Source organism: Benincasa hispida, chromosome 9 (genome assembly GCF_027475165.1).
Source record: "Benincasa hispida cultivar pf3 chromosome 9, pf3_genome.v1.1, whole genome shotgun sequence".
NCBI lineage: Eukaryota > Viridiplantae > Streptophyta > Magnoliopsida > Cucurbitales > Cucurbitaceae > Benincasa > Benincasa hispida.
In genome coordinates, this window is record NC_143486.1 from 50,237,927 (window position 1) to 50,310,015 (window position 72,089).

The following is a 72,089-nucleotide window of genomic DNA, read 5'->3' on the forward strand; positions in this document are numbered from 1 at the left end:
TTATAACACTTTAGAAGTTGAGATGAAACATATGTTTTACACAATATTTTCGAATTAAATTTGAAGGAGAGTCTTAATTAGTACGCTTATGAATGGTTAGAATTTAAATTGATACAATTATTAGTTCGATATTTAAATTAATGGTACCCCAAAAGTTTATTAGAGTAAATTGAAAACTTTTCATATATATATACATACATTTTTCGTCCTTGGGATTCGAATATAGTTTTCCTTTGGATCCAAAATTTCAAAATACTACCTTTAATTTTTACTCTTTTAACTTTTTTAAGTTTGGTGTTTAGCTTTTATTTAACCTCTTATTTTTTAAAATATTACATTTTTACAATTGTTTTTTATTTTTTGTTTTCATTTGATTACTAATAAATTAATAAAATGGGTATAAATGAACGAACCAATAATCTGACAATTTTTATACAGTTGGCAAAGATGTTACCTAGACCATGTCCCTACCTAGCCAAAATCAAGTCTAGGTTGTAAAGCGCGTGTACGTGCCAAAGAAGCGCGTGGTATTGTTTATCCTCTATTCTCAACTTTTGTATAGTTGTCTTGGATTGCAGGTTGATGCCTGTCCGAATCCAACTCTAGTGCCACGTCACAGATTGAATAAATTATTTATATATCAAAATAAATTAGTTAAACTATTAATTTATCAAATAAATACTTAAGGTGTGTTTGGGACGAAGATTATCCTAACACAACCACATAAATACTATTTTGTATTCCTCAATTAGTTAACGTCAACACTATTTCAAAACCTCATTTGCTACCATATTTACTATTTGTTACAGTTTTTACTATTTTACATTCATCATTTTTTTATTCAATTGCTACAGTGTTTACTATTTTTTCTCACATTAAAATAATTTACATCTCAAACACATATTATTATAATTCAAACTAAAATAATATATACCCAAACGCACACTATTATAACTCAATTATAATAACAACTCTTTATCCCAAACGCCCCCTTAGGTGCTGTTGTGGAGTTGAGGCAATTAATCAATAGGAAATTGCTACATGGCAGTTTTATTTTATTTTCTTTAAAAGAATTTTTTTTTTGTTTATATAAAAATAGAAAGTCTGAGATACACCTAATCATTACTCTAAATTTAATTCTTAAAGTTTTTAATACTAAAATAAAAAATATTGTTTGAAACTCTTATGAAATCTAGAATTGATACCTCTAGAGTTAATATATTTACGGAGTTTAGAAGTCTAAATTTAGAGTATTAAAGTAGTTTAGTTTGAGTTCGAAAGTTTTTGTTTGAGGTACATAGTTGAATTATTAAATTATAGGTATCTAGTGCAAATTTTTCTAACATAAAGAGGTTTGATTTTCAGCTTGCTATTTTGAACCATTCAATTACACATATTCTTCCAAATTTGCAACACCCAATTCAGATGTCAACTTAAAATTTTCACATATATTTTATAATTTGCTACATGTAATTATTGAACTTAAGAAAGATAAAATACTCTCGTTTCATATGAACAACAAAATTACAATACTTTCACATTAGTAGAATGCATAAGTATATGCACAAAAAAAGAAGGAAAAAAAACATAATTAGTAGGTTGGATTTAAGGTTTTTTTATGGAATTGTATGTTAGTTGATTTAAAGCATTTGTATGTGTCATTATTTACAAACATGATATAGAAAATTCTAGCAATATTATGTCCAAAATTGAGAATACATGTTTTGAAAAATGCATACATCAACTTTTCTTATGAAAAAGTGTATTTTTTTTAAAGTACAAAAGTTTGTTTATCATGTAGGCTTTTCATATGTAATTACAGTTGTAGTGTGGGGTTAAAAGAAATAAGGAATGTAAATCTATGTTTTAACATGCCATTTGATTTTTCTTTGACAACACACACAAAAAAAATTAAAAATAAAAATTGAATAAAGTTCTATTTGGATTGCATAGGAAAAAATATTTTTTTAAAATTTAGTTTCATTCAAACATTGTTTACCATAAAGATGATTATTAAATATTATGAATGGATCATTTAAAAACTTTTATTTAAAAATACTTTTGTTAATCGAGGTTTTTTTTTTTTTAAAAAAAAAAAGAAATAGTGGAAGATGTAATTCCTCAATCAACATATAGGCTTCAATAGTGATTACTATTGAAGTCAAGTGGAATTAAATTTTTTAACACTGAATTGTGAAGTTGAAGTTGGTAGGCCAAACAAAAAGTTGATCATTGAAACTCAACTCAAATTCATTGGCCAAAACACCAATAAAAAGTTTTGAAAAAATGCCCAATTTAAACCCTTTTCTAGATTTAGTTTAAAAATATTTTGCAAAACATATAATTGTTTGAGTTAAACTTTTAAATTGAAGTGAATCAATTTAGACTTTATATTATGATTATATTTAAGAACCATCCCTACATACAATTTTTATACGTGCATAGACTTCTTCAAATGTTGAATTAATAAAATGGCAATCAGAACTGATATATGGATAATTTTCAAGGAAAACCTTAATTGAGAGTCTAAATTTTAAAAAAAAAATAAAGAAAGTTTATTACTCACATAATGATGTCATACACAAAGTATCTGCACATATAGTAACAATCAGAGAACAAAATAAAACAATTTAAGAAAGTGAACACATACTTTGTTAACCCAGTTTCGTGAAATCTCACCTATCTTGTTAGGGTTGATGTCCTAAATCTCGTGGGTCCTATAATTTGTAATTCTAACGTACAAACAATTTATTTATTTAATAAAATTTGAGGCATTTTATTTGACAAATAGTAGCATTAACCCACAAAACCAATAAACTAAGATTTAAGGTTGTCTTATGTAACTTAAACATATATGTGGAGACATATAAGTGAATCATGTTTAAGAGACAACCTAAACGGACTATAATAGAGAAATAAGGTTGAATGTCTTATCGTAGTGACACTATGAATACGATCCGCTTTGTAGTTGTTACAATTGCTGTAAAGTGCTACAAATAATTTGATCCTAATAATTCATATAGAGACATGAAAGCGTGGGTATTCTATATAAAGAGTTTGTATAAGACTAGATCACAAAATGACTAGTCTCACTACATAATACCATTGATAAAAGAAACTTACATTTCACCAGGATGACCATAGGTGACTTGACCTGAATTCTGAGTGAGTTGTGAACTTCTGCCTATGAAGGTGGTCCTTTGATCTGCATGGGTGAGAGTGTTCAGTATCGCTGACTCAATATGCTTATCATTTTGAGGATTCGTCTGATTGTGGAGTTAGGAACGCAACTACACAAAAAGAAATTCATTCCTTCTATATAGCTATAGTAAGTAGAGAAATTGCTCCCTTAATGACTGATTCTGGGGCTTGAACAATGTAGCGCCACACCCTCTCCTGGTCCGAGAGGGTTTTGATCATAGTTTGACTATGACTTATTGTTCGTTAGAAGAGTCAGTGGTACTTAAGAAGTTAGATGTAACTATAAGGGTAAAATGGTAATATTGGCCCAGCTATACTTACGAGCAATTTGTGAAAGGACAATGCACCGTTGATTGGTTATATCCATTGGACACAGAAATATATCTATAGTGCGAAGAGTGCAGCTATCGATCTTTAGTGGAGTGGCTGGCAGTTAATGAAAGTTGTGTAATTTAATTAAAGAATTTAATTAATTATCCAAGTATCATTGGAGCTTCAATTTATAGGTTCATAAGGTCTCATCGGTAGCTCAACTGGATTATTGAGAATCAAATTAATTTTGGGTTAATTTGAATTATTCAAATTAATTGAGGGAATTAATTATATGTGATATAATTAATATAAATTAATTATATGTGATATAACTAATATAATGTATTTGATGCATTATGATACAAAGTTCATTTTGAGAGGAAATAAATATTTAAATATGATTCAAATATGAATTATATGAATTTGATTCATATAAAATCTATAGGTTAAATTTAATGTGAATTTGATTTATATTAAATAATATAGGTTAAATGAGAGAATTTCAAACTATAGTTTATATTATATTTGATATAATATAAACTATAGATTACATGTTATATTAGATATAATATAATATAATATATATTATATAATAAGGTAGCTATTATATAATTATATATTAGTTAAATTAAAATTTATTTTAATTCAATTTTATTTAAATTTTGAATTAAAGTGAAGGAGTTATGAAAATAACTTCACTCCCCTTATTTCTCTCATAAATGTGGATGTGAGAGGTTGGACAGGGAAAATTCATCTTCTCCCTTCCATTCAATGCAGAAAATAAAGATAATACTTTCTTTCCTAGTTTTTGTGATCTGCAAATATCTCCTCTTAAAATATTTCTCTCCCTCTCCAAAATATATCACAAAGTCCACAACTCCTGTGGATTCTCACCTAGGAAATTCATTGGCCGTGTTCAACCAAATTGGGATTCGGTGTTACTGTATTCTTGGTGTTTGAAGATTTCAAAGGAATTCGTTGTGTACGAGATCAAGGAGAGGAATTCAAGAAGACTTGTATCATCAAGGGTAAGTGCTATTCTAACCCTAGTTCCTCTTCTCTTCTCTTATTTTAATTGTAGTAGCATATTGTAATCGTATTGCATAATTAGTTTCCGTCTCTGAACTATTTTGTTTCTATTAAATAAATGATTTTGGATTCGATCACGCTTCCGTGTAGTTTTTACAAAACTTCACATTTAGGGGGTAGTGTACCCATAGAAATATTCTTTTACTAATATGAAGTTATGCAGTTTACAATGTTGTACTTATCTGTAAGAGCACAACAAGTATAGATACACACGAACAACTCAACTCACAAAGTGACACTCCGGCTCCTCCTAAGTGCAATATCTCCTCCCAAGGTAAAACTTAGGCTCCCCTTAGATTAGATATTAGTAACACTCTCTTAGGCTCCTTCTAAGAGTGTGAATTCATCTAAATCAAGATCTTTTCACCTTGATATGAAGTCCTCTTCACACGCAAACTTAGGCTCCCTTTAAGTTCACGTCCTCTTCACACATTAGAAATCTAAGAAAACACTGAAGAAATCTTCATGTCATTCAATAATCAATAGCATCTTAGTAAGTACTATATCACCCAAATAACTCTTCGGTAGCATGCAGAACAGAGAGCATAAACAGTCGTTGGCCATTCGAACAACACAATTCTTATGGATTGTAAAAAACAAATGCGCCAACCCTAGAGAAAAACACAACACCCTTTATATAGGAGAGCAGTAGATGGAAAGAAACTCATTCGGAGAAAAACACATCACCCTTTATATAAGAGAGCAGTAGAAGGAAAGAAACTCATTCGGAGAATCACCAACCAGAAAAGAAAAAAACCAATAAGGCACAAATATACGTAGTCGCATAAATAAGGAAAGAAATGATCCTGCGAGATAGCCGATATTACTGCAAATCATAAGAATAACTACTGAGATAATAGACACTTGTAACATCACTTTAAAACCTTAAACAATCGAGGCCAATCTTCAACTCTAATATAAATTAATCAATTTATGAAAGTTTAGATGTTTAATTTATAACATTATAGTCTCGCATAATATTTATCCAAATAAAACGTAAAGAAGGGCATAAATTGATACACTTACAGAAATTCGAATTTAATTGATACAATTGTTAGTTCACGGTTTAAATTGGTACAATCCCCAAATTGATATATTCTAATTTTTTTTTTTTTTTTTTAAATTTCAAAGTTGTATTTGGTAGAAATTACAGGCTTTGTTTAATAATCATTTAGGCACCATTTGGGCCCCAATTTGGAATGAGCTGAGTGAGCTACTAGTCCATTTGAGGCATGTCTTAAGAAAATAGGGCATAAAATTTCTTTAGCCCCCTGTTTTGCTACAGTAGCACTATGTACAACTCGGTAGTTAAAATAATGAAGGTTGCTAAATATCAAGCCAATAGTTGGATACTTTCAAGTCTTTGGTTGTGTGTGTTATGTGTTTGTACCAGATCATCTGAGAGAGAAGTTTGACAAGAAAGAAATCAGACGCATCTTTGTTGGATATGACAACAAAAAAAGGTGGAGATGCGTTGATCCTATTTGTGCACGATGTTATACATCGAGGAATGTGATATTTGATGAAGCATCCTCATGGTGGGCACTCGAATTAGAAAAGACACCCAAATATGATAAGTCTTTCAAAGAAGGACCAGAAGAAGAAAAAAATAAGTCAAGTACAACAAGCTCCAATAGAAAGAGAAGAAGAAAACGACAAAGACGAAGAAGAGCAATTAAGAACACAAAGTTCTTGGAAAAGTGGAGTATATAATCAAGAGCTACATTTAAGGAGATTAACAAGACTAAGTAACCTAATTCTAGGTACATGAATGCGGCATTAGCAACATTTGAGGAGCCAACAACATACGAAGAAGTGCCAAAGAATATCAAATGGAGAAAATTCATGGAAGAAGAAGTTGACGCATTAAGAAAGAATCAAACGTGGGACTTGGTGTCGAAGCCTAAAGATGTTAAACCCATGTCTTGTAGATGGGTTTACAAAATTAAAGCTTGGACAGATGGGACGGTAGAAAGATACAAAGTTCAACTAGTGGCTCAAAGGTTTTCTCAACAGTGTGGCTTGTACTATGATGAGACGTTCAGTCTTATAGCAAAGCTCACCACTGTTCGAGTCTTAGTAGCACTTGTTGATGGGATGGAAACTCTGGCAGATGGATGTTAAGAACATTTTCTTAAATGGAAAGATAGATCGAGAAATATATATAGAGCAACCAAAAGGATTTGAGGATGAAGCTCATCATGACTACTTTTGCAAATTCATTTAGTTTCTCATCCTCAAATGAGAGCTTGGTATGGGAAAATTTCTTTATATGGTTTGAAGCAAGCACCAAAAGCCTGGTATGGAAAAATTGCAGAGTTTCTAGTTGAAAGTGGCTTTGCAGTAGTTCCAGCAAATTCCAGCTTAGTTGTCAAACCTCAAGGCTCAAAGGTCACAATCATATTGGTCTATGTGGATGATCTAATCATAATAAGAGACCACATAGAAGAAATTCGACAAATAAAGCAGAATCTAATAGTTCGATTTGAAATGAAAGAGCTTGGAGAACTAAAGCATTTCCTTGGACTAGCGGTGGAACACTCAGAAAAAGGATTGTTCCTTAGACAACAAAAGTATGTAAAGGATCTTCTCTAAAAGTATGGCATGAGTGACTACAAGCCAATATCTACATTGATGGAGGTTAACAAAAAGTTCTGCATGCATAAAGGTAAAGATCTTGCAGACTCGACGATGTATGGTTAGTTGGTAGGTAGTTTAATCTACCTTACCTTATCAAGACATGACATCTCATATTTCGTTTTAGAGTTGCAAGTCGTTACATACAAAATCTGAAGAAGCCTCATCTTGACGTAGTTCGAAGACTTTTACGATCTCTAAGAGGACAGGTGAATATGGTCTTTTTTTATAAGAAAATGGAGGACTGAAAATAAGAAGGCTTATATGATGTTGATTATATAGGAGATCATGTTACACGTCCATCAACTACTGGTTACTTATTCAAAGTTGGTTGTGGAGCAGTTTTTCGATGTAGCAAGAGGCAAGCAACAGTCACATTATCTACCATAGAAGTAGAGTATAGAGCAGCGACCATGGAAGCACAAGAGAAAATTTGGATAAAACAACTAATGAAGGATTTGCTCCAAGAAGTTAATCATGCAGCAACTTTATACTGTGACAACCAATTTGTAGTTCGCTTACTTGAGAATCCGGTATTCCATGCAAGGACCAAACATTAGGTTCATTACCATTTCATTAGAGAAAAAGTACTTCAAGAGGAAATTGAGATTAAGCCAATAAAGCCAGAAGATGAAATTGCATATATATTCACAAAAGGGCTACCAGCAAACAAACATGCAAAGTTTCAACAGGCGCTCGAGATGATTGAACGAACCATAATAGTTAGTGTTAAAGGGGAGTGTTAAAATATATAGCAACACTAACTAGTCTAAAAGGTTCTTGAAATATCTACCATATGATATAAATATGTACATTGGTTTTTCCTAGAACTATGTATGAATAAATATCACAAAGAAAAAAAGATCTAGAAATATTTTAGAAGAGTCATAGATTTAAGGAATTCTAGAGAATTCTTTTAGATAAGAATAAACCAAGAAATATAGCTAGATATTTAGAATCTAAGAATAATCTAGAGAGATCCTTTTGCTTGGGCTCCAAGGATCTCATGCCTATAAATAGGGGATGGAGCTCCATTTGTAAGCCAAGCAAACAAGGAGAGGAAGAAAGAAAACAAGAAAGTTAGAGAGGAACTTTGAGTAAAAAGCGAGTGAAAGAGTATTCTCTCCAAAAGTGTTCATCTTTGTAAGTTCTTAATAAAAGTTTATTTCTTCAAAAAATGTTGTCTCTCTTCCTTTTATGTCAATTTCTTCAACAAACTTGGTATAACCTTTGTAGACCAACATATCCACAATCTTATTCCAAAGTATCTAAACATGAGAAAAATGTAAAGAAAGAAAAGAGGTTCAAGTGCCCAAGTAAGTTTTTTAACGGCACAAAAAGGTATATAAATGTTTGATTATATTACAAATTCGGCCCCATCCAGTGATTTGAAGAATGTTAGAATTTAATCTATATGATTTTAAAAGTTAGAAATTAGTTTTTATGATTTGATAAAACCTTACAAATAATTCCTATGGTTTGATAAAATACTCATAAATAGTCCCTATTGTAAAGACTATTTATTAATGTTTTACTAAATCATAAGGATTAAATTCTAATTATAAATCAAATGGTCTAAATTTTAACTTTCTCTAAACTATAAAGACTAAATTTTCAATTTAACCTATATATTTTATTTAACCTAAATAATTTTATTTTTATTCTTATTTATTAATTCATGGCATATAATTATATAATTAAAAAAATGATTATAAGGAGTAGCTCACACGTTGAAAGCTCATGAACCTTGACTTCATGATCATGCATCACAAACCCTTTTTCTAGAACCATGCTTATTCAGTGTTGGCTAAGTTCACGTAGAAAATGTTTAAACTCGATGAAAAAAAAATAAATTCATGCAGAAACGTTTTCGAAAGCTAAATTGTGTTCTTAATTTTTTTTTAAAAAACATAATCTTAAAAAGAAAAGGTTCAATTATTTATTATTAATTTACTTTTCTTTACTATTGTAATTGTAAATAACTTTGAGCTTTATAAATTTAGTCCATGAACTTTGAAGTTTATATTTATTTGATTCAGTTTAGGTCTTCTTTTGTAAACATTTAGATTTTGGTTTTTAGTTTTTAAAAATTAAGCTTATAAATACCTTTTCTACCTCTAAATTTCTTGCTTTGTCATCTATATCAATGTTCAGAAAAACCAAGCTAAGTTGGCTAAATTATAAAATAAAATGTTTTTGAATTTTGTACTTTATGTCAAAAATATCTTTGACTTTTAAAAGTATCAAAAAATTTCTTAAACTTTTAAAAAGAGCTAAAAATATTCCCTTATCGTTAGTTTTAATTAGAAATTGTTAGTGTTTTATTTAAAAAATACATGATATACATTTATTGTTAGTTTGTGAATAGAAAATGTTAATACCTTGTTACACAAAAAAAAAATAACTCTAAAATTAAAATATATATATATAAATGCTCCTACCATTAGTAGTTATTAATTTTTTTGAAGTTTTTTTAGTTTGAAAAGAATCATATTTAAAACCAATTTTTTAGATATCTTTTTTTCATATCGATACTCTCATTTTTCTCTCATTTATTCAATTCTAACACCAATAACATCAAAATAAAAACCAAAATGCTATAACATAAAATCCTACAAAATCTCACAAAATTCTAAACTCAAAATCTCCCCTTGAGACTTACCGAAATGATAACTACCAAATACAATATATGTATTATACTAACACACACTCAACTATTAACTTATAACCTCTTTAAGTCCTAAGATCCCTTAGTGGTTTCATTATTGTTTTTCTTTTTGTTATAATCTATATACCTTACCAGAAGTGGGTAGTTATATTTATTTATTTTAGATAAATAAATGTCAAACAATTAACAAAAAGAGAAATAAGAAGGTATTAAAAAAGAGATTTGAAAAAAAAAATAGGTAAAATAGGAAAATAAAAGAGTATTAACAGTTCTCGTTAATATATTACCTCTAAAAGTATTTTTGAACTTTTTTTTAGTTTAAGGGTATATCTAGAAGTTTTGAAAGTTCATGAGTAACTCTATCGCAATACACTAACAAATTTCATCTAAAACTAATGACAAAATTATTTTTGAACTCTTTTTAGAAGTTCAAAATATTTCGATACAAATTACAAAGTTTAAGAATATTTTATATATATATGTATTACTTTTTAGAAACGTGTTTTTTCCTTAAAAAATTGGCTAAGAAATCAACTTTTTAACTTAACAAAAATGCAAACTATATTAAGTTTATTTAAAGAAAATAAACTTAATTTTAGAAAATAAAAAATCAAATGAGTAGGCCCCAAAAATTGAAAGTCTAATATTCCATTAAATATAGCATATCAATTAATTTTAGAAGACTTTAAATTTGTCAAGGACCATTAAATAAAAACTTAAAAATTTTGAGACATATTAAACACCACTAAAATTATAGAACCAAATAGATACAAACTTCAAAATTCAAAGATTAAACTTATAATTTAACACCAATGAAACTAGAATTTACAAATTTTGTACATCAATTCAAACATCTCTTTTTATTATAATATAACTTTCGAAATACTAAAAAAAAAAAGTAAAAAGAAAAATTCTAAAGTAAATTATAAAAAACAACATTGATACTTCGAAATACATTTAGTTTAATTTCTACAAAATTTAGAACATATATATTTTTGTTTATTGGTGATAATAAAACCCATCCATTAATAGAAATATCAATAAAAATATCAATGAACATGTGACATATCTAGTTATGGTTTACTCAATAAATGGGAAAGCACGAGATAGCCAAGCATTGCATTTAAGAGGAAAAGAGAAAAGTCCTAAGCAATTGAAAATTCAAAAGATGAGATGGACAAGGATTGATACCCTATTTATTATTGCATAGACATTGACAATGATAAAGTTACAAAAGGCTTTAGCGTCAAGCTGAGAAGGAAAGTGACTCAGAATCTGCCCGCTAGCAGAAGCAAAGACTTTGAAGTTCAAAGAAAGTGACTAGCCATTTGCCAACAACTTACAAAAATAGCACAAAATGTTTGGCATTGAAATTTACCATTTGTGATGCATTCTTCAATTATTTCATTTTTGTGCATGTTCATTAGAGTTTCAATAACGTATGTTAATCATCAGTTGGTCAACATCATATGCAAAATCTATGCCAAAATCGAATGTTTTAGTCGGTTTTGCATCTATAAAACCAACAACTACATGTTATTATTTGGCATTTTTTATATATATATTCTAAATGTCTAAACCAACTTATGCACACCTTCACTTATCTCAAGAGACAATCCATCTAACCCTGCAATATTGGGATATCACGGAAACTAATAACATATTAAATCCTAGGTAAGTAGCCATCCTGAATTGAATCCATGACCACATATTAAATCCTAGGTAAGTAGCCATCCTGAATTGAATCCATGACCTCTTAGCCATTTATCAAGATAATGTCCCCTATCAGCAACTTCAAGTTATACCTACCAACCAACAACAATTCGACTGTTTTAGGGCGATCAATTCGACATTCAAACTTTTGTGCACCCCTATCATCCAACTTTGGATTATTTCTATTTAGTCTTGCATCTGACAAATCATGACATGCCCAATAATCTATCCATCTATCTTCCATATATCATGCCAATTTGGTGGAAATTTACCTACTAAACATATCACATCAATCAACTATTTGTTGATAGTGTTAATGATGTGGTCTAAATACTCGAAACAAAAGTATATTACATTGTCAAATGAAGGTACTGTGCAGTCAGATGAATCAAAAATACCAGTGAATTGAGAGGCAACTACTCTAATTTGATATAATATTGATCTATACAAATATAATTTTTTTAAAACAAAATCGAAAGGTTATAATTGTAACTAAACATGGACAGTCATAGCTATTCAGGAATACTCGGGAGGAGCTAAATGACACATAATCAAAACTTCATTGCCTGGCAGAACAATCTCTTTCTCCAAAAATGATGGAAAAAATAAGTTGCAAAATTTATGGGGGTTATTCAAATTGAGTGAGGAAAAAGGGAAAAATTACGTACTGCTCTTGCTTATCAAGAAGCTGCAACTAATGGAATGTAGAAGAAAATCGATGGAATCAATCTGAAGTTGCTTCTTGGCCTGCAGGAAGAAAGTTGGCTTGAGTTGATTCTAAACAATATTCTTTGTTTTTGTTTGACACAACAATTTCGATCAATTTTTTACACTATATGTTGATCTCAACGTTTCCATATTCGCCCCTGCTGCTTCTGTTCTTGAATCCGCCTGCATCGTTAATTAAGATGATTGATTCTTAAGTGAAATGAGGTATAGATCATTTAAAGTAATGTGATGTTAATCATTAAAATCATAAGATTGATGCTACAAAATTAATACAATGACAAAAAATCACTGATTTTTTTATTCTTTTTCTTTTTATTTTGGAAACATTTATGGAATGATCGGAACAAAGAGTGGAGTTAAGTATGTGGAGATGTTTCGCCGTTGGACTCACAGTATAAAGTGCTAATAAGTCATATAATTGATGTTTATTAGTCATGGATCTACAAACTCCTTGAACAATGCATGCCCTTAGTAAAAGAACTATCTATAGTAGGTGACATTTACGATTTGAACCATTCTCCATCGTGGTCCAGGTGGTCCATCACAAACTCTAATCAATAAAAACTAATTGGTTATTTCTCTTTCTTCTTTTAAGATAAGTTGACAAGCATACTAAAATGCCACTAAAATTAAAGAAAATAGTATACTCAGGTAAGTATGCTATAAAACAATAATCTAGACGAGTGGTACTCTCATGAATCACGTAAATCTATAAATGTCCAACAAACAATATAAATCACAAGTGACACTGAAACTATTTCCTTTGAAATACACTGCCTTTTGCTGATACTTCAAAAGCTTAAAGTGGAAAGAATTTGAACAATGGCAATCTCGAAGCAATCAATTATCAACTAAAAAGGTTGATTATCATTTTAGTCCTCCTAAATTTTCGTTTTAAACCATTTGGTCCCTTTTTTTATGGCCTCTTTACTTTTAACAAGAAAAATTTTTTTATGCATAGATGAAAAGGATGATAAACGTTCAAAGATACAACTTTCCGAAGAAAAAAAAAAGAAACCAACCAGAAAGATATTTGGTCCCAAAGCTTTCATTTATTTAATTTTTGGCCTTTTGGTCTCCAATGTGGATTATCTAATGCTAATGAAAAAGTTGAGACTAACGAGACACCATGCCAGCTTCAACGTAATGTCAGGTCAGTTTATTCTATTGATGAACTATAATTAATATCAGAAATTAAGTTATAATAAAAGCACATAGACTGAAATAAAAGAAAGGAAAAAGGAAAGACATGGACCTACATGCTGAAAATAACAGAGTAAACAAGCTAGAATTAATTCAAATTGAAAGAGACCAAGAGAGAATAAAAATGAAACAGTTGCAAAGGTTAGAGAGAGAGAGAGAATAGAGAATCACCTTTGATGCTCTTTAGAACGTCTTATAAATTCTGTTGGAATGTCACATCCTTTATATGATTCTAGTACTTGTCTGATGTCAGCTGGACTATTTCGTGCCACAACTGCATAATCAATTAAATGCTCATACGTTTTTGACAAGAAACCAAATTTGTGCTAACCAAACAAAATCATCCCTAGTAAAGAATTCTCATCATAATCATTGCAAGATCAGAATGCTTACATTCAAGAAATGGTATAAAATCAAGAAGAGCTGTATCATCTGTCTCGCACTTCCATGGCTTTATTGGAACAGAGTTTTCTGGTTGTAGACTACTATCAAATGCATGGCCACTCAAATAAAGAATCTTCCTGGGATCCCTGTTAAGCTTCGACAAGTCCTGTTTTTTTTATTTTTGGAAAATAAACAAAGAAAAGGTGCATTATACAAATGAATAAAATTCGAATGCATTACCTTACCGTATTAGTATATTGATGATATACTAATGCATTACCTTACCGTATTAGTATTCGAATGCATTACCTTACCGTATTAGTATTCGAATACATTACCTTACCGTATTAGTATATTGATCGCCCTTTTTTCAATTTATAATTTTTCATCTTTTTCATCCAAAGGAATTACAAGAAAGTTCTCTGACGTGCAAGGAAAATATAATTTAAATGACTGTAATACAGTGTTAGGTACTAGATAATTAATATGGAGTTAGGGCTATAAGGGTAATTAGATAAAGAGTCAATTTCTAATAGTCAGTTACTGAAGGTGGTTATAAATAGGAGGGTGGGTGTGGGGGCAGGTTACTTTGTAGAATGATCTAGGGCTTGAGCGAGTACACTCAAGAGGGAGTATCCAAGTTTCTTAATACTCGTATTTCTTCCTAATATTTCAATGTATTAAAATCTTGTTCTTGTTGGGAAGTATCCCAACAATAATGTAGATGAGCAAAACTTTGGGGGGAAATTTCTAATGATACAGAGGTATCGTACTCCCTTTGTTCACACTACAACTTTGCCTACATAAATTATATTTAAAGGTAGTAGATCCTACCTCATTTTCGGAAGATACTGATGTGGCAATCAATTAATGGGAGTAGTACCCGTACTATCAAACTTGGGTGTAATCAGGCTGAACCCAACTTTTGCAGCCCAGCCACATGGCTCAATTTTATGTTGCCACGTGGCAAGCCCCCCCCCATTCTGCTCTTTTTAATATATATATATATACATACATACATACCATTTTTTCAGTTTTTTTTCCCTTCATCTTTTCATTCATTTTCTTTGCCTTACTTCTCCGTTTGAGGAATAAAGTTTTCTTTTTTATCTTTGACAATATCAATTTCATTATTAATTTTATGAAATTTAATTTCTTTTCTCATATACACTAGTCCATTTACTTTCAATTAATCAATTGAAAGTTGTGACTTAAAATAACAGTGTGAAAACGCGTTTCATGACCTAGCTAACAGAAATTTCATAATCAATTTCATCTTTTATTTTATAATTTGTACATATCTTTTTATTTTTCTTTTCTCATCCACACAAAACAGGAAAATAAATGAGAAGATAAAAGAGAGGGAAAAAAACAGATAAAAGAAAAAGTGAAAAAGTGAAAAAGAAAAAAGGAAAAAAAAATGAAAAACTGAAAAATATTATCCTAAAGACTCCCATGAATGCAAAATTGTAAGATCCAAATATCTAGAAAAGAATTTATCGGAGAATAAAAAATGCTCTCATCCATAACATACTCTGTAATGCTTTCCATTCTCATACTTCGTAGCTGCTCTTGACAACCTATATCGTATGCAATGCTTGGGATCCAACCTATCAATGACTGGATCAACATACTGCAACAGCAAAACAAAATAAATAGATCTTTCTTGTGATTAAGATTTATAAACGTGGCATTCAAGTTTAAGATGAAAAGAGAATATAAACTACCATATTGGATTGATCAGAGTATATAACAATTTCATAAAATTGGGCAAGATGTTCCAAGAAAGCATCAACTCCAGGTCTTTTGAACGTCTGCCAGCCTCTTTCTCGCTTTATAAGCAAAAAGAATACGTTGTTACAACCAATGAAAAGATACCTAGACAAGTCTATGTTATCATCAAGTACAAGCATAAAAGATAAACATCTTAAATAAAATTATTCAAGAAGAGTTTATTGATAAAAATCAAAAAGAGATTTCAATGAAATGAAAAAAAAATGAAACTCATAGGAAAAAGCTAGTCAAATGCTTACTTTTATGGAAAGAGAAAATGCAATTCAACAAATTCACTAATAAAAATAACATGATTTTAGCTAAGAAAATGGCTCACGGAGAAGAAAGTAGATATGATCAAAAAGGAAGACATAAAGAAAAGGCCAAAACCGCAACCCAAGCCAGTCATAAAGATAAAAACAAAAAATTATGAGGGCATCAAGAAACCTTATGTTCAATATTAGGCTTACCGTCCAATCAGAGTACACTAGCGTCTCATTTAGATCTAGAACAAGCGTAAACACGTGTCGTTCCATGGGATGCAAATCTGGAAGAAGCATTTCCGCATTGGGTTCAGTATAACCCTACAATGAGCAAGGAACTTATGGTCAGAGATAAGTGACTCTACCGAGGCTGATAAACATCCAATATGTATGTTAAATTGAAACATCGTACGCACTTTAACTTGTTCTTCAATTGTCTTCCTCAAATTCAAGTAAACATCAACGAGTTTTGCAGGTACTGCAACAAAAGGTTCTTTTTGTCAACTAATTATACTACGAGTTACAGTTTCCATATAGTAAGCATAAAATAGTAAATAGCACCATTTACAATATATTTGCAACTCTTTACTTTGTCAAGTCAGATGTGCAGCATTTGAAAATGTGCATACGTGCAAAAGCATCAAAGGAACCTTGGTGAAGGCAAGACCTTCTCCATCAAGCATAACCTAAGCATGCACTACCAGGCACAGCAGCTGAGGCATCGAAGCACACATTTTGAATTTCCTTCCTTAGAAGATAAAATTTAGGGCTCACGATTATAAAATTTAACAGAGAAAGAGAGAGATGATCTTTGGCCTCTCATTGTGCTCTCCAGTCGAACAAGCAGCAGACTGTAGTGCAACCCCCAACCCCAAAAAAAAAAAAAACAAAAACAAAACAAATTCTTTAATTGCCTTCCCCAAACCATAAATCCTCATCTTGAGACTCTAACCTCACTTGTTTTCTACAGTGTGAATCTATGAAGCACGGACACTTTATATTAGAAGTGGTATCAGTGTCGGACACGAATTCGTCCAGACAGGCTGGGGACACGCCAACTTATGTGTCCTTTGTTTTTTTTTAATTTTGGACACGTTGGGACATGGTGAAGAATCTTCATGGACACGCCGAACAGAAAAATTAAAGAGGAAATGGTTTGAAATTGGGCCCAAATTAAAAGTCCAATACCTTTCTTTTTTAAAGAACATAAGAAGACCATAAAATCTAAATTCTGAATTAAATAGAATATAAACCTTTCAACTCCACGTCTCCTCTCCACCTCCCTCCCTGTCGTGCACCTCACAGAAAACAGCAGTCCAAACGTCACAACCCATTTGATTCAACCTTCTCAGTCTCGGGTTTTCTCACCGGAGCAGAAGGTGCCGCCGACGCCACCTGATTGACGCCGTTCCGTGCTCGCCGGCCACCACTGCTTGCTCAACGTGGTCGTTGCTCATCAGTTCTTCTTCCAAGTATGTATTATTATTTTATTTTACATTTTTACCCACCAATGCCGCTGCTTATCAGTAAATTAGTAATCAACTTTCAAGTTTCAACTTCAAGGATGTATTATTATTTTTAAATGTTGGACATACATTGATTTGTACATCTCCAAACTATAATGGTTAGACAGTTGACATGTTATGCTTTTTTTAGCGGAAGACATTTAATATTTTATGTTAAATTTACATATATTATAAAAAACAATAATAAAAAAATAGTGTATCCACAACGTGTCCATATCCTAGTATCTTAGAAATTGACGTATCGTCATGTCCTGTCATATCCATGTCTGTGTCCATGCTTCATAGGTGTGAATAAGTTCCAAAGAGTTATCGTGCTCAAGTAGCCGGTAGGTAGCCGGTAGGGTTTTCAAGTTCATTTTAGTTATCTTATTTAGTTTCCAATTGGAAAAATTTTCTATAATCACTTATAGCTGTTGGGGTTTCCCCTAATTCCATTCATCAATGGAATACTTCTCATCTAAAAAGTTATCCAAAATCAAACCGTAAATGGTCTTCATCATAAGATTTACATCATGCAAAGAGCAAGCATTTGAATTGGAAAGGTCAATAAGAAAAAAAGGTTTGTTCTTCTACCTGTCATTATTGTGGAGTAGAGCATGGCCTGAACTTTCTGCAAAAGAAAAATAATGATGAAAAGTCATGCTTTGCACCACAAAATAAATGAAGCAGGATAAAGAGAGACGGGGAAGAAATATACACGTCTTAAATCACCCGATTGACCCAAAAACTTAATTTGATAGATGAAGGTAAATTTAATACCATATAATCTAACCGTCCCCTGCAAGGGTTTGAACACAAGACCTCTCCTAGACCACCTGCTCTGATACCATCTTAAATCACTAATTGACTCATAAGCTTAAGCTGATGGGTGAGGGTAGATTTAATATAATATCACCTAAGAGTAAGCATGCAACCTCGTTTGACACAAACAACTCAAAATAATTTCAACCACAAGTCAGTGAATGTGAATCTAGTGATTTGGAGTTGCACTATCCCCAAAAATCCCATAAACAGGCACTTATTAGTCCCCTAATGTTGTTACAAATTCGATCATGCTGGAGTGGGGTACATTGGAAAGAAAAAGAGTTAATTCGATAAAGAAAACAACTGAGATAGAAAAGAATTTGAATTTGGCTCATCGTCACACTTACATCAACCCCAGAGACATCGTCCGTGGCAGTATGGCTAGCAGATCGACGGAGAGCTTTTGCCTTCTCCTCAATTTCATCATAACTATAGGCTGAAAAACAAATCACCACGTCGTAAGTCCAATACACTCATGAAATTAAATCAGATAAAAACCAAATCAAATACCATCATGCTAAACAAGAGATAAGGAGTTAAAAAGAGGAAGGAAAAAAGTACCATAGCTGGCGTAACCAGCAACCGCAGTTGCACCTGTGAGAGCACCAATCAAACTATACTTGAGGAAATTCAAGGGCTTACTAGAGGAAGAAGAAGTGGTAGTAGGAGTAGTGGGTTGAGCATCAGGTGGAATCTGATCGGAGACGAGCTTCTGAGATGCATTGAGGGCATCTTTGGAAGGAGTGGAAGCGAGTTCGGAGCTCATAAGACGGCCATGGCGATTCTTCAGCAGGGAAATGAATCGGGATCGAAACAGAGGGGACATTCCGGAAGATTAGGGTTTAGATCAATTTTGTGTTCTAAATCTTTTTTCTGGTTTTGTCAAGTTTGAAAGTAGGGTTTTGGGAAAGAGAGAAGAGGACTACTTTGAAGTTGGAGGGGCTGTTTGGAAGTCGGTGTATGGTATACTCGATGAGGGTCTGGAAGCTGCTGGTGGAAAAAAAGGGGTGGGAAAGAAGAGGGTCTGGAAGCTGCTGTTTGGCTGCATACTTTCTTTTCGGAGGCAGTTTTTTATTTTTTAAAAAACAAAAGACACCAAGAAAAATCATTTTTTACCTAAACATTTAGGTCCATTTGATAAATTATGTCTTATGTTTTCGAATTTCTTGAGTTAGTTAATATGATTTGATTGTAGTCTATATTTAAAAAATAATTATTTTTAGATTTATGATCTAAACGGTATAAATTCTGAAAACAATTTCTTATGTTTTCGGTACATCCAGATTTTGAATTCAAAATTTTAAAATGTAGAATTATATTAAAAATGATAAAAACAATAACAATTATACTATTTCATGTTATAAACTCAATTATTATTTTTTTAATTTAAAATATTCTAATATATATAATATATTAATTAATAAAATAATAATTATACAAAACTTTGAATTCAAAATCTTGATGTACTAAAGTCAAATGGATTCTCCACATCACATATTATCAATATTATCAAATGGACGTCAAGACTGCCTTTCTTAATGGTAATCTTGAAGAGACCATCTATATGACTCAACCAGAGGGGTTCATAGTTGCAGATCAAGAGAAAAGAGTTTGCAAGCTTAATAGGTCTATTTATGGACTGCAACAAACATCTAGATCTTGGAACATCAGATTTGACACTGCGGTCAAATCGTTTGGCTTTGATCAGAACATTGATGAGCTTTGTGTATACAAAAAGATCATCAACAGCTCAGTAGCTTTCTTGATACCGTATGTGGATGATATCCTACTCATTGGGAATGATGTAGGGTATCTGACTGATATTAAGAAATGGCTAGCTGCCCAGTTCCAAATGAAAGATTTGGGTGAGGCACAATACGTTATAGGGATCCAGATTATTCGGGATCATAAGAACAAACGATTAGCCCTGTCTCAGGCACCATACATTGATCAAATGTTGATCAGGATGCATGATTCCTATTGGGGGTTTATTACCCTTCAGGTATGGAATTATTTTGTCTAAGGATCAATGTCCTAAGACACCTCAAGAGGTTGAGGAAATGAGACAGTTTCCCTATACTTCAGCTGTAGGAAGCTTGATGTATGCAATGTTGTGTACCAGACCGAACATTTTCTATGCAGTAGGGATTATCAGTCGGTATCAATCCAATCCAAGATTTGATCACTAGACGGCGGTCAAGACGATCCTCAAGTATCTTCGGAGAACGAGGGACTACATGCTCGTGTATGGAGATAAGGATTTAATCCTTATATGATACACGGACTTTGACTTTCAGACCAATAGATATTCTCGCAAATCGACATCGGGTCAGTTTTCACTCTGAATGAAGGGGCTGTAGTTTGGTGAAGCATCAAGCAAGAATGTATCGTATACTCCACTATGGAAGTCGAATATGTAGCCGCTTGTGAAACAGCTAAGTAGACTATTTGGCTGAGGAAATTTCTTTCCAATTTGGAAGTTGTTCCAAATATGGATTTACTTATCACTCTGTATTGTGATAACAGCGGGGCAGTGACAAATTCAAAGGAGCCTTAGGGTCATCGTCAGAGTAAGCATATAAAGCGAAAATACCACTTAATCAGAGAGATTATGTATCGCGGTGATGTGATAGTCACAATGATCACATCGGAGCACAACTTTGTTGATCCCTTTACAAATGCCCTCACAGCTAAAGTGTTCGAGGGTCACTTGGAGAGACTGGGTCTGCGGGACATGCGGCATCTTGTTTAGGGTAAGTGGGAGATGATATTGGGGTATTCCCTAGTTTATTGTATATTGTACATATTTTATATTGTATTGTACATTAGTCTCCTGAGGTATTAGAACAAGTGGGGGATTGTTGGGATTGGTATCTTAATTCTTCCGAAGTCTCATTGTTTGTAATGATAAACATTGTTTTATGAATAAAATAATTGTTATTTCATTTTGGCATTTACTCATATCCAATAAACAAAACTCCATGGTTATCGTATGTAAACTTAAATATGTATATGAGATATACAAGTGGATTCATGCCTTAAGTGATAACCTAAACTGATATGAGTAAATGCCAGATAAAATAACTCTTATTTTATTCATAACAATGTATATATATAACAAACTACAAGACTCCAGGAGAATTTCCTTCTGAATTCACTAAAGGTGGTGCTTTCTTTCAGGGTTCACCAGAGCTTGGTTTCCTTCGATATTCATTAGAGGTGGTGTTTTCCTTCGAAATTCACCAGAGGTTGTGTTTCTTTCGAGATTCACTAAAGGTGGTGTCTCATTCAAGGTTCACCAGAGGTTGTGGGTCCTACGGGATTTATTAGAGGTAGTGGGTATATTTAACTACAGTAGGATGAAATTCAGATATTCATATATATATATGTGTGTGTGTGTCCCATGGGGATTGAGTATTTTTTTATACTCACCATTTCTCATGTTTATGTTTCAGGTAAGGATAGGGACGCACCGATGAATAACAAAAGGAATCCATGAACGAGCCACTGGGGACCAGGTTTAATGTTTCCGCTCATGTTTTAAGAGTTTTTTTTTTTTTTTTTTTTTATGTTTTTAACTTTTGGTCTTGACATTTGAAACTTATCGTTCAAGATTTTTTTTCAGCCTTATTTATTTTCATTTATGACTTATGGGTACCCTATCATTTGATTTTAATATTTGAATTTAATGAAGATCTTTTAAGTTACCTTGTTTATTTAGCATTTATTTCACTATAAAAAGGATGTCATTTTAACTTCTATACATACATGCGTTTAGTAACGGCCTAGCTTGAGTCCTAGGAAGTCGGGTTATTACAGTTGGTATCAGAGCCCATGTTTTGGGTTATGTAGATTGACTTACTATGTAAGTCCTGATTGTCCCTATGGCCCATGAACGGATTCCTCGTCATCGCCAGGTATGTCTTACCAATTAAAAGTTTTATGGTAGTTGTGCATTAAAATATTTGTTTAGCTTAAATGCACTAGTTATATTCTAATATTAGGTCAGTGACTCGTTAGAAGTTATTATAAGCAGATTATTCAGGTACAACGCTACAAAAGGAGAAAAAAAATTATGAGGTCACTTGGCACTAGTTTATTTCATGGAAATTCTGTTAGAAATAAACAAATATATACCCCAGTTCAGAGATCTTAAAGGTTGATGAAACTATGTAGAGTTATGACAATGTAGGAATAAAGGTATTTAAATGTTTAAGCCAAGGAATGAAATTGTCTAGATAAGAATTCATTAAGGACTAGTGTTATGTTTTTTTATTGAGTAGTGCAATTGGTGTTAATATAAATAAATTCCTTCACAGGCCACGTACTCAAGTATAAGGTTAAAAGTTGTTTTATGGATAAGAAGGAGAAAAAGAAAAGACTATAGATTTATTAAAGGTTCCGAGATATTAAAACCAAATATTTTAAGAGGAATTTTGGAAAGGATTAATAAGTCATAATCATTTTGATAGTACTACGACTCGATGGACTAGGTAAAGTATGTGTAGTGATATGAAGGATTCTTTTGGAATATCTAGCTAAGTGGATGTCATTAAAGGAAACCAAAATAGTTGGACATGAGTTTAGACTTGGGGGGGTGGGGGGGATAAAGCAAAGTGTTATTTGTTTGGGTTGAGTACCTAGATTAATTAAATCCATAGCCTTATTGTGATGAGGAGATCAAAGTTGGACAAAATTGAACAAACGAAAGTCTTTTGGAGTTTAAAAGCTTGAAAATTGGTAAAGGAGAATTCTACCAGATGAAAATCCTTATGAGAGAGATAAGACTTATGGAGGTGTTAAGTAAAATATACTTTAGTAAAGAGATTATGTTCCACTTGGGAAGTGGAGAAAAAAAGTATCCAAGAAAGTTTACTCTTTTGGAAAAAGAAAGAAATTTAATGTGTTCAAAACTCCTAGTTAAGTATGGTTTGGAGGCATAATATGAGGGGCTACAAGGAATTTGTTTTAGTGTAAAAGAAAAATATCTCATTATCATATAGAATTTTAGGAGAATATGAGTTGGATGAAAAGATAACTTACATAAGTGATCGGTATAGAACTTTGTTTTAACACAAGAATCTGGTATCGAAATAAAAGGTTGAGAAGGGATAAGCTAAAATGGAGTTACTGATAACAATAGATGTTCAAGAACTATTGATATGGTATGTTGAGGCTTTATTAGTTAAGAAGTAAACCATTGAGAGCATTAGTAAGATTTAAGGGATTTTGACGTAGCGTGCAAGTTCGAAACATGAATTAGTAAGACTGTCAATTTGATTGAAAAAGGAAATTAATCCAGCTCGAGGTAGACAAAAGTGGTATATGCATAGAAGTAAGTAAGTTAGATCTTCTAATATCACTATTAGCATAAGGGATAGACTGGTAATAAAGTTAAGTTGATAACAAGAAGTTGCTATAGGTGGGCTTGGAGTAGTACATGATAGTATGTTTTCCCTTGCACGGGCAATGAATTAACTAGCTCTAAGGAGTACGAGTAATTCAAGCTATGACTTATGAATCAATGAGGTTTTATCGTAAAAACTAACTTTATGGGTCAATTACGGTTATTACGAGGTTATGGAAATGTGTTATCAATTGATTGATGCTTTAACATCCAGGGATTTTAAAAACTCATTTTTCAGAGGGAATTTTAGACACATCCGCAACAGGGTCTAAGTAAGGATATGTGATTGTTTTAAGGCTAAAGAATAATATGAGGATTGGCTCAAGCAGGTTTTATAGCCCATGACAGTATAGGGCCTCATGATGAGTTTCTCATGAATGTTAGACTTAATTAGATAGAGTTATTCTCATACATGTAGACCCTAAGAAAGACGTCACAGTCGGCGCTTCTAGAGTAAAAGCAGTTTTCATTTGACCATATTTGTTCTAGTATGTATCTTCAGATGACGCATTATATAGCATGCCCAATTTCTCCACTACACATATGAAGTTTTCCCTATGACAGAATGATAAGCTAAGATATATGTTTTAGTGGATAAGACTTTCTTAAGCTCACGACAATTTTCATAGTTTTCAACTTGAACATGTTAAAGTATTTTTGGTTTTCAACATCTTAAGTTTCATAGTTATATATGGAATGAGTTGTCACACCTCTTTTGATACTAGTTTCAGCTATGTCAAACAACGACCTTCGTTTTACATCTAGTTTTTGGAAGAGTCTCTAGTTAGCATTGGGTACTTTATTGGATTTTAGTACAACTTTTCACCCACAGATTGATGGTTTGGTCAGAAATAATGTTTGAATCAAACATTGGAGGATATGTTGTGCACTTGTGTGTTAGAGTTTTCAGGGAGTTGACATTCTCACCTGCATTTGATGGAATTCACATAATAACAGTTATCCGACTACCATTGGCATGTCGCCATTTGAAGTCCTCTATAGAAAGAGTTGCAGATCTCTTGTGTTTTGGAATGAGGTATAAGAGAGGAACTTGCTAGGACCTGCTAGTGCAAGCCACGAATGAGACAATACAGAAGATCAGAGCTCGTAGTAAACAACTTAGAGTAGACAGAAAAACTACGCCGACGTGAGACATAAGGACTTGGAATTTGAGACTGGTGATAAAGTGTTCTTAAAGGTGGCACCTAGGAAGGGTGTTCTGAAGTTTGGAAGGAAAGAGAAGCTGAGCCCGAGGTTCATTGGACCTTTCGAGGTCTTAGAGGGAATTGGTCTCGTAGCTTATCGATTGGCATTGCCTCCATCACTTTCTTCAGTTCATAATGTTTTCCATGTTTCGATGCTGAGAAAGTATGTGACAAATTCATCCTATTTAGTTGACTTTGAGCCATTGTAGTTGAATGACAACCTGAGCTACGAGGAGAAGCCTGTAGAAATTCTCGCCAGAGAGGTAAAGACATTGCACAGAAGGGAGATAGGATTTGTGAAAGTTTTGTGGCAGAATCATTAGTTCAAGGACGCTACCTAGGAGCGAGAGGATGAGATGATGGCCCATTATCCAGAGCTTTTTCAGGAATGAACTTTCAAGGACGAAAGTTCTTTAAGAAGGGAATAATGTAACATCTTGAAATCTTGTTTGTAATGTAATTTCAATATTTTGTAATATTCGAGATCATTTTTGAATTTTGAAAATTTAATTGGATTGCTAAGATTCAATTACTGAGAAAGTGATGTTTCAATTTATTTGTTTAATTAGAGAGAAATTGTGGGAATTGAACTTTATGTCACACAGATTTAATTTGAAATTAATGTCAATAATTAATTTCATTTTGGAAGGGAGTTATGTCACACAAATTTAATTTGAAATTAATGTCAAGAATTAATTTCACTTTGGAAGGGGTTATGTCACGCAAATTTAATTTGAAATTAATGTCAATAATTAATTTCATTTTGGAAGGGATTATGTCACACAAATTTAATTTGAAATTAATGTCAATAATCAATTTCATTGTGAAAGGGGGTTAGTTAAATTCTTTGTGAATTGAAAATTTTAAAGAATAAAGAGATTAAAAGTTGGAAGCAGGGTCTGATTGAAGGAAGATTTTGGAGATTGGAAACTTAAGGGTGGTTGTTACTCAGGCTTCGTTGGGGAATTAAATTCAAAGATTGATTATTGAAAACTGCCGCTTGGATCGATATCTGAATCTAGTATCGAGATAAGTAATCTTACTACTGGAACTGCCCACATGTCAGGCAATGTAGTTATGATTTACTGAGGATTTGATGATGATTTGATGTTTATGTATGCCTTGCTGATATGAGGATTTAAAAGACTAGATGCGTATAGAGATATTCGAATGCTAGCATGATTTGAGTATATTATTGTTCTATGAGTTTCTATTTGATCTAAGGATGATGAGATATATATGTATATTATGAGACTAGGATGACGATATATGTTATAAAACCATGATGATGGGATGTATATGTATATTATAGAACCATGTTATGATACTTGTGATGTTGAGATCGTGATAGTGTCCTCACTTATTAGTTAGATGTCCATTAGAGGTTGTGTTTCCTTCTTGATTCACTAGAGGTGGTGCTTTCCTTCGGGATTCACCAGAGGTTGTGTTTCCTTCGAGATTCACTAGAGGTGGTGTTTTCCTTCGGAATTCACCAGAGATTGTGTTTCCTTTGAGATTCATTAGAGGTGGTGTCTCCTTCAAGATTCATCAGAGGTTGTAGGTCCTACAGGACTTACTAGAGGTAGTGGGTATACTTAACTACAGTAGGATGAAATTCAGATATTCATATATATATTTGTGTGTGTCCCATGGGGACTAAGGGCATGCTTACGTCCCAGTAGAGATGGGCATCTAGAGAACATAGATGCCTAGCATGATCCCAGTAACGAGGTTACTTACTGAGTATTTTTTTATACTCACCCTTTCTCACGTTTATGTTTCAGGTAAGGGTAGAGACGCACCGACAAATAATAAGAGGAATCCATGAACGAGCCACTAAGGACCAAGTTTAATACTTCTGCTCATGCTTTAAGAGTTCGTTTTATATTTTTAACTTTCGGTCTTGACATTTGAAACTTATCGTTCGAGATTTATTTTCAGCCTTATTTATTTCCATTTACGACTTATGGGTACCCTATCATTTGATTTTAATATTTGAATTTAACGAAGATCTTGTAAGTTACCTTATTTATTTAGCATGTATTTCACTATAAAAATGATGTCGTTTTAATTTTCATACATGCATGCGTTTAGTAACGGCCTAACTTGAGTCATAGAAAGTCGGGTCGTTACACCCCTATGCATCTAGGGACTAAAAAAAAAAAAAAAGTTAATTTTGTTTGTTTGTTTATCATCATTACTTTTATATTAAAAAAAAGCTAATGCGCATGGCAACAGCCGTATATATAACAAGACAGAATGTTCTGAAAACCAAACGCATCGAAGAAAAATGGAGGGAAACCGAGGAAGCTTGGAGAGAATTGACATTCTGAGAAAAATCAAAGGTCATAATTCCATTGAAGTTTCTCATTCTCGTACTCATTCCAAATGCTTTTTCTTCGTCGCTGCTATTTTCTTTCCGCTTCTCAATTCAACGTTTTGCAGAGCTAACAAGATCTATGATCGTCGAACTGAGCAATGGAAGCTCCAAGATGATCGCCATCGATCGTTTCAAAAGTTACTGCACCAATTCCCTTGAAAACTGGTTCGTAATTTTGTGTTTATGTATATTTTTCATCCAATATTGATTTCTTTTGATTCTTAGAAGTTGTAACCAAATAATGTTCATGATCTACAATGTTTCTAAGTGATTTACTCGACTATGAACATTCATTTCCCAATTCGTATGAAAATTTTCGATGATTTCCTATTCGTTATTTACCACCAGGTCTCCTGGATCGTATCGGAGGCCAAATCAATCGTCGCTAACAAAATCCTGCAACAAATAAGTGTTAGTTCAGATGCGAATTTATCACTAGAATTTGAAGCAAAGAGTTGCATAGTTTAGCCATGATTTGTCATTTTTGAAAGTTACCGCTCTATCTTAATTCTTAACTCAAATGCATTTATGACCTAGTTTTCAGATATTCTTTTCGTTTTTAGACATAATATTTTTTATTTTTCAATAAAATATAGTTTTCGAATGTGAAGAGGCCAGTATCTTGGAATTGGACTTGTGTTTTGAAAACGATATGTCGTACCGAAAGAGATGTTAGGACGATTATGGCTATTTTTGTATGCAGTTGTTGTAGGTTCAATTTATCTGAAGGGAAGGAGATTCTAACACTTCAAAGGGAAAGCCATGTCCGCAGACTAGGTGATTTAGTTATGCCGATGAATGATACTACAAAATCATAATCTGTATAGAATATAGCGTACGCTTGTGACTTATTTGATGTTATTTTGCTCTATCAGATGTCTTGCTTAGAGTTCTACTCATTATTCAGCAGCTTCTGCGAGAAAATAGACATAGCTCAAAGAGAGATATATATTATATGCATCCCTCTGTATTTACAGGTCAAGCTAACCCACCGTTTTGTTCTAAGATATAACATCTTTCAACGATTAATTAGCAGTCCAGTTCAGAAGAATCGAATTTCAACACATCCTTCAAATTTATGTTTTCAGCAAGTTTGTGGCAGGAGATTTTCTGAGCATTTCCTTGTTTTGCTGGTAAGACAGGAGTCAGAGTTTAATGACATTGGCTTCATAGTATAATGACGAATATTTTGCAGATCAATCAGTTGTTGACCGGGCAATCAATGATATCTGCATTCTTTTGCAATGTAGCCGGCATAATCTGAATGTGGTTGGTGCTGCACTTCATTTTACTTTGTTTCCAATTTATGTTTCTTCTTTGCCTCCATGATTATATAATACGGTTCATGTGGGATCTAATATCAGTATACTATTTACGGTTGGCTGTGTGTCACAAAATAAGATTCTTTGAAAGAATAGATTATAATCTTCAAGATCAATTGCAGTTTTCTTTAAATCCTCTAGTTTATGTCTGGAAGCTGCTTCTGATGATCACTTCAACTTGTGTCCTCTTGACAGGTTTCTGTTGGTAATGGGTAAGTATCAGGAAAGCATATGCTCAGTTCAGATAAGAAGAATATAGTGCTGAATGCTGTTTGCTTTCTTGACATAACCCTTTACAAGCAGTCTGTATTACACAACTATTTGTTTTGTGGGTTGATACCCATGTCAGGCTTTTCTATACCATTAGATTCTATTACAGAACAATCTCCTCTTAGTACTGCAATCTGTTTTCAGTGAGGAAGAAAATTAAGAACTGAATCTCGATAGTCACTTTTATAGGTTGGTGATGGGTTGGTTGAGGTTCTCAGAAGCTGGCTGGAGATTTGATTGCATAAAGAAGCCTAACAGTGTAAACATTATTGTTCTTCATAATACAATTGCTTCTTTAATCACTCTCAGCGGTAACTGATTTGGATGTATGCATCTCAATCACTTACAGGCCCACTTTATTCCTGTTCAAGTTGAAGAAGTCACAGGTATGCTGATATTGGATTGTTGAAATTAGGGTTTTGCGCTCTAGGGGCAATTTTGTCTTTTTCTTTGTACTCTAGGGTTTTCCTGTTATCTATTTAAGCTGTTGGTCTACTGTATTCCATTGTATCAGTTTCTAATAATAATTCTCTTATCCCGTGGTTTTTCTCCCTAATTAGGGTTTTCCACGTAAATTCTTAGTGTGCCTTTTCTTTTCCTTACTCTATTTTTCATCATGGTATCAAAGCATGGAGACGAAACCCTGGCCACCATTGAGGAAAATCCAACAGGAGAATCCTAAACCAATAACCCAGATATAACCACTGTTATCCAAAAAGCCATTGATAGATACTTCCAAACCCTTCTTCCCCGCTTTCGTGAAGACCAGCCACTGCCGCCAGTTCCCGTTGAGCCAGCTGCCTCCTTCGAAGACCCAACCACCAGTCGCAAAACCCACTGGAGTTTTGTCCGACTGCTACCCTTTCGAACCAGCCGCGCACGGATGAAGGAAGCCTTCCGGTTCAGACGTGCACAGATGAGGTCGACCAGCGACCAGCCGTGCGAAACCGGTCCGACCGGTCCCATACGCTGCCGATCGATGCTGTGGAGCACCGATCTGTTATACCCAGGGCCGACTGGACCAGATCCGCGATGCCCAAGCTCCGATCTGCTATACCTGACGCCGATTGGTCCAGATCTGTGATGCTTGGCGCCGATCAGTTAAGTTTCCGTCCTTTGGGAGTGCCGCCGGCCTTCTCCTCTCTGATCGGAGCCTCATCCCAATTTTTGTCGCACCAAAGGACAGATGGAAGAGGTATGGGTACTTTCCAGCCAAGTATGAGCAACTGAATGGGGCAGTTTTTGCCGATTATGGATGAGTTTGGAGGGGGCGAGTCTTCATCATACCACCAGGACCAAGGAAATATAATCCAAGATCAAGTTACCCAGTTGCAGTTGCAGATTAAACAACAGAACGAGATGTTTCAACAGCAGTTTGCTGCTATTAGGGAAGCCATGGGATCGAAATCCAAGATCCAATCCGATCTAAATCCATACCCTGAAAACTCGGTAACTTCGTTCCCTACTTACTCAAATTTATGTTCTGGAACTATAGGCAATTCTTCTGGAATTATTATAAGGGAAAAATTGAATGGTGATAATTCCTTCTCTAAAGATCAGTGCTGGAAACTCCACGGCCGACCGCCTAATGGTAAGAAACGATAGCCAAGTCAGGCTCTCGTAGGTGAATCTGTTACTGAAGATACTCAGACTCAGAACAAGGAAACTACTTAGAACACTACTACAGTGGGTGTAAGTGCAATCGCCCATACAGGTACTTTTCAATCTTTTGGTCTTGTGAGTATAACTGGTAATAAACCGTGGATATTAGACTCAGGAGCCACAGATCACCTCACTGGTTCTTCGGATCAATTTTTATCTTATCAACCTGGTGCTGGAAATGAAAGAATCAGAATTGTAGATGGGTCCTTTGCTCTTGTTGCTGGAAAAGGACGAGTGTCACCCTTTGCCGGCTTAATACTCCAAGATGTGTTGCATGTGCCAAAAGTGTCTTACAATCTGTTATCTATTAGTAAACTAACAAGAGATTTGAAGTGTTGTGTTAGTTTCTCACCTAATGATGTTGTTTTTCAGGATCTGACCTCAGGGAGAACGATTGGCACTGCCCGGCATGACAGGGGACTCTATTTCCTTACTGAAAAAGCTTCCGTTAGGCTATGTGATAGGACTAGTTTGTTTTCTTCTCATTTTTCCATTTCTGAAACTGATTATATGTTGTGGCATTATCGTCTTGGCCATCCTAATTTCCAGTATGTGAACTATTTGTTTCTTCATCTTTTTCGCAATATTAATATTTCTAAATTGAAATGTGATGTGTGTGTCCAGGCAAAACAACCTCGTGTTTCTTTCTCTTCTCAGCCCTATAAGCCCTCTTAATCGTTTACTCTATTCCATAATGATGTCTGGGGTCCTTCACCAGTCATTACCATAACTGGGAAGCGTTGGTTTGTAACCTTTATTGACGATCATACTCGTCTAACCTGGGTTTTCCTTCTGACAGATAAATCAGAAGTCACTTCAGTTTTCCAACAATTTTACAATTCCATAGAAACCCAATTCAACGTTAAAATCGCTATTCTCAGAAGTGATAATGGTCGAGAATACCTTAGTAACACCTTATGAGAATTCCTTATTTCCAAAGGGGTTGTCCATCAGAGTTCCTGTGCGTACACTCCTCAACAAAATGGAGTGGCCGAACGGAAAAACCGTCACTTGGTCGAAGTTGCCTGCTCTCTTATGTTGTCAACCTCTCTTCCCTCTTATTTGTGGGGTGATGCTATCTTGACAGCAGCCCATCTAATAAACCGCATGCCATCCCGAGTCCTAAAATTCCAAACCCCATTAGACTTTTTCAAAGAGTCTTACCCAAACTTCAGACTTCTTTCTGATGTACCCCTTCGTATCTTTGGCTGTGCGGTGTTCGTCCATATACACGGCCTAACCGTACCAAGTTTACCCCTCGGGCACAAAAATGGGTTTTTGTAGGGTACCCTCTACATCAGCGTGGGTACAAGTGTTATCACCCTCTTTCCAGAAAATACTTTGTCTCTATGGATGTGACCTTCGAAGATCATCCATTCTTTCCCAATGGTTCTCTTCAGGGGGAGCATTCCAATGAAGAAACCAATTGGGGTCCCAGCCGTTCTGCCTTACATGAACCGGAACCCATCCTTGATGTCAGTGTCAATACCAACGCACCCATCCTCCCAACTGAACAAGTCCCTTGGATCACATACTATAGAAAGAATCTCAAGAAGGAAATAGCGCAACCTGTTATCTCTCCGACTCCAGTTCATGAGTCTGAACAGAGATCAGTTCCAGGTACTAGTAGTCCTATCCCTGATCATGATAATAAATGTGATAACACTGATGCTTATGTTGAAAATGTTAAGATAATGCCAGCAAGGATGTGATTGAGGCTGATGATGGTGCAGAAACAGATGAGTGTGTGACTCTTGAGGACATGGTAGAACTTGGAAAAGAAGCTTCTCTTATTCCTGCTGGAAAAAATGTTGAGAGTGAGAAAATAACAGAATCAGAGGGAGAATGCAGTATGTCAGAAGAAAATAAAGATAGAGATGAATCCCTTGATCTTCCGATTGCCCTGAGGAAAGGTACGAGATCATGTACTAAATATCCGTTGCAAAGTTACTTGTCCTATAGTAATTTATCTCCTGAGTTCAAGGCCCTCACTACAAGCCTAGACACAGTGGTGATACCAAACAGTATACACACAGCATTAGAAAGTCCTAAATGGAAAGCAACAGTTATGGAAGAAATGAAAGCTCTCGAGAAAAATCATACATGGGATCAAGTCAATCTTCCAAATGGTCATAAAGCAATCGGATGTAAATGGGTATTCACAATAAAGTATAAGCCCGATGGAACTGTTGACAGATACAAAGCAAGATTAATGGCCAGGGGTTTTACTCAGATGTTTGGGGTTGATTATTCAGAGATCTTTTCGCCAGTTGCAAAGCTAAATACAGTTCGGGTCCTCTTTTCTATTGCAGTTAATAAGGATTGGCCCCTTCACCAGCTTGATGTGAAGAATGCTTTTCTCAATGGAGAACTGGAGGAAGAAGTCTATATGAGTCCTCCCCCAGGATTTGAGAAACAGTTTGATCATCGAGTTTGCAGATTGAGAAAGTCCTTATATGGGCTAAAACAGTCACTAAGAGCTTGGTTTGGCAGATTTACTATGTTTGTAAAGTCTCAAGGACATAAACAGGGTCATTCTGATCATATTCTGTTTACTAAAAGGTCTGTATCTAGGAAAATCGCAGTTTTGATTGTTTATGTTGATGACATTGTTATTTCAGGTGATGATACTCAGAGATTGACCGATTGAAGGCAAAGATGGCTGAGGAATTCGAGATCAAGGACCTTGGAAAACTAAGATACTTCCTCGGAATGGAAGTAGCTCGATCAAGAGAAGGAATTTCAGTTTCCCAATGGAAGTATACTCTGGACCTACTCAAGGAAACAGGTATGACGGGGTGCAAACCAGTTGATACCCCTATAGAAGCCAGTGCAAAGTTAAGCAATATGAGTAAAAGTGTTCCAGTGAGCAAAGAAAGATATCAGCGACTTGTTGATAAATTAATATATCTTTCTCATACTAGACCCGACATCTCTTATGCAGCAAGTATGGTAAATCAGTTCATGCAGTCACCATACGAAGAACACATGAGGGCAGTAGAGCGCATTTTGAGATATCTGAAAACTTCTCCAGGGAAAGGCTTGATGTTCAGGAAAACTGAAAAACCATGTGAAGCAAAAAACAAGGTGTTGTTGCCAGAAGCAGTGCTGAGGCAGAATACAGGGCCATGAGTCTGAGAATCTGTGAAGAGATCTGGCTTGAAAAAGTCTTGAAAGACCTTGATCAAGAGCATACCAGTCCAATAAAACTCTACTGTGATAATAAAGCAGCAATAAGCATAGCAAACAATCCTGTTCAATATGATAGAACAAAGCATGTGGAGATTGACCGACACTTTATCAAGGAAAGACTCGATAGTGACAACATTTGTGTTCCTTATATTCCATCTAATCAACAAATTGCAGATGTCCTAACAAAAGGGCTTTCCAGACAGTTGTTTGACGCTTGTGTGAGCAAGTTAGGACTTACTGATATCTACGCCCCAACTTGAGGGGGAGTGTTGAAATTAGGGTTTTGCACTCTAGAGGCAATTTTGTCTTTTTCATTGTACCCTAGGGTTTCCCAGTTATCTATTTAAGCTGTTGGTCTACTGTATTCCATTGTATCATTTTCTAATAATAGTTCCCTTATCCCGTGGTTTTTTTCCCTAATTAGGGTTTTCCACGTAAATTCTTGGTGTGCTTTTTCTTTTCCCTACTCTATTTTTCATCAGATATATAACTTGCCATCTGTTAGGCTAGAGCTTAAATTAGACACTTGGAATGATATCTTTAAATTACATTGTTCTTATCGTATTCCTTTCCTCCATTTTCTGATTCTGCTTGCTTTATGACCTTTTTTTTTTTTTTTTTTTTAATATGCAGATATTGCTAGTCCTGCGGATTACATACTCGTTGTTGAGAAAGAATCAGGTGAAGGTTATAGTGATAAAAGCTGGTTTCACGGTTCAAGGAAGCTCAATTTTAATCAGTTTAAGCATATGGTTTCATTTTTTGAATGTGCAGTTTTTCAGCGTTTGGCAAATGATCGGTTCTGCAGCAAAAACCGGTGCATTGTAATCACGGTGAGCATGTCTCAGGTCCAGCAACTTGAAATTTCTCATATTTAAATGCTACCTTCTTCTTCTTTTTTTTTTTTTTTTCATTTTTAGGGACGTGGATATCCAGATGTTCCCACTAGAAGGTAAAGAAATTATGGTCATAAAACATGCTAATCTCATTTTACTATTGATGATGTGAGTAATGGAAATATGCACACATGGATTGATCAGGTTTTTGCGGCTTCTCGTTGATGTTTTGGCCTTGCCTGCATTTTGTTTGGTAGATTGTGATCCATATGGTTTTGACATTCTGACAACATATCGATTCGGTTCTATGGTTAGGCTCCTCAATTGAACAATTATCTTAATTCTTTATCTACTAAATTATATGTAATGAGAACTGTGGACTAACCAGTTGCATTGTGTGTGAAACAATGAGAGCATGAGAAGTGTGAGTCAAGGATAATTTCGTGCATGTTCGAGATTATTTTCGAAATTGTTAAAATAATTTGTCTTTTCAAAATCACTTTGAAACACTCATTTAATCACGCAAAATTAACTTAATATTTAATTTTATACTTTTAAATGCAACTTTTATATCATCAAAATTGATTTTAAATGGTTAAAAGTATGTTTAAGAGTAATTTAAAAATGACAAAAGTGATTTTAACAATTTCAGAATCACTTCCAATCATGCTCATTCATTTCCATTTTAGTGTTCTTGACCCATTTACCTTTTCACAAGCAAATGGCCTACGATGCGAAGTATCTCAGAATCCCACAACTACACTGGCTTGGAGCTTTTGCTTCAGATTCTGAGAAATACAATCTACCAGAACAATGTCTCATCCCATTGACTTTGGAGGGTGAGGGATCTCGTGCATACACTCACGCACATGCACACTGCATTTTCAAATGTCATTTTCTGTATTTCTGACCTTTTGAAGGTCTTGTTTAACCTATTAGACACGAGGAGAACTGAAGCTTTGTTAAAGAGATGCTACTTGCGGAGAGAGGTACCACATTGGAGGTAAACTTCTACTATAACTGCTCTAGTTTTCTTTTATTCTTGTTTCATGCATTGCCATTTTCTACAAAGAGTACTTGGTGATCCCTTAGGTTGGAGTTGGACTCAATGCTGCAAAGAGGTGTGAAATTTGAGATAGAAGCATTATCTGTGCACAATATTTCCTTTTTGTCAGAGAAGTATTTACCATCCAAAATAGAAAGTGAACTAACTGGTAAATTCTAGGTGATTGTTAGACCCATACACTCTTCCAACATTAGTAGTACTTTTACCCAGATCATGGATCTTTCATGCGAATGATTAGGTTTAAGTCAAAGATGGTGAAACTGAATGGAGTTCTTCTGATGTACACTGTTAGAGTAGGACAAATTCCTCGAATTTTTCCAGCAATTAGGGGAAGCTTGAATTCATAAATTGATGGGCAATTTTCTTTGAAGGGTGTAAGTAGACATATGACAAAAGAGATTAAAATGATCAAAACCAACAAAACTGATCATTCAAATCCATCTGAATCGAAATGTTTGGCCTTTTTTTCCCAGATATTATAGTTCATATCAAATTATAAGTTTAGTCTGAGCATTCAAGTTAGTGTTTAAAAAGTTAGAGTCCCGTTTGATAACCATTTTGTTTTATGTATTTTAAAATTAAGTCTATGGACACTACTAACAGCTCCAAATTTCTTTCTTTGTTATCTACTTTTCATAAAAACCAAACTAAATTTTGGGAATTAAAAAAGTAACTTTCAAAAAGTTATTTATGTTTTTGGAATTTGGCTTAAAATTCAACCATTGAACTTAAGAAAGTTGCAAATCATTGTAAGAAATATTGATGAAATAGGCTTTATTGTAAAAAAAAAAAAAAAAATGGTTATCAAACAAGGCTTACATGTTTAATAAGTTTATGAACTTTCAATTGTATGTCTAGGAGGTCTCTTGACTTAAAAAAATGTCTAATAAGTTATGAACTTTTACTTTTGTGTCTAATAAGATTTGATATATTTGAAAATTTTTAAAAGCAAACCATCTATTCGACATAAAATTATATTTTGTATCTTATGTGATCTTAAATTTACCTTTTTGTGTCTATTTGGTCGGTGATTTTTTTAAAATATTGAATAATAGATGACGCATAATTGTAAACTCATGGATGTAAATACAAAATTGAAAGTCTAAGCACATGTTAGACATTTTTTAAAGTTTAAAGACATTAGACATAAAACTGTTAATATACATATTAGACATGGTTTAAAGTTCGATAATTCGTGGATCAAATTGAGTGAATTATTTTTATAAGTATAATGATTTATTTTTTATGTATATAGTTCAACAGGTGGGGGATTTGAACTTCCGGTTGAATGTCTTAATTTTCCTTTTGTTTAACTTTTGGTTTGTTTTTTCAGTTTGGCCTTCCACCATCTGGTACATTAGTTATTAGCATTATACAAAGTTTTTATACTCTTCACATTTAGAAGTGAAATTGATATTTCTTCTATGAAAGAAAAAGAAGTAAAATTGATATGGTATTCATTGAATAAAAAAACAAAGAATGGTGATTTTTACTGAATATGATGGAAATTCATGGCGATTTACTTTTTATAGTTCTTATTTCTCATTTGTTAACAACGCTTTCAAAGTTGTATTGAAAATTTGGAAACAACAAAATCAAGTTTATTCTTTTGCTGCTTATATTTCCAGTTTTTTATTCAAAAAACCCCCCCCCGCCCCCCCCAAAAACCCAAAAAACCCCCCCCCCCAAACCAACCCCCCCCCCCCCCCCCCCCCCCCCCCCCCCCCCCCCCCCCAAAAAAAAAAAAAAAGAAGTTATTTATCGTTTTTAACTTCTACAATGAAGAATAAATATCTAAAAATAAATAAACATAATTTTTTTTTATTTAATTTTAAAATTTCACTTTAGTTGCAAGAATGACAATATATATATATGGGTAATTGTTTTAAATGACAAAATTGCTAAAAATATTTTAAAATATAGTAAAATGTTATTATTTATCGGTAATAAATAGTGATAGATACTTACAGACATCTATCACTGTCTATCTGTTACGAATTCGACAAGTAAAGAATATAGAAAATGTAAACGAATAGAGAAGATTGATACACAGATTTACGTGGTTCACTAACATTGTGTTAACTACATCCATGAGATAGAGAACAATTTAATTAAAGAGAATGTTACACAATAGAAGGATAGGTGCCTCTAGGGTTAAAGAGTATATATAGTACACCCCTCTAAATCCTAGGGTTATAATCGTAAATAACCATAAATGATTAAATATATTATACGAATTTTAAATAGGTTTTGGGGGCGTTGCCCCTAAACACCCACCAGGGCATGCCATCCCTGGACTTCGACTCGTTGATTGATTAGGGAGACCTACGTACTTGGTCATGCGAGGTGTCATAGCATATCCAAGGCATTTCAACATTATCATTGATAATTAGTGACATTTTGCTATAGTTATAAATATGTTGGTTCATTTTTCTATATTTGAAAATAAAATTTTAGCAGTGATTTTATGAAATTTACAAATATTGCAAAATAATTTAGATTTGATTTTCATTTTTTTATTCCAAATTTTTATTGGGTGTTTTTTTTTGTATATCAGTCAACTCATATACTTTATATCAAGTAGATTGGTAAGTTATAAAATTGATAAACCAAACCATTCATCATACCGGATTTGTTAGTATTCTAGGACTTAATTTGTTACCAATTTTATAAAGTATATGAGTTGATTGATATAATATATCTAGAACATTAATATCTAGGACTTTATTGGTTACCAACATGCATCATTTATATTATAAATGTTATAATATATAATTGTATGATTTAATTTTATAGCATACTCATGCATCATATAATATAAATGTTATAATATCTATATGCATGCATAATAACATTGTCACGCATCATTTAGATAATAAGAGTTATAATATATAGTTGGATGTATGTATGTATGTTATTATTTGAATTTCATTACCTTATTATATATAAATGTTATGTATGTTAAGTAATGAAATGGGAATTACATGAAGCATGACTCTACTTTAGATAATTTTATAAATATTATAATTTTATTAAGTATGTCATTCAATGCAATGTATAATTTTAATTTGTTTCATTTATTTTACAATTGTAATAGTTAAATGAAATTAGAAATTAAAATTAATAATCAAGAATTTCATGCAAACTTAGGTTCAAATCTTTTTAAAATAGTTTTAAAATATGATTCACATAGACCTAAGATCACAAAATTTCTAATGGGATTAGAAATTAGGTTAATCTTTAATAAGTTCAATATGATTAAATTGGTTTTAATTAAAAGATTAAATTTGTAGTAAACGTATCTATAAGAGACCTTTTGTCTAAGGCTAATTCTGTCTAGGCTAGGGTATTTAAGTTGATGAAAATGGAACACCTTTACTTGGGAACTAACCTGGAAATGTGAATTAGATAGGTTTGCTACAAGCATGAAATTGTTTGATTGAATTTTATTAAAATGTTTAATAAACATTAATCAATGTTGTTTAGCTATCCAAAATAAGTGTTACTTTTGGAAAATTTTTAAACAATCACTTAGTAAAAATAAGTAGCCGTATTTTTCCTAAGTTAGATTAACCCTAGGTAAAAAACTGAGTGGGAGAAAAATAGGGTATATGATACTTCATTTTTCCTTTCCACATTTCTCCCTCAAAGTTCACATTGTGAGATCTATATTTGACCTCGAGGCACCTTTTCTTGTGTCCCCCCATGGGTGGTGTTTGTATAGGTCAATACTAAGGTGAATGGAGAGAGTGTTTATAGCAAATAGGAGCGGGATGTGTGTCAATACATCCCACGATCCTCTCATTAGTTTGTAGTAAATTTTCACACTTGGCCTCAAGGCACCTTTTCTTGTGTCCCTCTACGGATGATATTTGCATGACCCTTTATTCAAACTTCAGAAGTGGATAGGGTTACTTTACCTTTTTTCCCAATCGATTTTTTTCCTATGGTTGGCTCATTGGGGTAGAACTCTAAAATCTAAAATGAGGGGTTACACTTACAAGAAAATGTTAAGCTAGTTAACAGTTTCTGGACCGAACAATGGTGACTGATATTTATAGGAACAAGGAGTTGTTCTGTATATTGGTTGAGATGGTCTCATTTCAATGAAGGGCTACCTGATCACTCTACCGTGGCTTTTACCATGCCTCACCGAAACATTATTACAAAATAGATGTCACATAAGGTGCATTAAGTTATTTTTCTAACTTTGATTGGTTTTTCAATTGGGTAATGCTTGAAAAATAGTATAAATAAATTGTATGCTTAAAAAAAATTTACAAAATGATTTATGCTGCATTAAACATGCTCGCCACTGATAAGTTAACAGACGATAATTACATCACTTGGAAAAACACGATTAACATAGTTCTAATCATTGATGACCTGAGATTTGTCATGGTGGAGGAATGTCCTCCAGTCCCAGCTCCAAATGTCGCTTGAAACGTTCGGGAGGCATACGAGCGTTGGGTATGGGCAAATGAAAAGACTCGAGCGTATGTCTTGGCAAGTCTTTCTGAAGTCTTGGCTAAGAAGCATGAGTCCATGCTCACTGCCCGTGAGATCATGGAGTCCTCGCAGGGAATGTTCAGACAACCATTCTCTCAACTCAGGCATGATGCTCTTAAATTCATTCTAGGTATGGGTATGCTTATTTAATGCAACATAAGTCTGTAGCCCTTGAAAAGTTTAAGAAAACAAGGTTGAGGTTGAAAATGCATTAAATAAAACAATTAAAAAATTTTGATTTGATCGACATCGAGAGTATTTAGATCTAAAATTAAGACTTTGATAAAGCATGGAATTGTATCCCAACTCTCAGCACCTGGTATATCTCAGTAGAATGGTGTATCAGAAAAGAGAAATCGAACCTTGTTGGACATGGTTCGGTTTATGATGAGTTATGCTTCCTTTCCTGACTCGTTTTAGGGTTATGTAGTACAGACTGCAACTTAATTTTGAACTGTGTTCTTTCCAAAAGTGTTACTGGAATACCTTTAGAATTATGGAACGGTTGTCAAGGTAGTTTACATCATTTCAGAATCTAGGGTTGCCCAACATATATGCTTGAGGCAAATCCTAAAAAATTGGAACCTCATTCAAAATTATGCCTATTTGTAAGTTACCCTAAGGGAACGAGAGGTAGTTACTTCTATGATCCTAAGGATAATAAGGTATTTGTGTCAAAAAACACTACCTTTTTAGAAGAGGACCTTATAAGGGAGCATAAGCCCTGTAGTAAATGTTGGAGTTGATGCCCTAAATCTCTTAGGGTCCTATAGTTTGTAACTGTGTTGTACAAACTTATTATTTATTTAATAAAATATATGATGTTTTATTTCAAAATTAGTTGCATTAACCACAAACCAATAAACTAACATCCAAGATTATCCTGTAGCTTAAACATGTATGTAGAGACATATGAGAGGATCATGTTTAAGTGATAACCTAAATGGTCTGTAGTAGATGGATAAGGCTGGGTATCTTATCTTGGTGATACTACAAGTATGACCCACTTTGTAGGTGTTACAATTGTTGTAAAGTCATACAAATGATGTGACCCTGATCATTCATGTGTAGACATGTGAGCGGGGATATTCTATACAAAGAACTTTGTATAAGACCGGACCATGAAATGTTTAATTTCATTATATAATGCCGTTCATAATAGAGACTTATATTTCACCGGGATGACCATAGGTAATATGACCTGAATCCTCGGTGAGTTGTGAACTCCTGCCTATGAGGGTGGTCCTTTGATTTGAATAGGTGAGAGTGGCCAGATCGCCGACTCAGTAAGCTTACCATTTTGGAGATTTGTATAATTGGGGAGTTGGGAACACAGCTACACAAGAAAGAATTCACTCCTTTATCAAGGTCGAGGCAAGTAGATAAATTGCTCCCTTAAGGGCTAATTCCAGGGCTTGAAAAATGTGGAGCTACACCCTTTCTTGGCCCGAGAGGGATTTAGTCATAGTTGAACTATGATCTATTGTTCATTAGAGAGATCAATGGTACTTAAGGAGTTAGATGTAACTATAGGGGCAAAATGATAAATTTGGCTTAGTTGTGCTTACGAGCAATCTGTGAAGGGTCATCATACTGTTGATTGGTTATATCCAATGGACACAGAAATATATCTATAGTACGAAGAGTGCAACTGTCGGTCTTTAGTGGAGTGCCCGACAGTTAACAGATGGTGAATAATTTAACTAAATATTTTAATTAATTATTCACATACCGTTGGAGCTTCAAGCTACAGGTCCATGAGGTCCCCTTGGTAGCTTGATAACGAGCAAAAATGCACGTTATTACAACGCAAAGTTATGAAACAATAAAGGATTGCGATGGTAAAAATATATGAAATTGCGTCCAAAAGCATTAAGTTTATAACATTGCGATCGCATGTATCCATCGCATTAAAAACAGTTTTTTTTTTTTTTTTTTTTTTTTTTTTTTTTTTTTTTTTTGCAGAAAATGCATTGGCGCAAGGCGAAATTGCGATCCAAAGAAATTAACGTCCGAGCACATTAAGAGATTGCGACCGCAAGGCTATGCGATCGTTTGTGCTCGTGAAAATCTGCTTAAAAGGTGGCCGCATAGAGCCAGTGCATCAAGGTGGGTGCATCTGGGTGAAAGCTTAATAAATCACGATGGGACAGAAAGCTGATGATGGTCGATTCTGAATTAAGTTGACAAGTCGTTAACGACATATTGTAGCAAGTACACTCAACTTTTCGGTGACAAATACTCGGCGTATCAGACAGAGAATTAATGACATCCCATCAGTGCAATCATTTGAGAGAAAAAGTTCTTCACCCTGAAGCTCTATAAATACCGAAGGTCATCTTGGTTGAAGGAGTTCGCTCAGTTTAGAGAGTTCACCATATAGACGATAATTAGCCTTGTTCTTAGTTTTCTTATACTTAGAAGGCAGAAGCAAGAAAAGGGAGAAGACGCCGAAAGATCGTTCTGGTCAGCTCGAGAGAGTGCCAGGGAGCGTGGAAAACAGAGAGAGGGCCGACTCTTGCGAGAGCAAGAATATCTTTTGAGCAGAGTAGAGAAGAACAAGTGTAAAAGCCTTGGGAAGCAAGAGATTGCTACCAAGCTCTTTATCTTTATTTCACATTGTCATTCTGTATTTCAATTTCATATATAGAATGGAACTTGCATTTCTACATCTGTTTACTCTCTGTACAATATGCATGAGTAACTAAACTTTTGAATGGGTTGAGAAGTACTTAGCTAACATGACTTAGGATCTTCATTGCATGCGATCATCTTGTCTTATGTTGCATCCATCACCCCTTTAGAGCTACTCGAGAGAGAGTCTAAAGAAAGAACCTAAGACTTGAGAGAGCTAGGTTAGAATCTAGACTTGAGAAAACAAGATTAGATCTGCATAAGCAAGAGATAGAGATTTAGAGATAAGCTCTGTTTACCAACATGCATCGCATGCACCCTAGAGATAGGTTATGGTAGTATGCGGTCGCCTTGTATATGTGTGTGCCAATCATCATCGCATAGACAAGAATAGAGGCTTAGATGTAAGTCCTATAGACATCATCGCATACATCACATGCATTCTAAAACTAGAAGCCATAGCATTTGCATTGAGAGATGATTTTCTGTTGTATGCACGTGACATGATTGCATAACATGAACGCAATCCTAGGAAGTGTTAGCTAAATCCCTTCTCAACCCGTTCCCTTGCATATTCATCGCATCTTTCGTATTATTAACTCTTTTCTCAACTCCATCGCATACACTTTATACTTCAAACACATATCAACCAACGCATTGTTTTATTTGCCATCGTAACGAGATCTAAAATTACCATCACATATTGTTTCCTTAGTTCCTGTGTTCGACCCTGGGCTTACCATGCAACTCAGTAGGATTTATACTTGGGTCTTACTGAGAAAAATTGCATGCACAACGCATATTCCACCATCACATTCTACACCATTATTTCATCGCATAACAACACGCATCATAGCTCAATAGGACTAAATGAGAATTAGTATTTAGATTAATTTGAATTGTTCAAATTAATTGAGGGAATTGATTATATATGATATAATTAAGTTATTTTAATTATATGTGATATAATTATTATAATGTATTTGATACATTATATTATTTATGAGAGGAAGCAAATATTTGAATATGATTCAAATATTGATTATATGAATTGGATTCATAATTGTTAAATTTAATATAAATGTGATTTATATTAAATGGCATATGTGAGAGAAAAGAAATTATAGGTTATATTGTATATGATACAATATTAAAACTATAGGTTATATGTTATATTTGATATAACATATAGTTTAATATATATGTTATATGATAAGTAGGTTATCATATTTATATATATGTATATTAAATGATATTTTAAATAAATTAATTTTATTTTTTTTGATTTTCTCTCCACCCACGTAAGTTCTGTGCAAAATCTTAGAGAGAAAAATTCCTCTTACCTTCTCTCATTCTCATTCCCTCAATCCAAATTCACTAGGGCCCACTCCTTCTAGATTCTCACCAGAGAATACCAAGGACTCCAAGTGGTCGTGTCCAATTGGCCAAGTCGGAGATTGTTGGGGTTGATACGCTAAATCTCGTGGGTCCTATAGTTTTTAATTACAATGTACAAACGATTTATTTATTTAATAAAATCTGAGATATTTTATTCGACATTTAGTAGCATTAACCCACAAAACTAATAAACTAACATCCAAGGTTTTCTTTTGTAGCTTAAACATGTATACAGAGTCATACAAGTGGATCATATTTAAGTGATAACATAAATGGTGTGTAGTAGATTGATAACGTTGGATACCTTATCTTAGTGATACTACAAATATGACCTGCTTTGTAAATGTTACAACTGTTGTAAAGTGTTATAAATAATTTGATCCTGTTCACTCATGTGGAGATATGTGAGCGAGGGTGTTCTATACAAAAGGGTATGTATAAGACTAGACTAAGAAATGAATAGTCTCATTATATAACACCGCTAATAGTAGAGACTTACATTTCACTAGGATGACCATAGGTGATATGACTTGAATCCTAAATGAGTTGTGAACTCCTGCCTATAAAGGTGGTCCTTTGATTTGTATGGGTGAGAGTGGCCAGAATTTCGACTCAATAAGCCTACCATTTTAGGGATTCGTCAGATTGGGTAGCTGGAAACAAAGCTAGATAAGACGAAATTCACTCATTCCCTAATGTTGGGGTCAATAGATAAATTGCTCCTTTAGGGCTGGTTTTGGGGCTTGAACAATGTAGCGCCACACCCTCTCTTGGCTCAAGAGGGAGTTCGTCATAGTTGGACTATGACTTATTGTTCATTAGAGGGATCGGTGATATTTAAGGAGTTAGATGTAACTATAGGGGCAAAATGATAATTTTGGCCTAACTCCCTCCCCTCTTACTCCCTCCCCCTTTTCCTCTCCACAAAGTGAGGGGTGGGGAATTTTTTTTTTTTTTTTTTTTTTTTTTTTTTTTTTTTGTTTTGGTTTTTGGATTTGAAATGAGTCTTCATCTTCAACTTGCAAGGAAGAAAGAAAGAAAAAAACACACTAGGGTGAGACAAAATATAAAGTTTATTTTGAGAGGAATTAAGTATTTGAATATGATTCAAATATTAATTATATGGATGGAGTTCATATAATTAAATTTAATATAAATGTGATTTATATTAAATGCCATGCATTATTGAGAGAAATAAAAACTATAGGTTATATTGTATTTGATACAATATAAAAACTATAGGTTATGTGTTATATTTGATATAATAGTTTAATATATATTATATGATAAGGTGGTTATTATATATATATATAAATAAATTTATTATATAATTTGTTATTTACTAAATTATTTTTTATATTATTAAATTAATTTTGTTTTGAAAATTAATTTGGGAGGGAATTGTAACTTCCTCCCCCTCTTTTCTCTTTGGTGGAAGACGTGAGTGGTTGTTCAGTTTTCACATTTTCATCTTCTTCACAGAAGATTACAGAGGTCTCTGTGAGTTTATTCCTAGAAACACTCTATTGTTCTCCTAAAACACACTCCTAAGAAAAATTTTCTCTCCCTCGAATCTCTCTCCCTCTACCCAAAAGATCATAGAGGCTACACCTTCTATGATTCTCATCCCTTACAGAGAATACAAAAGGCTCTCTTTTGGTAATGTCCACATTGAAGGTTGTTCCTGTACGAATTGTTCATGACCGGTTTGAGGGAATATGTGAAGACTTTGTTCTTCAAGGATAAATTATTTTCTATCCCTAATTCTCTTCTATGTTTTCCTTAAAAAATATGCTGTAATTTTTTTTGGTTAAAATGCATATGGATTCTGAATTTTGTTATTCTGTGAAATTAATAATTTGGGAACGATCCGCCCTTCCGTAGTGGATCTCATGGTTCCTTCATGATAGGCCAATACCAGTGATTGACCATATTAGTTAAACAAGTCTATCAAATACTGATTACATACTCATTGAAAGCTTGATTAATGATATATAAAGGATATGAGAAAAAAATGACTTGGATTCATTTCTTTCAGCTTCATAAAAAATTATGGGATCAAGGCATAAGATTCCTTTGCATCACTATTCAATGACTTCATAATATATTCTTTCGCCTCCAAGCTTTATAGTAGCTAACATTTACCCCAAATTTAGTATGCATGTGAATCATAATATCATTCAGAGTCAAACGATCACAAGGGCTAAAATATTTTATCATACAATCACCAATCAATAATGAAAATGCTTGTCTATGAGAAGTTTGAATAGCATTTATAGAACAACTGTTATTAGCAATATACTTCTTAAGTTTCCATAGTTTTCCACCCTTATAACGAGATGCACGAACGCACCACTGACAATCATCTCGTGAGCACTTCAACTCAATTGATTTAGAATTTGATCTCACAGTTTTGAACTCAAAGTTGTTCTTTATAGCTATGTAGTAAAAATACTTTGATACTATTTCCTTACTAGCAAACATATCATTCTCTTTTAAATCAAATGTAGAAGACAAGCTACTAATATGAATATATGTTAGAATGTGAAATCATCATTAATTGGAGAAGAAGAAGACACAACACATAGAAAACCCTTTCTAAAAGCATATTAGTGGCATGAACAACTAATAGATGTCATGAACTTTGTTTTTTTTTTTTTTTTTTAACTACATTAAAAAACCAAGCAACATCGTTATCTTCATGAATGTAAGCATAGTTTGAAGACTATTGATACCAAAATCCAATAAGATCGATAATTTTATTGATGAAATAGATGCATCTAATTGAATTTCCTTTAATATCAAACTCACAAAATTCTCAAAACACATAATCTCATCGACCAATACGCCTTTAGTATTGTAATTCAAGTAATTATGTTTATCATCCCACTATCCACTATGAAACACCACTACTACAAGCTTAATCATATTTTCAAATCATTGCAAGAAACACAAATTAAACTCATAACATTGGTAAACTAGTATAAAAATAGAAAACAGTATCTATTGGTGATAGACTAATATCATTAATAAACTATGATATGTATCTATCAGTAGTAGGCTCATATTAATAGACTAATATCAGTGATAGAAAGGTCATGACTGATTGAAAAAAAAAAAGCCTAAATATAAACCAAAATAGAAATTAACTCATGAAGTCTCAAATGAAAAATTAAAGTAGACGAAACTTGTAAAAATAATCAAATCGACTAATAACATCAAAATACTTCAATTAAAGATCAATGAAACCTAAAACAGTACAAATCTAAAACAAGTTTTAAAAACCTAGATGAAACCGAATAAAAAAACTAATGAAGAATTGCGACCTAGACTTTGAAGAAAGACTTGCACGAGCAAAGGATGACCTAAATTTAGATTAGAAAATTGAGAGGATAAGAAAATACCAAATCACGACTAGAAATAGCAAATCGTGAATAGAAATATCAAATCGCAAGCTAATTAATTGTTCCTTTCAAAATTGTGTGGGGAAGAAAACGTACCTGAAAATCACACATGAGCTTGAGGAAAAAGAAAAAAAAGAAGCGGACGGGCGAATAATGAAGAAAGACTTGCACGAGCAAAGGATGACACGAATTTAGATTAGAAAACTGAGAGGATGAGAAAATACCAAATCACAGCTAGAAATAACAAATCATGAATAGAAATATCAAATCATGAGCTGATTAATTGTTACTCTCATAATCATATGGGAAAGGGACGTACCTGAAAATTGCGCATGAGCTTGAGGAAAAAGGAAAAAGAAGCGAGCGGGAGAATAATGAAGACTACCTCAAAATCGATCATGAAGAAGACGGTAGAGATGAAAAAAACAAAAAAAAAAAAACACAGATTACCTCAAAAGTGAGCATTTAGAAGACGACAAAGACCAAGAAAATCGAAAAAACACGCGAATGAAGAAGATGGGCGAGAGGAGGGTATTTTAGGAATAAAATAAAATTTCAACCAAATATTCCAAAAATATTCTATAAATGCAATTAGTTTTAAAAGAGGATATATATACGTATATTTATAATAAAAAAGGTACCTGCTACAAATTTTCTATGTCTATCCTTGTGCTATAAATTTTATTATTTTGGGTGTGATTGTTATTCATGCAACTAGCCCAACAGTATATATATAGTATATATATGTATATAGATCTTGACTTACACATCTAATAATTTTAGAGCAGAGATGTATATTGATGGGTCGGGATGGCTTTATTGTTCTGTCTCTATCCCTGTTCTCAATTTCATTTTTCGTCCTTGTAAAATTCACAATTTAATTGTGGGAATTAGGGCAGGAATTTTTTATGGGGAATTCACGAGAATCGGCCAAGTTCTTCGTGGAAAAATTTTCCTCGGGTTCATTTTATAAAAGATCCAATTAACTTAAATAAACACTATTGAAAAGTTTTAATTAAAAAGTTAATCTCTCACTGATTTTTTTATATGATTAATTCAACATGAACATTGAATTTAAAGAGAAAATACTTAAACTTTTATAGTACAAGGAAATAATTACCGATCAAATTATCTATATATATATGATCTAAATTCAAATGAAATAAAAAATATATCAATTATCTTGAAGATTAATCAATAAAACTTGAAATTTAAATAATATAACATAACAATAGTTATTATAATATATTAAAAAAGAGGTAAATCGGTCGGGGACGAGGTGGGAAAGGCATTCCCTACGGGGATTTTTTTCCCAATCCCCACCTAAATGGGGAATCTCTGGTGGGTCCTGCATGAAAAATAAACATCTCTATTTAAGAAACACCATGATATCAAGTAGCCATAGTAAATATCTCATTTTATAATTTTTGAAACAATAGCCACAATTTAGAAAAAAAAAAATATAGTCTTAAATAAGATTTGGTTATACATTTAAGAACATTAATTACAAAGCTAGAAGATGGTTGTGATGAGTGGGACAAGGTTTCAATCTTTGGGAGACAACCACTAGATTGTACAACTGAAAGCAAAATGAACAAGAACCAAAAAACACAAATTGTATTATGTGAGTAATGAAATATTTTCTTTTCCCCAAGAAAGGGGGTTTTCATTTCCATCTCACTTAAATTATAAGATTGATGTATATCCCAAATTCTGATGCTTACTAGATTTCTCTTGTAAAAATAAAATCATTATTAGAGGTCAAGCTTTGTCTATTACTTCGATTATTTGATGTCAACAACATACAATAGGAACTTTGAGCATTAAATTGTTTGTCTCTGACTCATTGCCCTTACAACATTGATTTGTTTTCATAAAATAAACATTTGATAATGAAAACTAAAAAAATAATAGTTTTAAAAACTTTTTTTTTAAAAAAATATTTGTTAATAATTCAAATTTTACATAGAAAATATGAAAACATACGTAAGAAATTGAAATTGGTAGAAAACAAGCACAAATTTCAAAAATCAAAAATAAAAACCTAAATAATTGGAGGTGGTGTTTATAGATTTAATTTTCCAAAACTAAAAACCAAAATTCAAATAATTACAATATGAGATCTTAATAATTGCATGGGGCTCACAGTATAAAATAACATATCAACAAATGACATGTCTAATATTAAATAAAATGAGCATGGACTACCTATAGTACTAGAAAATTTCTCCTCTTTGTAGATGAGATTTGGTTACATTGAACACATATTGCTTGTGGAAGTATTGTGTCAACATAATTATTAGGGAAAACATCAATTTATACCTCCCAACTTTAGGGGTTATATCAATTTAAACCCTAAACTAATAATTGAATCAATTTAAATCTTAAACTTTCGTAAGTATATTGTCAATTTAAACCCTCTCTCACATTCTGTTTGATAAACATTGTATGATTGACACATGCAAGTGTACACATCGAGTTTAGATAGTAAAATGGTTTAGAGATCGAGTATCATCCTCTGATTATTAGATATTTGATCCTACTGGCTATTAGGGAATTGTCTCAACTTTATTCAGGGATTCGATAGGTAATAATGATTTTGCAAGCACATAAAATTAAAGAAAGTAATAAATGATCCATTTAAGAAATTCACTTAGCTAAAACGCTTCTAGGGTATTGATTTTATTCAACAAGGATGTGGATTTAAAATATTTTCATTCATTCTATTCAATTATTTACTTAAGCCTAGAGGTCTATGATACAAGTATACTCTCTTGACCTCAACCTTTTTTAATGTCTAAAAGTCAACTATATTTTCATGCAATTGAAACTATTAGACACAACATTAAGTTTCTTCATTATTAGCCTCCAATGCTGTATTTTACCATCCAAAACAATGTTCAAAACTCAAAACTAACGTTGTATATGGATAAAAGATGGAAAAAAAAATAAATAAAACGAGTGGTCATTTGCCAAAAACAGACAACGGGTTCAAAAGTTATGACCTAATTACGAACGACAAATTTTATAGCAGTTTGACAGTGCCGTGGCACTAAACTGCACCATATCACTATAACAGCTCCATAGCACGCAATCCACATCTTTTTTAGCCTTTCCCCCCTCTTTTCTTACCCTAGGTCAAACTTTGACATTCCCAACAGGTATTTTTGTCATTATATGCTTCATCTAGCCTGTGTCAGTCCAAACACTCTATTCCTACTGATGGGATGTCTTTGCAGTGTCATTTTATTCCCAAAAAGAGCCATTCAAAAGAATTTTATATTGTACTAAACTCAACAACTACTACTACAAAGACATAACATCAATGGCAAGTACGGGTCGATCTGTAGGAAAGCGCTAAATTTATTTAATTAAGTTAGTTAACTAGTTATAACAATAGGAATAAATTGTATAAAATAAAAACGCATAAAGTAAAATAAAGATAAATGTAACTATAGAATGGAAGATCTAGTTATGGGAGCAAAGGATTCCTAAATAATTTCGATCATTGAAATTATTGATTAAGCATACATTCAACTTATGTGTTCACAACAACTTGCTTGGAAGACCAAATTAACCTCTACATTGGCGGAAAACTAATTTAGAACGAACCAAGTAAGTGCCATAATTATTAATTAAAGCCTAAGCCCTAGTTAAACTACAAACCACAAGTTTTATTGGATTCTAAGCGACCATATGAAACTTAAGTCATGAGCATTAAGATTAAGGATTCAATTGTGTGATTAATTACCTTGGAAAGCATAATTAATTAACCAAATTCTCCTTTGGGCTAAATTAAGACATGCAAGATCTAAGAAAAGTTATAAGCTCTAGCATACAATTTTTAACCTTTAACTACTTAGTTTATTTTGAGCATGGACGAGTAATCTAGGAAACGCACAAGCCTAAAATCATTTAGCCAAGACATACATGAGGGGAGGGATGTCAATCGATTCAAGAATATACAATTAGATATGCATAAGGTTCAAAAGAAACATAGATTAAATGTCATAAATGAAAGGAAAATCATCGAAGGTTTTCGTAGCGGAAAGTAGGGATCGATCTCAATTTCGTATTTCACAAAATTTACGAAGTTACAGAATTAAGAAGAAGAAATTATGCATTAAAAATTAAATTTACAGCATGCTATTCAAAAGGGAAAAAGGGAGAAGAAAGACTTACCATTTGAAGAACATATTCTTCACGAACTCCCTCAAACGGATCATGATCTCTACTTCCAAAAGGGACACCACCAAAATAGGAGCCCCCTGTATTCTCCTAGGGTTTGAGAATAGGCAGGAGGTGTGGGCTCCGCCTTAGAGTTTTGGAAGAGGAGGAAAGGAAAATTTTCAGAGAACTTTTTCTCTGTGTAGTTTCCTTCAGAGAGAACCTTTCTCCAGGGTTTCAAGGAGAAAGATGAATGAGCATTAGACACCTCACACCCTCTTCCCACATCATGTATTTAGTTGAGATAAATTAGGGGGAGAGAGTTATAACTCTCTCTCTTTAATTAATCAATATTAATTTAATAAAATTAAATTAATAATAATTATACATATAATAACAACCTTATTATATGTATATAAACTAGATGTTATATCCCATATAACACATAATCTATAGTTACATATTGTATCAATTACAATATAACCTATAGATTTATTTTCTCTCAACCATACATGACATTTAATATAAATCACATTTACACTAAATTCACTTATATGAATCTCATCCATATAATTTGAATCATATTCAAATTCTTTTTATATTACCTTATATCATAATGTATAAAATACATTATATTAATTACATCACATATATAATTAATTAAATTAATTATATCCTATATAATTAATTTCCTAAATTAATTTGAACACTTCAAATTAATACAAAATTAATTCTTAATTAAATTCCTGTTGAGCTATAGAGAGGACCTTATGAACCTGTAGATTAAAGCTCTAATGGTACTTGGACAATTAATTAAACTCTTTAATTAAATTACTCAACTTCCATTAACTGTCGATCATTCCACTAAAGACTGAGAGCTGCACTCTTCACACTACAAATATATGTATGTGTCCATTGGATATAACCAATCAACAGTGCGATGACCATTCACAAATTGCTCGTAAGTACTACTGGGCCAAAATTATCGTTTTGCCCCTGCCCCTGTAGTTACATCTAACTCCTTAAGTACCATTCCTCTAATGAACAATAAGTCATAGTACAACTATGACCAAGTCCCTCTGAGGTCAGGAGAGGGTGTGACCATTATGTTCAAGCCCCAGAATCAGTTCTTAAGAGAGCAATTTATCTACTTACCTCGTCATCAGGGAAGGAGCGAATTTTATTTTGTGTAGCTGTGTTCCCAACTCTCCAGTCAGACGAATCCCTAAAATGGTAGGCTTATTGAGTTGGCAATTTGGCTACTCTCATCCATACAAATCAAAGGACCACCTTCATGAGCAACAGTTCACAACTCACTCAAGATTCAGGTCTTATCACTTATGGTCATCTTAGTGAAATGTAAATCTCTATGATTATCGGCTTTATATAATGAGACTAATAATTTCGTGATTCAGCCTCATACAAAATCTTTGTATATGATACCCCCACTCACAGTTTCCACATAAATGATCGGGATTAGATTATTTGTAGCACTTTACAAAACTTGTAACACCTACAAAGCGGGCCGTATCCATAGTGTCACCAGGATAAGGTACCCAATCTTATCCATCTACTATAGACCATTTAGGTAATTATTTAAACAAGATCCATCTGTATGTCTCTACATACTTATTTAAATTACATAAAATAACCTAGGATCTTTAGTTTATTGGATTGAGTGTATGCTTATAAAATAACAATTATTTTATTAATAACAACTTGTTTATTCAATGTTTACAAACTACGAGAATACAAGAGATTTAGGACACCAATCTCAACAATAAACTTAATCAAGAAAATCTCACAAAATTTCAAAGGGTTTCATAATCTAGATACAATTTACCTCATGAATGCATAGACAAATCGAGGAGGAAGCTCCAATAAATTGTTACAACCTAAAAGAAAATAAAGAATCTAAGCTAAAAGATGAAAAAGAAGAGAAAACTTGTTGGTGGCTGCGTTTGCTCTTAAAAAACCCATCTCTCTTTGCCCTAAAAATCAAGGGAATATTTATAGAAAGCTTTCGAGTGTCGCTGCGCTGTTGGGAGTGCAGCTGCACTCTAGGCTTTTTTGTTGTAGCACCTGCCTCGCACGCAAGGGTGTCCATTGCCTAATGTGTGGAGCGCCGTTGTGCTATTGGGGAGCCAGCTACGCTCACGGCAAGCAGGCAATCTGCCTTTGAGTGCAGTGCATGGTGGCGAGTAGGGCACCATTGCGCTCCCTCTAGGGGCAAAATGGTAATTTTGCTCCTTTTGCTGCTACTTGCTCTGTTTTGATAAGAAATGCATATGGAACGTCTCGAGAGTCTTCTTTGCTCATTTATCTGTCAAAACACTAAATAAAACATTAAATTTCTATGAACTAACATGATTTAGGCAGGAAAAAATAGCTCTTTTGGACAGCTATCAGACACCCTCAACCTAAACCATGATACTCCTCGAGTAAGAGAAAACACACAAGCATAAAAATAAATAATAGAAAAATTTGCATTCAAGCTTGATTCGAGCCTTAATTCTCAAACATGGTACAAAGCTTAAAAATGTGAAACTTACAACTTAATGAACTATTTAAACTTTTCCTATTATTCCTTATGTGTGTGTGTGGTGAAACCAACCTAGGTGAATTCTAGAGACTCGGGACAACTTTATGGCATCCTTCATCCATTTTTCCCTATTTCTAGCTCGGGCACTGGTCTTTAAGCAACCTAAACTAATCAAGAAAGTAATACTTTGATTAAGGTGCCTGAAATTCACACACGTAAAACATAAAGGGCATTTCTTTTACCTAAGGGGCTAGCTTTCACACAACCTACCGTAGGGACTTGTACTCAATCTTTTCTCACATGCGTTCTAACTAATCATAGAGGAGGTACCTCTTTTCACCCCTATCCAAGTTCTCACATTACACTTTTTATTCTTTTTTTTTTCTATTATTATTATTATTTATTATTTTTCTCTTTTCTTTTCTTCTTTTACTTTTCTTTTATAATCCATAGGCACTAACTCTTTTATTCACCTTAATCTCATATTACTGTTGGGAATGTTCTAGAACTCGCAGTTCGTGTTAAACATTCTATTTTATCAATAACAATGACTTTTTGATTTTGCATCTTATTATGAAAATCCAATAAATACATCCTTGGCTATAGTCTGAATGCTGTAACTTTATGTAGTAACATAAATAGGATCAAGTTGACAGTATATCGCCTAAATGGTTAATAAGTATATGGATGAAATTGGATATCTCATCTTGGTAACACTATTGGATGCGACCCACTCTGTAGTTATTACAAGAAGTTGTAAGGTACTACAAACAATGTGATCCACAAATCGTTCATGTTGAGACATGAGAGTGGGGGCATCCTATGCAATGAATTTGCATATAGACTGGACCACGAAAATAGTCACTTTTCTTTATAACGACCATTTACTGTTAAAACTGACTATTTCATTTATTATATAACCTAAGTTAACTCGATCTTAATTTTAAGCTAGCTATGAACTCCTGTTTTTTCAGGATTATCCTTTGATTTGCAAACGGTGAGAGTAGTCCAATAGCACTGCTCAATAAGCTTACCATTTTGGGGATAAGACCGGATGAATAGCTGGGGACAAAGCCTTGCAAGATGGAATTCACTCCTACCCTATTTAGGGTTAGCAGATAGGTTGTTCTCTTAAGTACTGACTCCAGGTCTTGAACAATCGGGGCTCCGCCTTCTCATAATAGAGAAAGGATTTGATTCATAGAGATTATGAATCAAAATTGTTCATTAGAGGATCAATAGGAACTTAAGGAACAAGATGTAGTCACAGGGGTAAAACGGTATTTTTGACCTAGCTGTGATTACGAACAACCTGCGAATGATCGACTTACTGATTATGGTTACTAAGTGGACATAATATATCTACAGTGAGGGGAGTTCAACTATGGGCTATAGTGGAGTGTCCCATTAGTTAACGAATGAGGGTTAGATTAGACTAATGAGTTTAGCCGATTAATCTCGAATCGTTGGAGCCCATGATCTAGGTCCGCGAGGTCCCCCTACTAGCTCGGAAATGGATAAGCTTTGGGTAGCTTGAGAAATTAATTTGAAACGTTCAAATTAAACGGAACAAGAGAATAAATATTTAAATATGATTTAAATATATAAAGATGACTATTGTGCAAAATTAATTTAATATTTGATATTAGATTAATTATTTTTTAAATTAATTTAAGAAAATCAAATTTTGAATGAAAATGATTTAAAATCATTTTTTGTTTTAAAAAGAAAATGGAAATTCGTTTGCATGTTGCACAAAAATGGAAAATGGGTTTTTTCCATTACCATCATCTTTATGCTCACACAAAATGCATTTTCTCTACTTTGATTCTCCAAGAATGAGCTGCAAGCCATGCACTCCATCTCTTTACATGTTCATCAAATATATATAAAGAAGATTGGAGTTGTTAGAGATGAAGAAAAAATATAGAATTTCGAGAGAAATTTTTTTGAAGAAGAAGCAATCTTCTTCAGTTGTGCTACTGTGAGTTTTTCTGGTTTTTACACATCTTCAAGCTGTTCTTGAATCCCACAACTCTACCTAAAGCTCCAAGAGCATAGTAGAGAAGGCTTTGAGGTAGTTTTAACAAGTGAAGATAGCAGCTGAACAGACGTTTTCTTGGAGAGTTCATTAGAGGTATGTTCAGAAAACCCACTTTTGGAGAAAAGCATGCTTTAGTTTTTGTTAAAATTAGTGAAGAAAGCTTATGGATCTTTGATACTTCCACTGCATGTTTTTTAACTCTTTCAATTGGTATCAGAGCATCTTTTAAGCTTTCATTTCGGTCTAATTTTGGCAAGGTGGGTGTTTTTTCATGAGATATATGAAATTGATGCACTGCTATGGTTTTCTCTGTCTTGGCATTTTAATTCTCTTTAATTTCTCAATTAAATTTGTAATTGGCTCTTGTTTGATGAGCATTTATGTGTTAGCAAGAGTCTGTAATTTATTTGGAGTCATTAGAGTTGAAATTAAGATGTAATTGAAGAAACAAGCGAAAAAGATCGAGCTGCTATTCGAGATTTTTCAGCTTCTGCTTATGTTTGTTGTTGAGGTCCAGTTGCTAAACGATCGTTTAGCTCCAGACGTTACACGATGAGAAGAAAAGCAAGACAATCGTTTAGTAATATGCACTGGTCGTTCTGATGTTGAACGCTAAATGATCTTGTACTTGTGGGAGCTAAGCGATACGTTCATTTGCAATATGATAGCATTACACGATCGTATAGTTTTTTTCGTGGGAACTAGACGATTCGTTGATTTTGCTAAACGATGACGCTATACGATCGTTCAACAATGATGCGTGCTAAACGATGCGATGAAGTGCTATGTGATAGCACCGAGCGTTCGTTTGGTCACGGAGCTAAGCGATCGTGTAGATAAATGCTATGTGACGCGATGATGTTCTATACGATGGAGCTAAGCGATCGTTTTAGCTGCGGAGGATACTAAATGATGACTTGAATGCACTGGGCGATGGTGTTATTCGATCGCTTAGTACTATGCAATGGAGCTAAGCGATTGTACTGTGATGGAACTAAACGATCGTCTAGTCCTATGCGATAGAGCTAAACGATCGTTCAGCTTTCAGGAAACACTATGCGATCGTGTACTTCCTCTCAACCCCAGGCGATGACACTAGATGATTACATCCAGGCGCTACATGATCGGCCTTAGCAGTATATTGAGGTTGGACCGAGAGCAACCGATTCGACCAGTTTACTCAAGGTTCAATCTGGTTTAGCCTAAAATGGTTATGGTTGGTCCAGTTCAGGCTTTGTTGATCTGGTTCAAACTCGTCTAGCCTGGTTCAAGTTGTTTTGGGTTTGGTTTGGAGCGGTTCGAGCGATTCAAAGATGGTTATGAAGCTTTTTGTAATAGTTAGCTATCTGTTTGCTTGTTTATGCCAAAACGAAAACCATAATAGTTAGTATTTAATTGTTTATGCATGAGATGTATGTGATAATTAAATAAATTCATGTATATGCATACAGTATGCCATGTAGATTTAAAACCCCACCGTAGGTAGCATGTTACATGCATTGACAGTATGTTATAATTGTTATAATATATAGTATGCATGTTAGGGTTATGTTTAATATAATAGTTATATTAGATACATTTGTTGAATGTTGTGGATGTTTAAGCATATCTAAATTTTGTAAGTTGTTTGTGAACAACTTCATTCAGGATGGAGGTTTGCATAATGACCTCGTTTTGTGATATGTAGAGATGTTTATGAGTTGAAATAGACTTATAAAACTGTGATACCACTCACTAGGCTTAAAAGCTCACATTTTATTTTCATGTCTTCCTTGCAGGTATCAGAAGAGTCCAGGTTGCTATGAATGGTCAAGGTCTTCCATGAGTTAGATCGTTACTAAATTAAAGTATAGTTGGGATGGGACTACTGTTGTAAAAGTATTTTCAAAATGTGTAAACTGGTTTCCAAAATGAGTTACATTTCCAGTTGTTTTCTTTAAGTTTTCCGCTGTGAAATTTATTGTTTTAAAGTAAACGATCAAGAGTTAGAAATGGATGTCATGAAAGAGTGATATATGTTGTCTTCATGCCTCCTTTTGGGTGAGAAGTAAACTCGGGAGAGGGTATGACAAGCATGTTCATCACATAGTCACTAGCTACTCGATCGCATGGCAAGCATTGCTCAATGTGCGCTACACGATCACGTGGCCTTCATGCTTCATCGCATAGTCTAAAGGCACTCGATCCATGCTACACGATCGTTTATACTCGATAGGCATTACTCGACGATCACAAGAAACTACTACACTATCAAGTGATGAGGCTTCGCCCGGGCGGTTCAAAACCCAGTTCGCTTGTTTGAACCGGTTGACTCAATGCTCTTTGTAATAGTTAACTTTATTTTTCCGGATTTTGAGGCTAATTATCCCGATCCATCAATTTTTGTTTAATGTAAATGTGATGTATATTTGTTTATATGCCATAATGTATGACATATAGTTTTAAAAATCACCATAAGTTATGTATTTATTCATGCATCATCTTTATATTATAAGTGTTATAATATAGAAGTTTGCATGATTAAATTACTTTAAAGCATGCTCATGTATCGTATAATATAAGAGTTATAACATATGCATGCATTTAAGCATATCCATGCATCATCTTTATATTATAAGTGTTATGGTATAAGGGTGTATGAGAGCATGTATGCTTAGTTCATTACTTGTTATATAAGAGTTATATAGTAGTAATGAATGAACATTGTATGAAGCATGACACTTAGGTTTATTTATAAAAGTTATAAATACCTTATGGATGTCTAGATTAGCAATGTAGTTGATTTTGATTGTTTCATTCTTTATAAGAGTTATAATTAATGAAATTAGAATTAAAATCAATAACCAAGAGTTGCATGTAAACTTAGGCTTTAATCATGTTTTAAAAGAGTTTTAGAATTTGATTGAGATAGACCTAAGTTCACGGTTCTAATGAGATTAGATACCTAAGTTTAATTTGTTAAATCGATTTAATAGGATTAAATTGATTTGAATAAAAGATTAAATTTATAATAAATCTATCTATAAGGGACTTTTGTCTAGGGCGGGTTCTGGCTAGGCTGGGGTATTTAAGCTGACGAAAATGGAACACCCTACCTAGGAACCTACCTGGAAAGGTGAATTAGATAGATTTGCTACAAGCATGCAATTGTTTATTAATATTCATTAAAGTGTTTAATGAATGTTGATCAAAATTATTTAACTTTCCAAAGTAAGCGTTACTTTTGGGCAAACTTAAACAAACACTTAGTAAAAATAATTAGTCGTGTTTTTCTAAGTAAATTAAACCCTAGGTTGTTAAAATACTCAGTGGGAGGAAAATATATATATTATATGTCAATTCTACTCACGTTTCTCCCTTAATGTTCACACCACGAGATTCATGCTTGGTCTCGTGGTGCCCTGGGAGCGTCCCCCTTCGGATGGTGTTTGCATGGGTCAATATCAAGGTGAATGGAAAGAGTATTTATAGTAAGTGGGAGAAGGATGTGTGTCAACATGTCCTGCGGTCTCCTTCATTGGTTTGCACTGTGAGACCTTCTTGCATGGTCTTGAGGCGCCCTGAGAGCGTCCCCCTTCGGATGGTTTGTGTAGTTGGTCAATATCAAGGCGAACTCTAGAAATGGACAGAGTCGATTTAGTTTTCTGCTCCAATCGATTTTCCCTTCGGTTGGTTGCTTGGGGCGAAACTCTAGGATCTAAAATGAAGGGTCACACTTATGAGAAATTGTTAAGCAAGTTAATGATTTCTTGACCAAATCAATGATGGCTAGTCGTTATAGGAATAAGAGTTATTCTGGTGTAATGGTTAGTTGAGATTGTCTCAATTCAGTGGAGGGATAAATTGACCACCCTCCATTGGCTTTTGTCCTAAACCTCTAAAGCGTCATTACAAAACTAGACATATTATAGGGTTCATTTAGATTTTCCTAAACATTATTGGATTTTTTTTCAAAGAGTTGTGCTAAAATCTAACGTAGATCAATATGTTTGTTTTTCAGCAAAATGTCAATGTTTGATTTTCCGTTAGTTGCCTTTTCTACTTTGAGTGATTACATGGCGTGGAAAGAGTATTAAAACATATTTCGTGGCAAACGACCTCTCATGTTTGAGGATTGTTCTCAAGTCCCTACCCCTGATGCACCGCGAAATGTTCGTAATGCATATGAGGTGCAGATGAAGGCTAATTTGAAGGCCCGACTTCATATTTTGACAAGCATACCTGATGCATTGGCCAAAAGGGTTAAGAACATGGTCATTGCATGTGAGATCATGGGCTCATTGCAAGAATTGTTTGAATGTAAGTTCTCACTTTTTAAGCAAAATGGGATTGGTGTCAGCTCCCAAGATAAACTAATCCTTATTGAATGTCAAGGGACTAATAATGAATGCAATTGTTGCTGACACTGATGAAGTTCATCAACGAGATTTGTTCTCTGAAATGACACTTGGAGTTTATAATATAGGTTCTGATACTGATCCCATTATTCTCCAGAAAAGGAAGAAATTTGAAAATGATAAATGTGATTTTGCCTGGATACTTGATTCATGTGCTACTAACTACATGTGTTCTTCCCATCAAGGATTTAGTTCTTGGAAATAGTTGGAAGCTGGAGAGTTGACTCTTAGAGTCAGTAGTGGTGAGGCCATTTTAGTTGTTGCTGTAAGTAGGCTTAAGTTATTTTTGGACAAGAAACGATATCTGATATTGGATAATGTTTATGTAGTTCCTCATATCAAGAGGAACTTAATTTCAGTTTCTTGTCTGATTGAACAAAGTTATTTCATCTCCTTTTCTGAGAATAAAGTGTTTACTTTTAAGAATGGTATGGAGATTGGTTTTGGTTCAGTGGAAAATAACTTGTATGTACTAAGGCCGTTAGTCATAAAAGCCTTGCTTAATACTGAAATATTCAAAACAACAACAGTTAAAAGCCCAAAAGTTTTTCCTAAAAAAATGCCCATCTTTGGCAGCTAAGGTTAGGTCACATCAATCTCAATAAGATCGAGAAGTTGGTGAAAAGTGAACTTTTAAATAGTTTAGAATAAAATTCTTTGCCAGTATATGAATTTTTCCTTGAAGGCAAAATGAACAAAAGACCTTTTATTTGAAAAAGTTACAGAGCCAAGTAAACCTTAGAGCTTATACATTCAGACCTCTATGGTTCGATGAGTGTAAGAGCACGAGGTGGGTATGAATATTTCATCTCTTTCATAGATGATTATTCTAGATATGGGTATCTATAGTTAATGTAACATAAGTTTGACACTCTTGAAAAGTTCAAGGAGTATAAGACTGAAGTTGAAAACTTATTAGGTAAAAAGATAAAAACACTATGATCTGATCGTGGTAGAGAGTATATGGACTTAGAATTTCAGAACTATATGATAGAACATGGAATCACGTCTCAACTCTCAGTCCCAGGTACACCTTAGCAGAATGGTATATCAGAAAGGAGAAACCGAACCTTGATGGACATGGTTCGGTCTATGATGAGTTATCATCTCCCATACTCGTTTTGGGGATATGTGGTAGATATTGCAGTTTACATTCTGAACAATGTTCCCTCAAAGAGTGTTTCTAAAATTCCTTTTGAGTTATGGAGAAGCTGTAAAGGTAGTTTATATCACTTCAAAATTTGGGGATGTTCAACCCACGTACTTGTGGCTAACCCTAAAAAGTTGGAACCTCATTCGAAAGTATACCTATTTGTAGGTTACCCCAAAGAAACGAGAATACTTCTATGATCCAAGTGAGAATAAAGTGTTTGTATCGACAAACACTACCTTCTTGGAAGAAGACCACATAAGGGATCATAAGCCACAAAGTAAGCTTGTTTGAAATGAGAATTCTAATGAGACTGTTGAGACTTCAACAAGAGTTGTTGAACAGGCAGATAAATCAACAAGAGTTGTTGATGTCAGTTCTTCTAGCCAACCATCTCAAGAGTTGAGATTGCATCGACATAGTGGGAGGATTGTGAACCCACCTGTATGCTACATGGGTTTAACATTAGCCCAAAACATCATATCTGATGATGGAGTTGAGGATCCATTGTCTTATAAGCAAGCAATGGAAGATGTTGATAAAGATGAATGGATTAAAGCCATGAATCAGGAAATGGATTCTATGTACTTCAATTATGTCTGAGAGCTTGTAGATCAACCTGATGAGGTAAAATCTATAGGTTGTAAATGGATCTACAAGAGGAAAAGAGGTGTAGATGGAAAGGTACAGACCTTTGAGGCTAGAGTTGGGGCAAAGGGTTATACCCAGGTTGGGAGAGTGAATTATGAAGAAGCTTTCTCACCTGTTGTCATATTAAAGTCTATCCGGATTCTTCTGTCTATAGCCACATTTTATGACTATCAGATATGGAAAATGGATGTCAAGACTGCCTTTTTGAATGGTAATCTTGAGAAGACCATCTACATGGCTCAACCAAAAGGATTCATTTAACAAGATCAAGAGCAAAGAGTTTGCAAGCTTAATCGGTCCATTTATGGGCTGAAACAAGCATCTAGATCTTGGAATATACAATTTGATACTGCGATCAAATCTTATGGCTTTAATCAGAATATTGATGAGCCTTGTGTTTACAAGAAAATCATCAACAACTATGTAGCTTTCCTTGTACTGTATGTGGATGATATCCTACTCATTGGAAATGATGTAGGTTTTCTAACTAACGTTAAGAAATGGCTAGCCGCCCAATTCCAAATAAAAGATTTTTGGGAGGCGTAATTTGTCCTAGGGATCCAGATCATAAGGGATCATAAGAACAAAAGGTTGGCCTTGTCTCAGGCATCGTACATTGACAAAATGCTTGTCAGACATTCGATGTAGAATTCCAAGAAGGGTTTGTTACCTTTCAGACATGAAATTGTTTTGTCTAAGGAACAGTGTCCTAAGACACCTCAAGAAGTTGAGGAAATGAGATGGGTTCCCTATGCATCGATTGTTGGTAGCCTTATATATGCAATGTTATGTACTAGACCTGATATTTGCTATGCAGTAGGGATTGTCAGCCGATATCAGTCCAATCCAGGATTAGATCACTGGACGACGATCAAAACGATCCTCAAGTATCTTCAGATAATGATGGACTATATGCTCGTGTATGGAGATAAGGATTTGATCCTTACAGGATACACAGACTCTGACTTTCAGATTAATAAATATTCTCGGAAATTCACATTGGGTTAGTGTTCACTATGAATGGAGGAGCTATAGTATGGCGAAACATCCAGCAAGGATTCATCGCAGACTCCACTATGGAAGCTAAATACGTAACTGCTCGTGAAACTCCTAAAGAGGCTGTTTGGCTTAGGAAAATCCTTACTAATTTGGAAGTTTTTCCAAATATGTCTTTGCCGATCACACTTTATTGTGATAACAGAAGGGTTGGTGGCAAATTCTAAGGAACCTCAGAGTCACTGAAGAGGCAAGCACATAGAACGGAAGTATCATTTGATCTGGGAGATTGTGCATCGCGGTGATGTGATTGTCCCGAAGATCATGTTGAAGCACAATGTTGCTGATCCATTTACAAAGGCTCTCATGCCTAAAGTGTTCGAGGGTCATTTAGAGAGTCTGGGTCTACACGATATGTGGCACCTTGTCTAGGGCAAATGGGAGATCTTACTGGGTATAGTGTATGCCTTAGTTTATTGTATTTTGTATTATCTTTGTATTGTACATTAGTCTCCCGAGGCTTTAGGACAAGTGGGAGATTGTTGGGAATTGTGTCCTAAAATCTTCTGGTAGTCTCATAGTTTGTAAACTCTGTAAACATATTATTATTAATAAAATAAGTGTTATTTTATTAGCATTTACTCAATCTAATAAACTAAGATCCGAGGTTATTTTATGTAACTTAAGTGTAACGACCCGACCCCCTAGAACTTAAGTTAGGCCATTACTATATACGTGCATGCATGGAACTCAAAACGACACTTTGTTATGGCAAAATAAATGCTAATTAAATAAGGTAAGTTCAAAAGACTTTCATTAAATTCAAATATTAAAACAATAGTAGAGTACCTAGAAATCGTAAAGGATAGTAAATAAGTTTGAAAAACGATTCTTAAAAGTAAGTTTTAAACATCAAAACTAAAAGTTAAGAGAAACATGAAAAGGACTCTAAATTTCATGAGCGAAAGCATAAAAACTAGTCCCAGTGGCTCGATCACGAATTTTGCTTGTCCATCGCCGGTGCATCTATGCCCTCTAGATACCCACCTCTGGTGAAACAAATACACTGCTCTAGTCCTCATGGGACACATATACACATGAAACAAGAAGGAGACTGAGTCCTATCCTACTGTAGTTAAGTATGCCCACTACCTCTGGTGAATCCCGAAGGAGACACAAACTGGTGGATCCCGAAGGAAACACAAACTGGTGGATCCTGAAGGAAACACAAACTGGTGGATCCCGAAGGAAAAACAAACTGGTGAATCCCGAAGGAAACACAAAATCTAATGGGCATCTAACTAATCAATAAAGACATTTGCACAGTCTCAACATCATAATCATCACTGTACGAATCTATGACATACATATAAACCTCAACATCATGGCTCTACAATATACACATATACCTCAACATCATGATTCTACAACATACATGTATACCTCAACATCATCAGATCAAATACAACCATGGAAGCACATACCATCTCATACTAGCATTCAAGTGTCTATGTGCATAAATAAATAATTCGGATCTCGTAACAGAACATACTTTGATCAGGTTATACTATCAATCTATCATGCTGTCATTTTGCCATAACATTCATTTATCATGCTAGTATACATCAAATGCCTAGCCCGTGGGCAGTTCCAGTAGTAAGATTACTTACCTTGATATTAGGTCGAACCAAAAAGCAATTGAATCTTTGTGAAATTCTTGAATCCTTAATCAAGCCTAAACATAAACCAAGCTTTAAAATTAATAGCTAAGGCCAAATTCCAAACACCCAAATATTACAAAATATTTCCAGATAATCTTACCTAAGGTGTGGTCCAATTCAAATTCACCTTCCAAACCTCCAATTTTAAGCCCAAATAATTAGCAAACCAAACTCTTCTTCATCTTGAATGAAATTCTTGAATCAACCCCTTAATCATAATTTGAAATTAGGTTTACATGATTAAAGCTTGAATCAAATACATACTTCACTACCAATGTCTCAAATAAATTATCCATATGTAGCTTCGTCAAAAAAATCACTTCCAAATGACTTTATCAAAATTTCTCAACAACCAAAATTAATCAGCAAGAGGGTAATCAAAGCAAAGAACTTACCAAAACTTGCTAAAACAAACTCCAATTTCACTGAACAACACCTCAATACCTTCACAAACTTGAATCCAAAGTTGAAACACAATGGGTATCAACCAATTGATGCCAAAATTAAATGAGTATTCAAGAATCAATCGAAAACAAACCCGAACGGCAAAAATCTTACCCAAATCGATAGATCCAGTGACCGCAAAAGCGAACGACGCTTGAGTAGTGGTGGACGGAGGTCATGAAGAAGAAACTGACGCGGCAGCTTTGGACGGCATCGGACGGGCTCACAAACGTGAGAAGAAAATGGGGCGTGGGGTTTGACTTTTTATAAAAAAAAAAACAACAATAGTAATAAAAAAACAAAAAAGAAAATAAATATAATTATATTTAATTCCTTTATGTTTTATACTATTAAATTCTTTTCCGTTTCAAAAGAAAATTAATTCCTGCCATTAATTTCCAATTTGAATAATTTCACGCCAACAATTAAATTCCCGCACTTACACTTGAAGTACAAAATTCTAAAAATGCCCTCCAACTAATACTAATTATTGAAATTCCAAATAATAAAGTTACTGAAATTACATTATTACTAAAAAAATGTGCAGGGTGTTACATTAAGCATGTATGTGGAGACAACATTAAGCATGTATGTGGAGACATACAAGTGGATCGTGCCTTAAGCATGTATCAATTGTATTAGGACCATGGTCTAACTTAGTCATGTGGGTGAGATCCTCAACGATTTTGGATAAAAGTAGTGTGTCTTATGGAAGAATCCCTAGATCAAACAAGAAGTTCTTGGAGTGAAAAGCAAGTAATAACCCTATGAAGCTCACTGGTAGAAAAATAGGACTTTGTTCGAACGTATCAAGAAAACTCATCTTCTTAATATAAATAATGTACCTTTAAAAAGACGTTCTCATTTTTTGACAGGAATGCAGACAAAAGTTTCTTATAAGTTATTCTAACATTCAAGAAAACTAAATGCAATGGACTTGGTACATTTTGATCTATGTAGTCCTATGAAAACACTTAGAGATGTGTCATATTTTATCATGTTTTTAGATGATGGGTTTATACCTTGAAGACTAAAGATAAAGTATGTAAGTGTTTACGCAATTTCATGCTCTTATTGAGAGAGAAACTGGTAAAAAGTTGAAGTGTATTAGAACTGATAATAGATGTGACCATTATGGATCTTTTGATTAGTATTATAGAGATTGTGGTATTCAACATGAAAATACACCTTTTGAGGCTCCTCAATTGAATGAGCTAGCTGAGAGAATGAGCAGAACATTAGTTGAGAGAGTGAGATACTTGCTTTCACAATTACAATAATCGAAATTGTTTTGGGGTGAAGCATTGAGTACAATTGTGCATGTTATGAATCTTACATCATGTGTCCTTTGGGTTTAAAAGTTTTGAACAAAATTTCGTCAAATAAGTATATATTTTATAATAACTTGCATGTCTTAAGTCGTAAAGCTCTCGTTCATGTTCATAAAGATGAGAGATCAAAATTTGATGCAAAGACTAAACTAAGTGTGTTTCTTGGCTATTGTCTAGATGAGTTTAATTATAGACCGTGTTGGGAATGACATCCTAAAATCTCCTGGTAGTCTCTTAGTTTGTAAACTCTGTAAACATATTTTTATTAATAAAATAAGTGTTATTTTATAAGTATTTACTCAATCCAATAAATTAAGATCCGAGGTTATTTTATGTAACTTAAACATGTATGTGGAGACATACAAGTGGATCGTGCCTTAAGTGATAACCTAAATGGTCTGTAGTATATGGATAAAGGAGGGATACCTTATCCTTGTGACATTACCGATACGATCTGATCCTGATAATTCATGTAGAGACATGCGAGCGGGGGTACCTATACAAAGAGTTTGTATAAAATCGGACTACGAAAGGATTAATCTCTTTATATAATGCCATTGATAATTGAGACTTACATTTCACTAGAATGACCATAGATAACATGACCTGAATCTTGAGTGAGTTATGAACTCTTGCTCATGAAGGTGGTCATTTGATTTTTATGGGTGAGAGTAGCTATATTGCCAACTCAACAAGCCTACCATTTTGGGGTTTCGTCTAATTGGGGAGCTGGGAACTCAACTACACAAGACGAAATTTACTCTTTCCCCGAAGCAGGGGTAAGTAGATAAATTGCTCCATTAAGGGTTGATTTCGGGTCTTGAACATAGTGGCAACACCCTCTCTTGGGAAGAGATGACTCAGTCATAGTGGGACTATGACTTATTGTTCATTAAAGGAATCAGTGGTACTTACGAGCGATTTGTGAAGGGTTATCGCATTGTTGATTGGTTCTATCCAATGGACATATAAATATATCTATAGTGCGAAGAGTGCAACTGTCGATCTTTAGTAGAGTGCCCGACGAATGGTGGATATCGTGATTAAAGAATTTAGTTAGTTATTCACGTAACGTTGGAGCTTCAAGTTATAGATCCCCTTGGTTCAAGTTGAGAATCCGATTTTGGATTAGTTTGAAGAGTTCAAATTAAGAGAACATTTGATTATATATAATATAATTAAGTTGATTCAATTATATGTGATATAATTGATACAATGTATTTGATACATTATTTGATTAGAGGAATTAATATAAATGTGATATATATTAAATGACATAAAATAGAAAAAGAACTATGGTTTATTGTTGTATATGATGTAATATTAAAACTATAGATTATAAATATAATATGATAAGTTAGTTATTATATTTATTTATAATTTATTAATTATATAATAATTAATAATTCTTTTTCTGAATAGCCGACTTGAGTGGGAGGTTATTTGCGGTTTATAATAACTGTAAGATAAAAAGGAAAATAGTTTTTCAAATTCATTCAGTCGAAAGATCGTACCTAAATCGCTATCGGATTCCTAATCGAGTGTTTATGTGATAGGCTTCTTCTTCTACATGATAGAGTATCAAGTCTATACGATAGGCTTCTTTTTCTACACGATCGTTTGATCGCATACTCGATCGTCTACTCGATCGTTTACTTCCTCCATTCCTCTATCTAAAATCATACAGAGTCCACAACTCTTGGATTCTCACACTGAGAATGCCAAGGTAATCTCATGGTAGTGTCTTATTTACTCGCTGGTGTTTGAGGATCAAGTTTTATTTGACAAGGATCAAGGATCAAGTTCAACTCGCTGGTGATCGAGGATCTTCGAGTTGATCGTTGCATTTGTGCTATTTGGATGCATTTGAGTTTGATCAAGGGAAATACATGAAGAAAGAGTTCTTCAAAGGGATTATACTCGATCCCCTTGTATTTACTTAAGAAGCATGCTGTAATTTATTCTTTATGCATAACTGTTTCTATTTGACTGTAAATGTATGTGTTCTTTCTCAATGGAACTTGGAATGATCCACTTTCGCTTACTGGTTCTCTAGTTTTAGAGTTCCTTTAGACCATATGATCCAGTACATAAAAATCTCATAAGAAGTTAGATGTTGTACTTTTGGTAGTCGTCCAAACAATACTTTGACACAAACAATACATTGAAAAGATTAAGAAGATGGATAATACTTTTTGTAGTCATCCAAACAATACATTGAGAAGATGGATAAAACAAAGTCTAGACACAATGAAGATATGATTGATTGGAGTTCAATTTCTTTGACGCAACCTTCTACACAAATAGAAAATGAGGTTTATGGTCGACTAGATGTGTGAGCAACAAAATGTTATAAATAAGTAAGGTATAAGTGCAAGTATACACTATTAGTGAAGTAATAAACTCAGAGTATTTCAAGTGTCTAATCCCTCATGATTAGATTGATTTTTAAGTAAATTATGATTATGCATCAATGAAACCGAGGTACCAAGAAGATTTTTTATTGTGATAAATGATAGAGTTTTAGAAATAGTAAACAATGATAATCGAACAGGGAAAAGCAAATTTTCAACGTTTTAGGCGCTGTCTTAAGTGATGTGGCCGCATCACTCTTTAACAACGAATTACACATGAATAGAAAATACACCTATTCGGTCCTGTGTCAAGTTCCTTTAGGTGGTCTAAGTAGCTAATGCCTAATATTTTCATGGTTAGTTAGATCTTCGATTAATTCAAGTTCAGTTTATTTATTCTATGGTGCCCTTTATTTCTAAGGTGATGTAATAGTCCTATTTTTAGGCTCGAATTTTTGGGGTTGATGCCCTAAATCTCGTAGGGTCCTATAGTTTGTAATTATAATGTACAATCATTTTATTTTTGTGATAAAATATTTGATGTTTTATTTCAAAATTAGTTGCATTAACCACAAACCAATAAACAAACATCCAGGGTTATCTTGTAGCTTAAACATGTATGTAGAGACATATGGGTGGATCATGTTTAAGTGATAACCTAAATGGTATGTAGTAGATGGACAAGGTTGGATACCTTATCCCTACGAGTATGACTCGCTTTGTAGGTGTTACAATTATAGTAAATTGCTACAAATGATCTGATCCTGATCATTCATATGGAGACATGTGAGCGGAGATACTCTATACAAAGAAGTTTGTATAAGATTGAACGATGAAATGTTTAGTCTCATTATATAACGCCGTTTATAATAGAGACTTGCATTTCCCATTTATAATAGAGACTTACATTTAACTAGAATGACTATAGGTAATATGACTTGAATCCTGAGTGAGTTGCAAATTCCTGCCTATGAGGGCGGTTCTTTGATTTGTTTGGGTGAAAGTGGCCAGATTGCTGACTCAATAAGCCTACCATTTTGGAGATTCGTCTAATTGGGGAGCTGGGAACACAACTATACAAGAAGGAATTCACTCCTTCCTCAATGTCAAGGAAAGTTGATAAATTACTCCTTTAAGGGTTGATTTTGAGGTTGAACAATGTGGTACCACAATCTCTCCTAGCCCGAGAAGAGTTTGGTCATAGTTGGACTATGATTTATTGTTCATTAGAGGGATTGGTGGTACTTAAGAAGTTAGATGTAACTACAGGGGCAAAATGGTAATTTTGACTCAGCTGTACTTACGAGCAATTTTTGAAGGGTCATCGTACTATTGATTGGTTATATCCAATGGACACAGAAATATATCTGTAGTGCGAAGAGTGTAGTTGTCGGTCTTTAGTAGAGTACTCAACAGTTAATGGATGGTGAATAATTTAATTAAAGAGTTTAATTAATTATTAATGTATCGTTGGAGCTTCAAGCTACAGGTCCACGATGTCCCCTCGGTAGCTCAACAAGATTTAATGAGAATCAGTTTTTGGATTAATGAGGTGTAACTTATACAAATAACAACATTTGGGATGCATCACTGCCTTTTGAAAAGAACCTAAGATCTTCATCATCAACATTATCAATTGGATAGTCGGGACCAATAAGTTATAGCAACATTTGAGTGTATATCAAACATATCTGGATCGATATTTAGTCGTTGGCGCATAATATTCACTTAGTCACTGACCGTTATATCATTTCTGACCTTCAGACCTTTCATATGACCTCCAACATAATTGCTTATTGACTGGTCCCTCCCCCCTTCCCTCTTTTCTCTTTATTTTACATTAATGGGATACAATTCCAAAATAATCTTTTCCTGGAAAAAACACACAGAAGGGTTCTGTGTTCTCAGAAGAAGCAATTTCCCTACTCCTTTTCCTCTCTTCTCTCAATCCTTTTCCTTTCCCTCACAAAAATTCAAAATAGCTAGAGTCAACAACTCTTGGGTTCTCTACCTGAGAATATCGTGGTCTCCAAATGGTGGTGCCCCTTTTGGTGTTTGTGTTCTTCATAGAGAAGAAGGATTCGTCAAGATTTTTTGTGTCTTCAAAGGTAAGGATTTTCTGAAACCCAATTTATTTCTTCTGTAATTACTTATTAGCATGCTGTATAGTTTTTAATTAATTGCATGACCTATACGTTTTTTCTGTAAATTTATCAATTCTGAAAAATTGGGTTTGAGATTATCTATCATTTCCACTCAAGGAACCCTTCATTGGGATCTTTCATGAAATTCCATACCCTTTTGTGACATTCGCTTATACCCTAACCTTCTCAGCATTAGAGCTTCGCTAAATCGTTAAATTAAGTGGATAGTTTAACTTATCGATTTTATCTTTTAACTCACTGAAGAGAATATGTAAAACAAGGTGGTGCAATGTGCTACATAGCTTAAGCCATAACGACCCTAGCGCATCCACATTGCTGAATCCCTAGGAAGATTTAGTCCTTGATAAATGATAAAATAAAACACTTTGTTAGATCATAAATTATCGCTATAATGTAGAGTTTGATTGGTGGGGATGAAACTAAAAGAACTACAATAAATAAATGAATATAAATACTGGAAAAATACAACTCAAGGAGTCTTGGAACCAATCCTCAATTCCTAAGTCTTTCCCTAGGTCGATTCTCCTTATTCATGGTAGG

General features: G+C 33.8%; 2 protein-coding genes and 2 long non-coding RNA genes across 9 annotated transcripts; 2 read left to right on the plus strand and 2 right to left on the minus strand.

Annotated features, from left to right (window-relative positions):
- Nucleotides 1-8,283: 8,283 nt before the first annotated feature.
- On the plus strand, nucleotides 8,284-11,444 carry LOC150033880 (uncharacterized). The gene is made up of 2 exons (XR_016532074.1): nucleotides 8,284-8,382; nucleotides 11,118-11,444. It is a non-coding gene; the product is annotated as an uncharacterized LOC150033880 (long non-coding RNA).
- A 581-nt stretch (nucleotides 11,445-12,025) lies between these two features.
- On the minus strand, nucleotides 12,026-19,289 carry TIM50 (Haloacid dehalogenase-like hydrolase (HAD) superfamily protein). Its single transcript, XM_039041667.2, has 10 exons — nucleotides 18,864-19,289; nucleotides 18,650-18,738; nucleotides 18,072-18,108; nucleotides 16,389-16,450; nucleotides 16,180-16,293; nucleotides 15,664-15,768; nucleotides 15,471-15,569; nucleotides 13,946-14,102; nucleotides 13,724-13,826; nucleotides 12,026-12,511 (listed from the first exon to the last, which is right to left on the minus strand). The coding sequence occupies exons 1-10, from the start codon at nucleotides 19,126-19,128 to the stop codon at nucleotides 12,466-12,468; spliced, it is 1,077 nt and encodes a 358-aa protein (XP_038897595.1). The 5' UTR covers nucleotides 19,129-19,289; the 3' UTR covers nucleotides 12,026-12,465.
- A 7,831-nt stretch (nucleotides 19,290-27,120) lies between these two features.
- On the plus strand, nucleotides 27,121-36,116 carry ATSPO11-1 (Spo11/DNA topoisomerase VI, subunit A protein). Of its 6 annotated transcripts, XM_039043870.2 has the most exons (17): nucleotides 27,220-27,259; nucleotides 27,360-27,459; nucleotides 27,643-27,705; nucleotides 27,998-28,071; nucleotides 28,170-28,271; nucleotides 28,383-28,427; nucleotides 28,468-28,563; nucleotides 28,812-28,828; nucleotides 29,076-29,145; nucleotides 29,236-29,272; nucleotides 34,374-34,421; nucleotides 34,515-34,573; nucleotides 34,661-34,692; nucleotides 34,781-34,886; nucleotides 35,295-35,415; nucleotides 35,516-35,579; nucleotides 35,669-36,116. In XM_039043870.2, the coding sequence occupies exons 5-17, from the start codon at nucleotides 28,170-28,172 to the stop codon at nucleotides 35,799-35,801; spliced, it is 930 nt and encodes a 309-aa protein (XP_038899798.1). In that variant the 5' UTR covers nucleotides 27,220-27,259; nucleotides 27,360-27,459; nucleotides 27,643-27,705; nucleotides 27,998-28,071; the 3' UTR covers nucleotides 35,802-36,116. The 6 variants fall into 6 exon arrangements, with proteins under 6 accessions (XP_090173875.1, XP_090173877.1, XP_038899798.1 ...); XM_039043868.2 differs by having other exon boundaries at nucleotides 28,170-28,427; XM_090317749.1 differs by lacking the exons at nucleotides 27,643-27,705; nucleotides 28,383-28,427 and having other exon boundaries at nucleotides 27,121-27,259; nucleotides 28,490-28,563.
- A 10,824-nt stretch (nucleotides 36,117-46,940) lies between these two features.
- Nucleotides 46,941-48,045, minus strand: LOC150033881 (uncharacterized). The gene is made up of 2 exons (XR_016532076.1): nucleotides 47,907-48,045; nucleotides 46,941-47,791 (listed from the first exon to the last, which is right to left on the minus strand). It is a non-coding gene; the product is annotated as an uncharacterized LOC150033881 (long non-coding RNA).
- Between the last annotated feature and the right edge of the window lie 24,044 nt (nucleotides 48,046-72,089).

Coding starts and splice junctions, on each gene's coding strand:
- ATSPO11-1 (XM_090317749.1), top strand. CDS start 27,205: ATGGAGGGAAACCGAGGAAGCTTGGAGAGAATTGACATTCTGAGAAAA. Junction 27,260..27,359: donor CATTCTGAGAAAAATCAAAG/GTCATAATTCCA, acceptor AACGTTTTGCAG/AGCTAACAAGATCTATGATC. Junction 29,146..29,235: donor GCATAAAGAAGCCTAACAGT/GTAAACATTATT, acceptor AATCACTTACAG/GCCCACTTTATTCCTGTTCA.
- TIM50 (XM_039041667.2), bottom strand. CDS start 19,128: ATGTCCCCTCTGTTTCGATCCCGATTCATTTCCCTGCTGAAGAATCGC. Junction 18,109..18,649: donor ACGATGTCTCTGGGGTTGAT/GTAAGTGTGACG, acceptor TTTCTTTTGCAG/AAAGTTCAGGCCATGCTCTA. Junction 14,103..15,470: donor AGAATGGAAAGCATTACAGA/GTATGTTATGGA, acceptor TAAAAAAAACAG/GACTTGTCGAAGCTTAACAG.